The sequence below is a fragment of the Erinaceus europaeus genome, chromosome 1, assembly GCF_950295315.1.
Source record: "Erinaceus europaeus chromosome 1, mEriEur2.1, whole genome shotgun sequence".
NCBI classification, from domain to species: Eukaryota; Metazoa; Chordata; class Mammalia; order Eulipotyphla; family Erinaceidae; genus Erinaceus; species Erinaceus europaeus.
This window is the reverse complement of record NC_080162.1, coordinates 197194725-197266813: the sequence shown is the minus strand read 5'-3', so window position 1 is coordinate 197266813 and position 72089 is coordinate 197194725. Positions and strand designations below refer to the sequence as shown.

The window sequence follows — 72089 nt, the reverse complement described above, 5'->3', positions numbered from 1 at the left end:
CTGTCTTTCTCTCCCCCTCTCTGTCTTCCCCTTCTGTCTCCATTTCTCTCTGTCCTATCCAACAACAATGACATCAATAACAACTACAACAACAATAAAAAAACAAGGGTAACAAAAAGGAAAATAAATATTTTTTAAAAGAAGAAGTTACATGTTTTACCTATTCAGAAACACAACAGAGAGGGGCAGTGGTGGCACACCTGGTTGAGCGCACATTACAATGTGAAAGGACCTGGATTTAAGTCCCCGGAGCCCACCTGCAGGGAGAGAAAGCTTTGCAAGTGGTGAAACAGGGCTGTAGGTGTCTCTCTGCCTCTCTTTCCCTCTATCTCTCCCTTCCCTCTTGATTTCTGACTGTCTCTATCCAATAAATAAATAAAGATAATTAAAACTTAAATAAAGAAAACAGATAAATAAAGATATAACTACAATTTTATGGGAACATATTGAGTAATAATGAAGTTATTAAGTAGATATCCATAAACAGAGCAGTTACCCAACCTCTGGAGATAAAACAACCAATGCTCACATTCCCAAACAAACAACAGCAAAACAAAACAAAACAAACAAACAAAAACCAGTAAGGGGGCACCGGGTGGTGATGCACCTGATTGAACACACATGTTAAAATGCACATCAACCCAGGTTCAAACCCCTGGTCCCTATCTGCATGGTGAAAGCCTTGAGAGCAGTGAAACAGGGTTGCAGATATCTGTCTGTCTTTCTCCCTCACTGTTTCCCCCTTCTTATCAATTTCTGGCGGTGTCTATCCAATAAATAAATAAAGGTAATTAAAAAATAAAAGCTTTCAATAAAAACATTAAAAGACTTATAAGGATGGAGAATATGTCTAATTAGACATAGTACCTATTATCTTTCAATAATGTTTTATCAAGAAACTTAATTAAAATTTCTTCACTGAGATACTCAGAACTGTGTTTGACTCATTACCCTTTTACAATGTGTCTCAGAGAGACAGTTCTTTTGTCTTCTAATTACACCTGAGAATTTCTCTCAGATACCCAGGCTGAATGAGAATCCATTTACTTCATGCATTTATGGTACTGTGTCCTCTCTTTATATGTAACAACACTGAAACAAAATCATAGAGAGAATTCTAAGCTCTTAGGGAAAGGGTAAAGAATGGGAAATAATTAGTTTTCCTCGTGTTACTTTTTTTTCTTAGAAGTTCCTTTTACTTATTTTTAAAGGTTATCACCTGTTTCTCTCTGGCTAAAAATAAATAATGAAAAATATTGTCCAGAAGGCATATCTTTTAAACTGCTAAAAACCAAAGTCGATTATGCTTAGAACTTGGGGGTTTTAAAGCTGAATAACAGCCAGAGAATGTAAGCACAGAGCACAGAATGAAGAAGCAAAGGACATTGCTTCTATCTATCTTGGGAGAAAAGCCACATTCTTATCACAATTCTGACAGCTGTTCTGACTCCCACATATATGACAGTAAGTCATGACTAAACACATCGTTTTGTTGTATTTCCTTATCGGTTTTTATATGACATGATGTTTAGAGAGACAGCTCAATTTTGAATACATGCATGTAAGTGGGTACTTTTTCCTGAGTGGTCTCTATTTCTCTTGGTCTCATGAACATAGGATGTGTGGTGCAAGAATGGTGACATCACAGCAACTCCTAACATGATCCATTTTCATAGCTACTCTCAACATTTTCTATCCATTTCTCATTCTTTTTTATTTATTAAAAATCATTTTATTTGTTATAGTTTGTTATCAGATTATAAGATTACACCATACCCACTCCCAGTTCTGTTTCTCCATCCTTTCAACCACCCAGAGACAATGACCATGGTTGTTTTGTCTTCTCTCTCTCTCTCCCCCCTCCCCCTCTCTCTTTCTCTATTTTTCTGTCTCTCTCTCTCTCTCTCTCTCTCTCTCTTTTCTATCACTCTTATCATCAAAAGTTGTATTCCCATCCCCACCCCCATAAATAACCACTAAAGTTCTCCCACAGTCTTAAGATTTGGTTGATATTTTGTGTTTACATTTCTTTTTGTTTTAAATATATTTTATTTTTTAATATTTATTTATTTATTCCCTTTCATTGCCCTTATTATTTATTGTCATCATTGTTACTATTGCTATTGGGTAGGACAGAGAGAAATGGAGAGAGGAGAGAAAGACAGACACCTGCAGAGCTGCTTAACTACCTGTGAATTGACTCCCCTGAAGGTGGGGAGCCAGGGGGCTCAAAAACAGGATCCTCACGCTGGTCCTTGTGCTTTGCACCTTGGGAATTTAGCCCACTGCACTACCACCAGTCTCCCCTCAGTTTAATTATTATCTAACTTTGAATTCGTATCATTAGTGACATTTGTATATCCAGCACTAAATACCTCCATATAGAAAGCTACCTCTCTTATCCTTAATATGAACTAGATATTCCTTATATGGTCCACAGGAAAACATTTTTGTTCAAACTTCATTATCCCTTTGTGAAGGGAATGTTGATTTACAGAGTGGTTATTGTTATAAGAGCACATTTCCAAAAATTTCCAGATAATTGTCAGTCTATCTTACCCTCCACCAGACAATCATCATCTCAGTCAACTACAAGGCTTTAGATTCCCTATCCTCCTTTTAGTATTCTTCCCTCTCCCCTTCAATATTCTGGGATCTGCTGCTGTAATAGACTACAGTCCATTGAGGATAAACATATTCTTTGATACTGACAGGGTTTCAGTGCTCAGAACTGACATCTTCAAGGAAAGAGAGAAAGGGAGAGAGAGAAAGAGATGGAGAGAAAAAGAGAGAGATAGCAACACCAGAAGTTTCTCCAGTGTAAAAAAGAATCTGACTTAGGTATGGCATAACTCTTATGTATGACAAACCAAGCTCATCAAAGTGAGCTCTTTTGGGAAAACATTCTTATATAGCTATTGATATAATGTAGGTCATCTATTGAACACAGAAATTAGTGAGTTGTATTTTATTCCTGACACCTCTACTATATCTCAACACCCACTACTTAGATAATTCAATAAAAGGTATTATCAAAGAAATAAAAAGTTGTTAACTTACAACACAGTGCTTGATAACATAATTCCACAGTGCATTACTTCACAACAGAACATTCTTTCCTATTTTTTCCCTAATTTCATGAATTGGCTTTTTGACTGAAGCACATGTCCTCCTTGGGGGTAGTGTTTTCCTCTTTCTCTTAAATTATGAGTCTCCTGGAGTCCTTCACAGTACATTGAAAATGGTAGATGTGCAGTGAATGTATTATAAATGAATGGAAATATCTAAAGCCTTCCGGGTAAGGAAGTAGACTTATTTGCTTTCCAAAATGCAGAGTTAGCATCCCTGAGTGGCACTTAAGAGAAAGAGGACTTTAATGCTTTGAGAGATGAGCATAAAACAACAGAAATGGGACAAACATCTGATAGACTATTTGGTAGCAGTCAGGAGTGTCAGGGATCATGGCTATTTGAGAACTCTCTTCAAAGATAAAAAATATTTCTTTTGAGGTCATGCGGATTGACTTACAACTACAAGTGTCTGGCACTATATCAAGAAGAGATTTATTAAATTTAATAGACCAGAATATTATTACATAAAGAATACTGCCCCTTAGCTGCAATCAAATCACTCAGCCATCTGTTGGCTTCTCTTATTTCTTTGACATTTTATCTTTCCCCTCCATGTAGTTGATTAGAACAAGGCCTGAGTCTATTGCTGTGCTGGGAACAACATATTATAGCAGGGTTGTTGTCTCCTTAACATGGTGACTGTGGTGAACAAATCTACACGCTGATCTCAAGAGAGAGAGAGAGAATACTGATTTCTAATCTAGCCATGGAAGCCATGCAGTATTAATTTGAGTTTGTTCTAGTCACTGTATAATAGCCATTAAAATGCCCATATTCAAGAAAAAATATGATTTTTATAGGATGACTGTAAAAAAATGAAGGTAGGTTTTTAAGACAGTATGCCTTAATTAATCATCATTAATATTTTGTGATTAATATAACTTTTCTATATCATTCACTTGATTTTTTTCATGTGTTTAATTTTACATTCATTTTTATTAAAATGTATGTTCTATTTTTTATTTATAAAAAGGAACCACAGATAAAAACCATAGGATAAGAGGGGTACAACTCCACACAATTCCCACCACCAAAACTCTGTATCCCATCCCCTCCCCTGATAGCTTTCCTATTCTTTATCCCTCAGGGAGTATGGACCCAGGGTCATTATGGGATGCAGAAGGTGAATCCACTGCTCCTGTGACCATTTCTCTTTCTTTCTTTCTTTCTTTCTTTCTTTCTTTCTTTCTTTCTTTCTTTCTTTCTTTTTGGATAGGGAAGAGAGAAATTGAGAGGGGCTGGGAAGATTTGCAGAGAGACACCTGCAGTCCTGTTTCATCACTTGTGACGTGACCCCCCTGTTAAGGTGGAAAGCCAGGGGTTCAAGCCAGGATCCTTGAGCTTGGGTCCACCCAGCCCCTGATACACTGAATTCTTTTTGTTTTTGTTTTTTTTATTCCCTTTTGTTGTCCTTGTTTTCCTTGTTGTTTTATGCTGTGGTCGTTGTAGGATAGGACAGGCAGAGAGGGGAAGAGAAAGACACCTGCAGACCTGCTTCACCACCTGTAAAGCGACTCCCCTGCAGGTGGGGAGCCTGGTCTGGAAGCGGGATCCTTACTCTTGTCCTTGCACTTTGCGCCACTTGCGCTTAATCCGTTGTGCTACCACCCCAAATCTCCTGGAGGTGGGGGGAGTGAGACCAAACCAATGTGAAGCATACCAACAACCACCCAACACCCACACGTGAATTCTTAAACCTACATGTATTTAAATATATATTTAAAGGGGTAACAATTAAGTTGTAATTGGTTCGCTCACTGGTGTTCTAAAAGTGTGAACTTGGATCAACAATGGTAAAGAATGTTCCATCCTCTGAAGGGAGGATGGACAACATACTCTATGCTACACCTGAGGAAGATGGGTCAATATTGGGGCAGCCTGGAATATTCCTACTCATAAACACAGAATGTGAGCTCAGATCTACAAGGATGCAGAGGTCACATAGGCTCCTAAGCCGATTATGGGCCCCAGTTGACATCAAATCGATGGGTTTTATAGTCAACAATATTTATACCCCTTTCCATATTAGGGAGCTACTCTCTTCCCTCATCTGGATTTCTGGTCCTTTTTCCTGCCATGACATCATCTCCCCAGACAATAACATAGATCCACTAGCATATCAGATTTCAGGCTCAGGGGAAAAAAGTAAAAGGAAAAAAAAAAAAAAAGCCACAGGAACGATGACTTTGGAATATAACTAATATATGCCTACTAGTTATCTACAAAATGGAGGACCCCCAACACTTCATCTGCACTATTCCAGTCTTTAGGTCCATGACTGATCAATAATTTGGCTTTGTATGTTAACTCTCTTGTCAACCATAAGGTTCTAGATGCTAGCAGGATGTGACCATACTTCCCTGGACAGACAACCCCACAAATATGTCCTGGAGCTCTGCTTCCCCAGAGCCCTGCCCCATTAGGGAAAGAGAGAGACAGGCTGGGAGTATGGATTGACCTGTCAACACCCATGTTTAGCAGGGAAGCCATTACAGAAGCCAGACCTTCCACCTTCTGCATCCCACAATGACCTTGGGTCCATACTCCCAGAGGGTTAAAGAATAGGAAAGCTATCAGGGGAGGGGATGGGATACAGAAGTCTGGTCTTGGGAACTGTGTGAATTCGTATCCCTCTTATCCTATGGTTTAGTCAATGCTTCCTTTTGATAAATAAAAAATAAAAAATAAATTTAGTTTCCAAAAAATAATAAGCATGTTTACTAAAAATGTAAGTGCATAATACAAAATGAAATGAAGAGAAACACTTAGGACCTCAGTACTGCTAAGACCAGGACCCATCGTGGATGACTATTCCTGAAAAAGTGAGTAAATGTGTTGGGGATGTGGGGGTGTAAACTGCGGGTCTGTTGGCCTGGCATGCTTTATAGAAGTGAATGATTATGCTCCACACTGATTTGCTTCTGCACCTCAGCCATTGACCATGCTTTGGTTCTCCTCTAACACTGTGTTTAAACAACCTTTTTCCCCCCCCCTTTATTTCAAATGCATTCTTTTCTTTTGCTTTCTTTATATTTTATTTATTTATTGCCACCACTGTTATTGCTGTATTGCTGGAACTGGGTACAGGCATTACAAATTTACCACTATTAGCAGTCATTTTTTAATATTAATTTATTTAATTGTTTATTTATTTATTCCCCTTTTTTGCCCTTGTTGTTCTACTGCTGTAATAACCATTGATGTCATTGTTGTTGGATAAGACAGAGAGAAATGGAGAGAGGAGGGGGGAAACAGAGAGAGGGAGAGAAAAACAGAAACCTGCAGACCTGCTTCACTGCCTGTGAAGGGACTCTTATGCAGGTGGGGAGCCAGGGGCTCTAACAGGGATCCTTATGCAGGTCCTTGAGCTTTGCACACCATGTGTGCACTTAACCCACTGTGCTACTGCCCAACTCCCTTATTTACTTATTTGTACTTTATTTTGTAGAGCAGAGAGAAATCTACAGGGTTGGGGGAGATGAAGAGAGAGAAAGATAGATAGATAGATAGATAGATAGATAGATAGATAGATAGATAGATAGATAGGGAGAGCTGAAGAACTCTTGAAGAGCTGTTTCACCACTCTTGAAATGTCCCCTCCGCCCGCAGGTGGGGAGTGGGTGTCTCAAACCAGAGTCCTTGTACAAGGTAACCTGTACACTCTACTGGGTGTGCCACAGCCTGGCATATTTTCTTTGGTGTTAGATACCAGGGCATTTGGTGAAATACTTTCTTTTCTTACTTTCATCTTTTTATTTGATTTAATCATTGCCTGTTTGTATTAATTCTATTGATATTTATAACTTTACAAAGCTATTCTGATTCTGATTAATCATTAGGGATCCTTCCCTTTGGCAGGATGTAGATTCCTGTTTTAACTCCCATTATCATTCGTTAATTTGATAACTTTAATGGGATGGGAATGGAGTTTAACAATGGTTCCTGTGGCTACTGAGAGAAACACACATAAGGTAGGTAAACAGAAAAACAAAATTAATAGATACATTTGAAGTAAAGAAATGAAATAGGTTTTAAGATGATAGTCAAATTAGATACCTCTTGAAGACTGGATAGATAGGACATGCTTTCCTAAAGAATTTAGAGTTACACTGACACTTATAAATAAATAGGAGATTGCTGGGTGGTTCACTCAAGAATGGACTTTCAAGCACCTACACTGGGGAATCTTTATAAATGGCGAAACAGTGCTACACATGTAGCACTTTCTCTTTCCCTCAACATCTACTTCTTCCCTTTTAATGGCTGTCTAAGAAAGGAAGTCAGAAAGGAAGGAAGAAAGAGAGAAAGAAAGGCAGAGAGGAAGAAATGAAGAGAGAAAGAAAGAAAGAAGAGAAAAGAAAAGAAAGGGAAAGAAAAATGGCTATGAAGAGTAGTGAAATCATCCTGCAGCCACATTTCACTAAAGACAACTCTGGGAGGAATTAAAAAAAGAATGACTATGTCCTATGTGTGATAAATGGGGGAAAAAAGTGGCTGTCAGAAGCAGTGAAGTCATCCTGCAGACACATTCCATCAAAGATAACCATGACGAAAGATTTAAAAAAATGAGTGCTAAGTGTGATAAATGAATGAGTACATTTCTATTAATATTAAGAAATAAAAAAAAGAAGGATCAAGGACTTGGGTGTTAAACCAGAAACTGGTAAATACTGAGAGAAAAATATTGGTAGCAGTCTTTTCCATCTAATTTTTTTAGGAATCTTCAATGATGTAAATCTAATTGCAAGGCTGACTAAAATAAAAATAAACCAATGGGACTACATCAAGTTAAAAAGCTTATGCACAACAAAACCACTACCCAAACAAACAAACAAACAAACAAAAAAGACCCCTTACAGAATGGGAGAAGATATTTCCATACCAGACATCTGACAAAATCAGACAAGAGGCTAATAACAAAAATATATAAGGAGGTCACCAAGCTTAGGAAAAAAAAAAAAAAAGAAAGAAAGAAAATAACAAGACTCAATCCAAAAATAAGAGGATATAAACAGAACATTCACCAAAGAATATATGCAAAGGCTTACAGACATATTAAAAAATGTTCAAAATCATTGATTGTCAGAGAAATGCAAATAAAGTCAACAATGAGATGCCACTTTACCTCTGTGAGAATATCAGACATCAGAAACTGGCCACAACAAATGCTGGAGAAATTGTGGAGATAAAAGGATTCACTTCTGCACTGGTGGGAATTTAAATTGGTCCAACCACTGTGGAGTGCAATCGGGAGAACTCTCAGTGGCTAGAAATGGTACCTTATAGCCCTGTAATTCCTCTCCTGGGGGTATATCCTAAGGATATACACACCCATCCAAAAAGATTTGTCCTAACTATGCTCATAGCAGCACAATTTGTAATAGCGACAATCTGGAAGCTACCTAGATGTCCAACAACAAAAGAGTGCCTGAGGAAGTTGTGATATTTATACACAATGGAATACTAGTCAGCTATTAAAAAAACTGAATTTACCTTCTTCTCTTCAACTTGAACAGAGCTTGGAGGAATCCTGTTAATTAAGCCAGAAAGAGAAAGATGAATATGGGATTATCCTACTCATAGAGGCTGAAAAACAAGAATAGAACAGAAAAGGAAACATAAATCAGAGGTTGGACTGACTTCGGTGTATTCAAAGTATAGAACTCTGGTGGGGGTAAGGGGGCGGTGGGAGGGAGAGCTTTCAGCTCCACCATACGGGTTAGTGGTAGGGACAAAGAAGTATGGTGGTGGGAGTTGTGTGTAAATTAACTCCAATTATCTCAATATCTTATAATCCACTCTCAATCTAATATGGCAGGGGGGAAATAGATTGACTTCAAGTCCTTTAACTGCATAGATTTTTGTTCTAAGTATATATTCTTCTAGTCTATGCAGTCACTGCTTCAAAATTGTGAATTAATTGATCTCAGACACTGTGCTTAAATTATTAAAGCATTTTTTTTTAAATAACTTTTTTTATTTTTTTGCCTCCAGGATTATTGCTGGGGCTCAGTGACTGCACTATGAATCCACTGCTCCTGGAGAGTTATTTTTTCTCATTTTGTTGCCCCTGTTGTTGTCATTATTATTGTTGTAGCCACTGATGTTGTTGCTGGATAGGGCAGAGAGAGAAATTGAGAGAGGAGGGAAATCAGAGAGGGGGAGAGAAAGATAGACACAATGCAGGCAGGGAGCTGGGGGCTCAAACTGGGATCCTTATGCTGGTCCTTGAGCTTTGCACCAAAGACGCTTAACCCGCTGCACTACCACCTGGCTCCCCAAATAACTCTTTTTTAAGTACTAAGTCACCTATAACCTTACACCAAATATACTGGATCATTTTTCTCCCATTAATATCTAAAATATTGTTAGTGAACCTGATTTAGTGACACAAAGCATGGTGAAGTGAGTTTACAGTCAACAATATTTATACACCTTTCCCATATTTGGGAACTACTCTCTTCCCTGATCCAGCTTTCTGGTCCTTCTACCAGCCATGATATCATCTCCCTAGACAACAACTTGTGTCCACCTGCATAGCAGATGTCAGGCTCAGAGAAACAAAAAATAAACAAAAACTAGTATAGTCAGAGGCTCTTTGCAATATAAATGAAATAGGGCTACTAACTATCTACAAAATGGAACCCCTCCCAACTTCATTTGAAGTATTCCAGCCTTTAGGTTCATGATTAGTCAGCAATTTGTTTGGCTCTATATGTTTACTCTTTTTTCAGTCACCAGGTTCCAGATGCTACCATGATGCCAACCAGATTTCCCTGGGCAGATGACTCCACCAATGTCCTGGAGCCTTGCTTCCCCAGAGTTCCCAGCTCTCAGGTTGGGAGTATGGATAGACCTGTCAATGCCAATGTTCAGTGGGGAAGCAATTACAGAGGCCAGACCTTCCACCTTCTGCACCCTAAAATGTGACTTGGCCCATACTCCCAGAGGGATAAAGAATAGGAAAGATATCAGGGGTGGGGATGGGATACAGAGTTCTGGTGGTGGGAATTGTGTGAAGTTGTACCACCTCATCCTATGGTTTTTGTCAGTTTTTCCTTTTTATAAATAAAATTTAAAAAGAGTATTACACCAAAGTAAAAGACTCTGGGGTGGGTGGGTGGGGAGAATACAGGTCCATGAAAGATGATGAATGACATAGTGGGGGTTGTATTGTTAAATGGGAATCTGGGGAATGTTATGCATGTACAAACTATTGTATTTACTGTTGAATGTAAAACATTAATTCCCCAATAAAGAAATAAATTATTTAAAAAATAAAAATAAATAAAAAATAAATAAAAATAAAATTTAAAAAAATTAAAAAAAAGAATCTTCTGGGCTGGATGGTGGTGCACCCGGTTAAGCGCACATAGTACTAAGCACAAGAACCCGAACAAGGATCTGAGATCCAGCCCCCATCGGGGGTGGGGGGGACACTTTACAAATGGTGAAGCAGATCTGCAGGTGTCTTATCTTTCTCTCTCCCTTCCTATCTCCCCCTCCTCTCTTAATTTCTCTCTTTCCTCTCCAGTCAAGTGAAAAAATTGCCTCCAGGAACACTGAATTCACAGTGCAGGCACCAAGCCCCAGTGACAACCCTGGAGGCACAAAGAAAAAAGAAAAGCAAACAGAATCCTGCACTACTTGTTTTATTTGTGGTTAGCTGACATGTCCACCAGGTCCCATCCATGCTGTGGCCTCTGGTTGGATTACCTTCCTCTTTGAGGTTGCATAATAGTCCCCTGAAGGCAAAGACCCCGTTTTACTTCTCCCTCACCTCTTACTATTTAGGATGCCTTCAATCCTGGGCTAGTGGGTGACTAGCCCTTCTGTGAATATAGGAGTAAAATATATCTTTAGGATATAATTTTTGGGGGTATAGAAACCTGCCCCAGTAGTGAAAGTGCTGGATCAAGTGACCGTTAACATGTAGAAATGAATACACCTCGATCCCCCAGACCATATAAACAGGACAGCTGATCTTCACATCCTTCCAACACTTTATCACTGGGGGACAGGGGGGCTGTCAGAACATCTACGACTTCTGCCACCCCGCTCCCCAGAAATAAGTATACCACTTTGGGTGAAGGAGTAATAGTTATACTGCTGGTCCCTGTTCGGGCGCCAATATGCCAGGCTAACTTCGCGGGTGGGAGACAGATGACCAGGGACTCATGGCTGAGCTGGGAACGCAGTTCAATGTTTATTGATGAGGAATGCAGTGCAATCTATCTAATCTCTCTTCATTAGAAAATCCTGTCCTTTATATCTCCTGAGGCGGAAGTGTCAGGTTGAAAGAGGATGTACATAGGATAGGGGGTGGGGAGAAAAAAAAAGAAAAAAAAATTTTTTAAAAAAGCATGATGAAGTCAAGTATGGTAAGGTAAATCCTAACCATGGGATTTTCAAAGAAAAACAAGCTCTCAACTAACTTTCTTTTTTTTTTTTCTTTTCTGATTTTTTTTATTGGGGAATTAATATTTTACATTCAACCGTAAGTACAATAATTTGTACATGCATAACATTCCCCAGTTTCCCATATAACAATACAACCCCTACTAGGTCCTCTGAATCCTTCTTGGACCTGTATTCTCCCCACCCACCCCAGAGACTTTTACTTTGGTGCGATACACCAATTCCATTTCAGGTTCTATTGTGTTTTCTTTTCTGATCTTTTTTTTCAACTTCTGCCTGAGAGTGAGAGAATCCCATATTCATCCTTCTGTTTCTGACTTATTTCACTCAACATTATTTTTTCAAGGTCCATCCAAGATTGGCTGAAAATGGTGAAGTCACCATTTTTTACAGCTGAGTAGTATTCCATTGTGTATATATACTACAACTTGCTCAGCCACTCATCTGTTATTGGACACCTGAGTTGCTTCCTGGTTTTGGCTATTACAAATTGTTCTGCCAAGAACATATGTGTACACAGATATTTCTGGATGGATATGTTGGGTTCTATAGGATATATCCCCAGGAGAGGAATTGCAGGATCATAGGGTAGGTCCATTTCTAGCCTTCTGAGAGTTCTCCAGACTATTCTCCACAGAGGTTGGACCAATTTACATTCCCACCAGCAGTGTAGGAGGGTTCCTTTGACCCCACACCCTCTCCAGCATTTGCTGCTTATCTATTCCTCTTTTTAAAAAATCAGACCTCCCACCTTCTGTACCCCATAAAGGAATTTTGGTCCATTCTCCCAGAGGGAAAAAGAATAGGAAAGCTTCTAATTATGGGGATGTGACAGGGAACTCTAGTGGTGGGAACTACATGAAATTGTACCCCTGTAATCCTATAATCTGTTAATAATTATTAAATCACTAATAAAAAGAGATAGTACAGGATAAGGTGAAGATGCTTATGCTAAAAGATGATAGAGATGAATTTGGGTTTGTACAATAAGTGAAAGTTTGTAAGTTAAAAAAGGGAAAGCCTTTCTACTGCAGTGAATGATATATGGAAAGATAGGGACACTCAATTTGTTCGACATATCCTTAGAGTAATATGGGGACATCAGATTACACTTTCTGAATATAGAAATTTTGAAACAAATCGACATGAGTAGGTTCATTTCTCCACTTCTTATGCTGAAGTTTCTTCTTACATTTACTACCCAGAATGTAAATCCTCCCATGTTGGGATATTGTGCAGATGCAGTCACATCTGCCATGTTGTCCCCTCAGGCTACTGCTAGTTCCCGCAAGAGTTGGGACATTCTCGGAGTGCCTGTTTCACTATGTTGTGCCCTCAGGGCATTGTCTATTTCCCCGCGATATTTGGAGTGCTTTGGTCACTCCTCCCCCTTCCCATTCTCAGGAGAGTTATTATCCTATCCTGGAGTGCTATGGTTACTCCTCCCCCTTCCCATTAGCATGAAAGCTGCTCCTATAAAAGCCCTTCTTCTTCCGCACCTCGTTCTCTTGCCAGCGCTTCACTTAGGTGTTCAGACGCAGGAAAGGTTACTGCATGAGGCGGCCATTTTCGCTACCTCCACGTGGCCCAACCTGTTTCTCTAGCAACCAACTCTGAGGTGCCAGCTCAAATAAATAAATTTGTGTTCCCTCTTCGCTCTGGACCTCATCTTTCTCTTCTCCGTGGCCTGCACAACAACACTCCCAGGCAGACTGCTTTACAAATTATAATGCTTACTGGATGTTAAATGCTAATAATTTCATGCCATCTTTCCTTACACTCTGGAGCTCTAGCTGGGCCCAGAAGTCTTAAGTGTGAAGCTAAAATAGAGAAGCTGTGATGGGAGGTATTTCAAGAAAGCAGTACAAGCTCAAGGATAGAAAAAATCATCTGTGGAGATTACTGGTGCCTTGCTATTTCAGTTTGACTAAGCAACTGTGGGTAATTAGAAAAGATATTCTTTGTTAGTTTTTTATTTATCTATATTCACTAATGTCATTTGGTGGGAATAGAATTTAAACTTTCACACTTCATCTTTGTTAGGTTACTTATGTACTTTGTTTTGGAAGAAGTTATTAAAGAAGTGAAGAGAATATATGCTTTTGACAGTTTTATAGAGAGGGTGCAATTATATGTTTCATTGTTTCCAATATGGTGATATTTGTTGGTGTCCCCAGTTTCAAATATAATAAATGTACAGGGAGGTGAGGTGGTTGGTTAATATAACAGCTCAAGACACCTCCAAATAGCAGAATGTCTTCAAATAGTAAACGTTGTTGTAAAATGTCACTATGCTAAGGCTTCAACTAGATGATTAAATGTTAGCTACTGATTTCTAGCAGGTTCACTGTAACTTATACATGGACTAATGCATCAAATGTATCTACAGACAGTGAGCAGTGGCAACCCATTTACTGATTTTACTATTGTATATACCACCTTTGCACAGCAGCATCTGAGGGAGCATATATTTAAAATCACATGAAATTCTGAATACAAGTATTAAAAAAATAAATCAATTAGTAAAAAAAAATGCAGGCCATTCAAAACAACTGAGAAGCCTAACATTAATTTCATGGCACTCTGTACTTAAAGACAAGTCTGTAGGGAGTCAGTATCAAGTTCTTAGTGAAATAGTGTCTACTGAGACTTAGATACCCTCCTCATCTACTTCCTATTACAGTTCTCTCACTCATTCCAAAACTAATCTCATCAAAGCAAGGACTGCAAAAGGTGAATAAAGGCAAAAGACTGGCATACTTTAACAGTGTCTCTTTAGTCACTATCAGGCCACCCCATCAACTGGGGCCCTATTAGGGGAGTCCTGAGATTCCCAAACAGACATGATGGGCCTAGACCTCAAATAAATACCTCTCTCCATTGTTACTGGTGATTTATATCAGGAACAACAAAATATACCCCTTTATGTACCCCCATAGGACCTTGCCCTAAACTTGGATCAATAACCATAGACAATGTTCCATCCTCCGAAGGGAGAATCCTGATGTTGGTGCAGCTTGGAATGTTCCTACTCATAACCACAGAATTTGAGCTCAGATCTACAGGGACACAGAGGTCACATAGGCTCCTAAACTGAATATGGGCCCCAGTTGACATCAAATAGATGGAGTTTAAAGTCAACAATATTTATACACCTTTCCCATATTTGAGAGCTACTCTATTCCCTGATCCAGCTTTCTGGTCATTCTGCTAACCATGACATCACCACCTCAGACAATAATTAGGATCCACCTGCGTATCATATTTCAGGCTCAGGTAAAAAAAAAAAAAAAAAAACTAGTAGAACCACAGGCCCTTTGGAATATAACTAAAATATGCCTACTAGCTATGTACAAAATGGAGGTCCCCCAAACACTTCATCTGCACTATTCCAGCCTTTAGGTCCATGATTGGTCAACACTTGTTTGGCTTTATATGTTATTTTTTAAATTTTTTATTTATAAAAGGAAACACTGACAAAACCATAGGATAAGAGGGGTACAGTTTCACTCAGTTCCCACCACCAGACCTCTGTATACCATCCCCTTCACTGATAGCTTTCCTATTCTTTAACCCTCTGGGAATATGGATCCAAGACCATTGTGGGATGCAGAAGGTGGAAGGTCTGGCTTCTGTTACTGCTTCCCAGTTGAACATGGGCATTGACAAGTCGATCCATACTCCCAGCCTCTCTCTCTCTCTTTCCCTAGTGGGGAAGGGGTCTGGGGAAGCAGAGCTCCAAGGCACATTGGCGGGGTTGTTTGTCCAGGGAAGTCTGGTCGCATCCTGCTAGCATCTAGAATTTGGTGGCTGAAAACAGAGTTAACATACAAAACCAAGCAAATTGTTGACCAATCATGGACCTAAAGGCTAGAATAGTGCAGATGAAGAGTTGGGGGGTTCTCCATTTTGCAGATAGCTAGTAGGCATATTTTAGTTATATTTCAAAAGGCCTATAACTATACTAGTGCTTTTTTTTTTTTGCCTGAACCTGAAATCTGATATGCAGGTGGATTCTAATTATTGTCTGAGGAGATGATATCATGGCTGGAAAAAGGACCAGAAAGCTGGATCAGGGAAGAGAGTAGCTCCCCAATATGGGAAAGGGGTACAAATATCATTGACTATAAATCCTATCTATTTGATGTAATCTGGGCCTCATAATTAGCTTAGGAGCTGGTATGATTTCTGCATCCCTCTAGATCTGAGCTCACATTCTGTGGTCATGAGTAAGAACATTCCATGCTGCCCCAGTATTGGCACATCTTCCTCAGGTGTAGCATAGAGTATGTTGTCCATCCTCCCTTCAGAGGATGGAACATTCTCTACCATTGTTGATCCAGGGTGAGGGAAAGGTCCTATAGGGGCTCACAACGGGGTCTATGTTGTTGTTCCTAATAGAAACGACAGATAACAATGGAGAGAGGGATTTATTTGAGTTCTAGGCCCATCATGTCTGTTTGGGAATCTCAGAACTGCCCAATTAATGCCTCCACTAGTGGAATGGCCTGATAGTGATTAGAGTCATTGTTAAAGTATGCCAGTCTCTTGTCCTTATTGAGCTTTTGCAGTCCTTGCTATGATAAGCTTAGCTTTGGAGAGACTGAGAGAACTGTAATAGGAAGTAGGTGAGGAGGGTATCTAAGTCAAAGTGGACACTGTTTCAGTATGAACTTGATACTGTCTCACTACAGACTATTGTGTGTTTTTGCTTTCAGGTATATATTTTGGCCTAATTTATGGATACATGTGAACATATGATCTATCTTAAGGCACCTGGCCTATATCTAGGTTTTGGGAATTGTTAGGAAGTGAACCTCCTGGAATGGAAATAGAGAATACCATTAAAGGAAAGGTCTCACCCTAGTGATGAGGGTGAAGGGTTGGCAATCCATAACTGGCGTCTCTGTACACAGTTTCAGGTGAAGCATGCTGAGATGGTACTCGTTGCATTGATTAGGTTGGAATACACAGATGCAATATCATTTGGCCTGATTTGCGAGAAGGATGCAGGGAAGTGAGTCCCACCCCAGAGGTTCCAAGATTGAGAGAATCATAGGCTCTATAGAGGAAGTGGGAGATTCCTGTTGCCTTAGGTTTTAAGAAGACAATAGATAGTTATAGCAATAATCACTTTGTTTGGCAATCGGGTTAACATTGAAAAATCCCTGTGTTAGGATTTGCTGTATACACAGCATCACGATATTATGTCTATTTGACATTGTTTGCATATAGCTATGCCACCTGTTGCTTCTGTTATCCCTGGACTAAGCTTTTGAGAGAGTCGACATATCAAAGACTCAGCCTATGTATTAAAAAGACTCAGTCTGTTCTTTAAAAAGTTTGAGATATTCAATCTGTTTTCCCCTCTTATATTACTTAAATAGTGATTTATATGACTATAAATTAATAGGAGTACACATAAAGTCTTTTCCTAACACCAAAAGACTGTGCACCCACCCTCCCCTGGCCCCATGAAGCTGAACTTTTACCCTTACCCTCCACCCAGGGTTTTTACTTTGGTGCCCTACTAGAAATTTAGTCAAATCCTGCTTTGAGTATCACTTTCTCTTCTTCTTTCTCAAATTCTGTTTATGAGTGGGATCATCCCATACTCATCTTTATCTTTCTGACTTAGCTCACTTAACAGAATTCCTTCTAGCTCCATCCAAGATGAGTCAGAGAAGTTGAATTCATTGTTCTTAGTAGCTGTATAGTATTCCAATGTGTATATATACCACAGCTTTCTCAGCCACTCATCTGTTGTTGGGCACCTGGGTTGCTTCCAGGTTTTAGCTATTATGAATTGTGCTGCTATGCACATAGGTGTACACATATATTTTAGTTGGGTGTTATGGATTCCTTGGGGTATATCCTCAGGAGGGGAATTACTGGATCATATGGAATGTCCATGTCTAGCCTTCTGAGAGTTCTCCACACTGCTCTCCACAGAGGCTGGACCAATTTACATTCCCACCAGCAGTGTAGAAGGGTTCCTCTGTCACCACAACCTCTCCAGCATTTGTTGCTGCTGTCCTTTTTGATGTATGACATTCTCACAGGAGTGAGGTGGTATCTCAATGTTGTGTTAATTTGCATTTCTCTGACAATCAGCGACCTGGAGCAATTTTTCATGTGTTTGTTAGCCTTTTGGATCTCCTCTGTAGTGAATGTTTTATTCATAGCTTCTGCCCATTTTTGAATGTGGTCATTTGCTTTATTGTTACTAAATTGGCTGAGCTCTTTGTATATTTTGGCTATTAGGCATTTGTCTGATGTATGGCATGTGAAGATCTTCACCCATTCTGTGAGGGGTCTCTTTGTTTGTTTAATAGTTTCTTTGGCTGTGCAGAAGCTTTTCAATTTGATGTAGTCCCATTGGTTTGTTTCTGCTTTAGTCTTCCTTGCAATTGGGTTTGCTTCATCAAAGATGTCCTTGAGGTGTAGGTGGGAAAGTGTTCCACCAATGTTTTCCTCTAAGTTTTTGATAGTTTTAAGTCTAACATCCAGATCCTTGATCCATTTGGAGTTGATTTTTGTTTCTGGTGAGATAAAGTGGTTCAGTTTCATTCCTCTGCATGCTTCAACCCAGTTTTCCCAGCACCATTTATTGAAGAGAGCCTCCTTCTTCCATTTAATCCTTTGGGCCCCCTTATCAAAGATTAGATGTCCATAGGTGTGTGGGTTTATTTCTGGGATTTCAATTCTGTTCCACTGGTATGTGTGCCTATTTTTGTTCCAGTACCAGGCTGTTTTGATGATGATGGCCTTATAATATAGTTTCATATCTGGGAGTGTGCTGTCTCCATTTCTTTTTCTTTTTCCTCAAGATTTTTTTGTCAATTCTAGGTGTTTTCTGCTTCCAGATAAATGAATATAGTTTTTGTTCTATTCTCTTAAAGAAACTTGGTGGAACTTTGCTGGGCATTGCGTTAAATCTGTATATGGCTCTGTGGAGAATATTCATTTTGATGATATTTATTTGTCCAATCCAAAAGCATAGGTTGTCTTTCCATTTCTTGGTATCAGTTTCTATTTCCTTGAATAGTGACTCATAATTTTCATTATACAAGTTTTTTTTTACCTCTTTGTCAGCTTTATTCCTAGGTATTTTATTGATTTTGCTGCAACAGTTAATGGGAGTGATTTCTGGATGTCTTCTTCTTCAGATTTTCGTGCATTGATTTTGTACCCTGATACCTTTCTATATTGCCTAATAACTTCCAGTAGTTTTCTGCTGTATTCTTTAGGTTTTTCTATGTATACTATCATATCATCTGCAAATAGTGAGAGATTGACTTCTTCCCTTCCAATCTGTATTCCTTTGATTTCTTTCTCTTGTGTGATTGCTATGGCAAGAACTTCCAAAACTATGTTGAAGAGTAATGGTGATAGTGGACAGGCCTGTCTAGTCCCTGATCTGAGAGAGAATGCTTTCAGCTTCTGTCCATTGAGTATGATGTTGGCTGTAGGTTTGCTATATATGGACTCCACTATCTTGAAGAATTTCCCATCTATTATTCCCATTTTTTGTAGTGTTTTGAGCATAAATGGGTGTTGGATTTTGTCAAAGGCTTTCTATGCATGTATTGAGATAATCATGTGGTTCTTGGTTTTGCTTTTATTGATGTGGTAAATGACACAAGTGACTTACCTATGTTGAATCAGCCTCTCATTCCTGGGATAAATCCCACTTGGTCGTGATGAACAATCGTTCTGACATACTGCTGTATCAGGTTGGCCAAGATCTTGTTTAATATTTTGGCATGTATGTTCATCAGAGATATTGTTCTGTAGTTTTCCTTTTTTGTTGTGTCCCTATCTGCTTTTTGTATGAGGGAGATTTGGCTTCATAGAAGGTGGACGGGAGTGTCCCTATTTCTTCGAACTTCTGGAAAAGCTTTAGAAGTATGGGTATTAACTGTTTCCTGAAGGTTTTGTAGAATTCATTTGTGAAGCCATCTGGTCCAGGGTTTTTGCTATTGGGGAGATTCTTATAACTGTTTCAATTTCTTTTTCTGTGTTTGGTGCATTTAGGTTTTGTAGTTCTTCTTGATTCAGTTTTGGAAGGGCGTCTGTTTCTAGGAATTCTTCCATTTCTTCCAGATATTCTAGCTTGGTGGCATATAGTTCTTCACAGAAGTCTCCCATGATTTTCTAGATTCCTGTGGTGTCAGTTGTGATATTTCCTCAATAGTTTATGATTCCACTAATTTAAGTGTTCCTCTTTATTTATTTATTTATTTTAGTGAGCCTGGCTAGGGGTTTGTCAATCTTGTTTAAATCTTATTTAATTTTTCGAATAACCAACATTTGGCTTCATTGATCTTTTGTATGGTTCTCTTATTTTCTATTTTGTTTATTTCTGCTCTAATTTTAGTGATTTCTGTCCTTCTTATTGCTTTAGGGTTCCTTTGTTCCTCTTCCTCTAAGACCATAAGTTGTGCAGTAAGGTCGTTTATTTGAGCTTTTTCTTGTTGTTTAATATGTGATTGTATGGCTATGAGTTTCCTTCTCAATACTGCTTTAGCTGTGTGCCAAATATTTTGATAGCTTGTGTCTTCATTTTCATTTGTTTCCAGGAATGTTTGAATTTCTTGCTTGAATGTCTCTCTGACCCAGTGGTTCTTAAACAGTATGTTGTTGAGTTTCCAAATTCTGCATCTTTTAGGAATTTTCTGTTTGTTGTTACATGTTAGTTTTAATCTACTGTGGTCTGAGAAGATACTTGGAATGATGACAATGCTCTTGAATTTGTTGATGCTGTCTTTGTGGCCTAACATGTCATCTATTCTTGAGTATGTGTTGTGTGGATTTGAAAAGAATGTGTATTCAAGTTTCTTGGGGTGAAGAACTCTGAAAATGTCCAGGAGGTCTAGTCTGTCCATCCCTTCATTTAATTCTCTTGTTTCTTTGTTGATTCTCTACTCCTGTTGATCTGTCTTAGTGTGAGAGTGGGTTGTTAAAATATTCCACTATTATTCTATTACTGTTGATGTGTTTTTGTAGTTCTTTCAGTAGGGGTTTGATGTATTTAGATGGGCCTTCACTGGGTGCATAGATGTTAACAATTGTTAAATCTTCTTGGTTGATTCCTCCTCTAATCATTATGTAATGGTCTTGCCTAGCTTTTATTAGTTTATTTAATTTAAAATCTATTGTGTCAGAGATGAGAATGGCTGTTCTTGCCTTTTTTGTGGTCCATTAGCCTGTATGATAGTTTTCCATCCTTTCACTTTAAGTATTTGTTTATCTTGTTGGGTCAGATGGGATTCTTGCAAGCAGCATATGGTTGGGTTTTGTTTTCTGATCCATCCTCCCACTCTGTGCCTTTTAATGGGTGAGTTTAAGCCGTTGACATTTATTGATATTATGGATTTAATGTATCGTAGTGCCATCATTCAACATTTTTTTTGTTATGATAAATGGTAAGTATTATGGTGATGTTCTAGTTTATAAGAGGTCTTTTAGAACCTCTTTCAGGGAAGGTTTGGTGATGGTTTCCTCATTTAACTCTTGTTTGTTTGACATGGTTTTGATGCCTCCATCTTGTTTGAATGAAAGTCTAGCAGGATATATTATCCTTGGTTGAAACCCTTTTTCATTCAGGGCTCCATAGATATCTTACCATTCTTTTCTGGCTTTTAGAGTTTGAGTGCAGAAGTCTGCTGATAATCTTATTGGTTTTCCCCTGCATGTGGCTTTTTGTTTATCTCTTGAAGCCTTTAGAATCTTTTCTGTATACTTACTTCTTTTCATTGTAATTATGATGTGCCTTGGTGTCTTCAGGTCTGATTTGATTCTGTTTGGGACTCTCTGGGCCTCTTGAATCTTAATGTCCTTTCTGTTGTTTATTCTGGGAAGTTTGCATTTATTATTTCCTCTGGAATGTTTATTTCCCCTTCCTCTCTTCCTTCCTCTGGCAGGCCAATTATACTAATGTTACTTCTTTTGAGATCATCCCATATGTCTCTGTTGTTGTTTTCAGTGTCTCTTAATCTCTTTTTGAGCTGTTTTATCTCTTTCTTAGTTTTCTCTAGCTCATCCTCTGTCTTTATAATTGTGTTTTCTGCTTTTGTTAGTCTGTTTTCCCTTACCTCAGCTTCTTTCTTCAGTTCAGTTACAGTATTAGCTTTTTCTGTTAGTTGAACTTTTAGTTCAGCTATTTCAACTTTCATTTCTTTAATTATTTTGAGGTAGCTATATTTTCCTTGAGGGTCTCATTTGTTATTTCCCTAATTCTGATAGCCCTTTCCTCCATAATTCTCTTCATTTCTGTGATTATTAGGTTTACTATTGCTTGCATATTTTTCTTATCTATGGTTACTTCTGTCTGATTTGGAGTTTCCTATGGGATCTTGTCTTCATTCATTGTGGTTGCAGTTTTATTTGCTCTTGATTTAACCTTTTTTTTTTATTGATGTACTTCTTATTTTTCTCTTCTGCCATTCTTCAGCTGTTGTGTTTTGAGTACAAACCACACTATATTAAAAAACCTTTATTGACAACTGCTGTCACCAAACTCAGGAATTACAACAATATTAACTGAAGCAAGGATTGATGCAATTTAACCATTACCAACCAGCCAACAACACCTACAATCCAAGAAATAATAGCAACCAAGTCCAACAGAAAAAGAAAGCAAGAAAAAAATGGAAAGTAAGAATAGACGATTATGCAAATCTACTGTCCAATGTAAATTCTAGGGGTAGCAAGAAGAGAAAGGGAAGTAGAGAAGAGACACACACAGAGTCCACTCTGAGGCAGATTTCTTCCCCAAAATAATTCGCAAACAAGTATCAGTGAATTCAGAAAGCAGAAGGAGGAAAAGAAGACAGAAAAAGAAAAAAAAAAGTGAAAGGAAAGAGTTTTTTTTTTTAATTAGCTAGGAGGAGGGAAAAAGGGGAGAGTGGAAGGAAGAGGCAGAGTGAACAAGTTCCTCTCACAATGGACAGGATGCCGAGTCACCTAACAATGGAAAAAACAGTAACAGTTAATTTTTGTCAACCTGAAGAAGGAGCAAGGAAAAATGGAAAAGCGTATATATAATAGTAATAATAAAATAGAATAGTGTAAAAAACCCTTACCGTGATCAGGATTAGCTAGGCAGCCTGAGAAAAGAAAGAAAATTATAAAAATAAAAATTAAATAAATTTAAAAAATCTTAAGGTAGTCTTTCCCAGGCAGGGGTGAGGCTCTGATTGATCAGATATTTTGTCATTCAAATACATATTCAGCCACTTAGGGAGATGACGTGGGGGGGAAGAGAAAGAGAGAGAGAGAGAGAGAGAGAGAGAAGGAGGGAGAGAGAGAAGGAGAGAGAGAGAGAGAGAAGGAGGGAGAGAGAGAAGGAGAGAGAGAGAGAGAGAGAGAGAGAGAGAGAGAGAGAGAGAGAGAGAGGTCAAATAGGAAAAGGATTGGAATGACACCCCTGTTGAGCCAGGAATCTTAGTAAAGAAAAAAGTTCAGCAGGGAGCCTGCTAAGAGCAGCTTTCCAGCCCCTGGGGTCTGGTTATAGGGTGGGGGAGAGGGGCACTTCAGAAATAATCAGAAAATTTTCTTTCTTTTTCTTCTGTTTTCTAACTAAGATTAAGCCATAAGACCAATCCTTGGACCACATTTTGGACCCCTTATTCACTGTCTTACTGATGGCCCAGTATCCTACCCTATTTGGCCACTTTTGTTGGAACTCATGCCAGCAGATTGCTCCTAGTTACCATCTTGGCACTGCCCTTGGCTTTATATGTTAACTCTCTTTTCAGCCACCAGGTTCCAGATGCTAGTATGATGCCAACCAGACTTCCCTGGACAGACAACACCAACATTGTGTCCTGGAGCTCTGCTTCCCCAAAGCCCTTCCCCACTAGGGAAAGAGAGATAGAGGCTGGGAGTATGGATTGACCTGTCAAGCCCATGTTCAGCAGGGAAGCAATTACAGAAGCCAGACCTTTCACCCTTCTTCATCCCACAATGACCTTCAGTCCATACTTCCAGAGGGTTAAAGAATAGGAAAGCTATCAGGGGAGGGGATAGGATACAGAGTTATATTTGTGGGAATTGTGTGAAGTGTACCCCTCTTATCCTATGGTTTTGTCAATGTTTCCTTTTTATACATAAAAAATTAAATAAATAAAAAGAAAGACTGAAAGAGAAAGTAGCTAAATAGAGAGGTACAGTGTGAAAGACATAAGGGATAATCTGAAGAGATAGGGAAGAAAATACATAAGATATCCAGAGATGGAGCAATGTGTGACCCAGACAAGTAATCTGACACAGTATGTATTGACAAAATGATAAATAACATCAGAAAAAGAAAGAGTAATATCAAAAGTGTACTTCAAGTGAACACACATCAGGGGATAAATGTCAAGATACATGTTTCAGATTATGTATCAGATGGAAAAGTCAGGATACATTTCTCACAAGGAAAACATCAGAGTAAATGTGAGAGTGTTTGATACTTAACTATAAATGGCATTCTCTAAATCGCATGATATTGGGTATACTCCCTTAATGCCCTAAGACACCTGCAGGGGTGTCTCTTCACAGGCGGTGAAGCAGGTCTGCAAGTGTCTATCTCTCTCTCCCCATCTCTCTGTCTTCCCTTCCTCTCTCCATTTCTCTCTGTCCTATCTAACAATGATGACATCAATAACAAAAACTATAATAACTACAACAACAAGGGCAACAAAAAGGAAAATAAATATATATTTTAAACAATTTAAAAAGATTCATTGAGTTTATTCCCTTCACACTTGCACAACCCTCATACTTCATGAAGAATGCTGGTCATCAGAATTCATAGACAGAGGCACATGACTGTCTTCAGCTCTTGTGAACTGGTTATTCTTTAACTCATCACCCATCCATACCTCTGCTTCAGAGCCTGAGAATTTGTAATGGAGGATCAATAGTCTTAGGTCCTGCAGTAAGCAGGTCTCATGGTTTTAGACAAAGGAATGTGCCTGGCACCAAAGCAACAAGCAGACATGTTTTTAGAGCCTGGAAGCCTGAGTAAAAATCAAGACCATTTCTAATAGCAAATATCAGGTAGTTTAGGATTAGGAAACTCTTCAGCACCTTCTTTTAGCTACTTTCCCAGTTTCTCTTATGTCTTTCTTCAATCTGAATACCTACATGTATTATTTTTTCACACTGTGCCTCTCTGTAGCTCTATATTTAGTGACATTATCTTTTAGTCTTCCCGCTCAAGCACCCTGACTCGCTTATGTTCCTTCCATGAGGCCTGGTGTTCTGCTGTCTCAGGAACTCTGTTCTTGCTACTGGGAGTGCTCTGTAAACTCCCCTTCATAGTTTTTCGCTTTCATAATGGTCTGAAACTTCACTTCCTAGGAGGTGCTCGCCAGCTCAGCCATGACTTCCATTGTGATACTCCCCCCCAAAAAATTGATCACAGTTTAAATAAGTTTTACCATAATTTATAACCCTATATTATCTGGATAAGTGTTTCCTTACTGCTATCACTGTAAATTCTAAGCTTCAAAAAGCCGTGGTTTGTGTTGCTTTTTACACTCACTTCTATATCCATGGCATCTCATTTTTAAAAGGCATCCTTAAATTATTCTAGTTTCAGGGAGCAGAGAGATAACTCAGTGCCTAAGATGTGTATAATGATATACTCACAGTCCACATTTTTTAAATTTATTTATTTATTTATTTATTTATTTATTTATTTATTTATTATTGGATAGAGACAGAGAAATTGAGAGGAGTTGGGGGAGAGAGAGGAAGAGAGATGGAGAGACACCTGCAGCCCTGCTTCATCACTCCTGAAGATTTCCCCCTGTAGGTGGGGACCAGGAGCTTGAACCTGGGTCCCTGTGCTCTGTAATATGTGTGCTTAACCAGGTGAGCCACTACCTGGTTCCCCTCACAGTCCATATTTAAGCCTTTGCAACACTTGGGAGTGCCAAAGTATTCTGTGAATTTTAAATGTGCTCATTTCTGCTTCTTTCAATAACTCTCTCCCCATATGTTCCTCTATCCAAAAGAAAAATGCTGGCCTGAGGAAGTAAAATCAAACAGGCGCCAGGTGGTGGCACAACATGTTACCATGTGCACCCAGGGTTGAGTCCTCAGTCCCCACCAGCAGAGGGAAAGCTTTGTGAGTGGTGCAGCAAGGCTGCAGGTCTCTCCCTCTCTCTCTCTCTCTCTCCCCATATCCCCCTACCCTCTCAATTCCTGTCTCTCTCCATTCAATAAACAAACAAGGATGTTAATAAAGATCTTGGTCCATACTCCCAGAGGGATAAAGACTAGGGAACCTTCCAATGGAGGGGGTGGAATGTGGGACTCTGGTGGTGAGGATTATATGGAATTGTACTCCTCTTATCCCACCATCTTTTCAATTATTATTAAATAACTTGTAAATCAAAAAAAAGAAAGAAAGAAAAACTGTATCAGGACAGAGAGTAGTTCCTGAATATGAGGAAAGTATATAAGTAGCATCAACTGTAAACCCCATCAGTCTGATCTAGGCCCCATATATAGTCATATTTAGTACAGGAGCCTATGTTATCTCTGCATTGACAGGTGTCACTTTTTCTTTATTCTACAATATCCTCTTATCTATTCTGTTTCTATCATAAATAAGAGAGAGAATGATCAGCAAGAGTAGTGGAGTCACTATGCAGGTGTCAAGCCCACCAATGAGATTGGTCATGAAAAAGAGAGAGAAATATTCCAAAGGCAGTTACCAAATCCAAAATATATTTATAAAAATTCCCCAGTGTTGAAATGTTCCTAGAAAGTTCAAAAAGTAAATAAATATCCCCACCTACAGGGGAGTCACTTCACAGGCGGTGAAGCAGGTCTGCAGGTGTCTATCTTTCTCTCCCCCTCTCCATCTTCCCTCCTCTCTCCATTTCTCTCTGTCCTATCCAACAATGACTACAACAATAATAACTACAACAATAAAAAACAAGGGCAACAAAAGGGAATAAATATTATAAATAAATAAATAAGTAAATAAATAAACCAGACTTCTTCTTAGGTACTAGTGCATGACGGTGGAGGAGGACCTAGAATAGGGTTGAGAGCGTTTTACAGAAAACTGAGAAACTTTACACATGTACCAACAGCTGCATTTACTGTAAATAATTAATTCCCTGATAAAAATAAATAAACTCAAGCATAGTCAAGATGAGGGATCTGTATTATAAGCTTGATATACAATTACTATGACTTCAGATCTTGTTAGGAACTACCATTGAACCTAGCATCGTGTTCACTAGTGTAGTCACAGCCAGAAAGGCGACATGTGCACACAGGAAATATGATAGTTTGAGGCAATTTGGAGCCCATTTAGATAATGTTCCCTAGACTTCCACATGCATAACAGAGCTCATACAGAGAGCTGCATCCCAGGCTCAATTCTACACTTAATGCTTAGCATTGGGAAAATTGCACACCTTTTCAGATGCCATATTAATTAGACAGTAAATTAGATAGTGGCACTGAACCTTATCAGGCTTTATGCATTAACTAAATTCACCCACACAAGTGGTCCAGAACTGCATGCAGTTTTCCATAAGCATATAGTTGATGTTCTATGAATGACGACAAAGAGGCCAAGGTAAAATAAAAGAAAAGTGGAAGAGGTTCCCTTGGATATGTTTAGTGGAGCACTGTGCACCACTGGATATGATGGCTCCTGGGATTCAGGCTCAGACCTAGGGAGTCTGAGTTTCAGCTCTGAAGATCTGCTTTATAACCACTGGTTGTTATTTCTATTTTTGATTTATATATAAATATTGCACATAAAAGTATTTTTTCAGGAATTAAGTAATAATGAGGCTCTATTCTTCCGAGATCAGAGGAGTTCAGGGTGATATGGTCGTAGACACTGGCCTGCAAGGCTCTATTTTTAATGAGATGCTAAGGGGTAAATTTAACTGTATAATTCCTGTATATTCAACGTGCTCACTGGATGGATCACAGATGTCTATTAATTTCTCTTCTCTGAAGTAGAAGGTTTTGTTTAGCTCTGAAAATGGGAACAATTTTTTGACACCAACCTCTTGTTTAATAGTTTTGGAATAATCTATATTTCATTAAGATGATGACATATTATGCCCGGCTTCTCCCCTCCTGTGAACTAAGGCAGTGTGATTTAAGGCAGTTTAACACATGGATAGCATCTAATAAATTGGTCCTGATCGGCAGTGCTGCCTTCTATGCTCATCCTTCACTGTATAACGCCGGCCCTAACATATTTTAAAACACATCCAGAGATTTTTTTCTCCACAGAACCCTCCCCCTTCAAACCATTCCACTGAAGCAGCCAGTGCTTTTTTTTTTATAATCCACATAAAAACTTTTAGAGAAGTATAAGGCACCACAATCAATATTCATAGTGTGATTTATTGGAGGAGGAAATACACGCACTAAATCCTCCCTGTAAATCCACTGTGCAAAGCACTTAGTACAGCAATCCATCTCCTGGATATTTTAAACGGGGCATTAATAGCCTTGAAAGGTAGGATGACTGTGAATCACCTGACTATGATATAGGTAGAGACTTTATGAGCTCAAATGCTTCACCTTCTGGTCTGCTTGCTGCTCCTACTGCCCCGTGACCCTACTGCATTCATCTTAACTCAGCTGCTCTTTTTTTTTCTCCAAACGTTGGCCTATTGTATATGCCAGCCTGCTTATTATAAATTTAACAGTTTTCTTATTTTTTCTCCTTTTTTTTAATTGGATAAGATGGAGAGAAGCTGAGAAGGAAGGGGACCTAGAGAGATGGAGGCAGAGATAGACACACCTGCAGACTTGCTTCACCACTCATGAAGTGTCCTCCTTGCAGCTGAGAAGCAGGGACTAAAACCTGGGTCCTTGAACATGGAAATATGGGGGTTGACCAGATGTGCCACTACCAGGCCCCGAGGTTTTCTAGAGAATCAGGGAAATGAAGTCACAGAACTCAAGTTATGTTCCTTTCAGTTTTTTTTTTTTTTCACTTTTCCGTTTACAAGATGAACTTTTCTACACAGATTATTGTATGTTCTCCCAATGTCTATTACAAATCTGAATGACATGAGGCCAGGAGACTGCTGGGAGGATAAAACAGTCATCTTCCTTATGCGCAAGGGGCTAAGTTCAACTCCAGAACCACATGGTACCATATCAGGCATGGATGGATATCAGCGAGAGAACACCATGAGTGGCGGAGTGATGCTTTGGTCTCTCTTTATCAAACACAGAATAATAAGTGTCTTGGAGGAGGTGGTTGATTTTTATTAACTAAAACCTTATATTTATTCTAACTACAGCATCTATTAAATAAGTTAGAACAGGGCCAGTAGCTCACCTGGTTCAGCACACATGTTACAGTGCATGAGGACATGGGTTCAAGCCCCAGTCTGTGCCTGCAGAAGTGAAAGCTTCATGTGCTTTGAGAAATGATGACAGGTGTCTCTCTTTCTTCTTCCCTGTCTTTCCCTTTTCAATTTCTCTGTCCCTATCAAATAAATACATATTTTAAAAATTAATAATTCAGAATAATTGTGCTATTCTATCAGTTTTCTTTATGTTCAAGAGCAAAGTCCCTCTATTTTTTTAAACCACCCAATAACTGTTATGTCCTGGAAAGTGATGCAAAAGTGAGAATGGGGTAATCCTTGCATAAGCTGGCTAAGGGAAAGAGTCCGGGCTCACTTAACAGTGGTCTTTGTGATCACTATCAGGCCACCCTATCACCCACTGTGGGGGATAGAGGAGAATCCTAGACAAGGAATCCTTGGATTCCCCCATAGATAATATGGGCCTAGATCTCCGATAGATCAGTCTTTCTACCACTACTGGTCATACCCATTGGAATATCATTACAATCCCCTTTGTAGGTTTCTTGAGAATTGTACCCTCACTATGAAAAAGCAAGGATAGAGACTGCCCTACTCTCCCATGGGAGGCTGGGCTATCTTACTTTGCCTTGTAGTGGCCAGAAAGGCCATTGTTAAGTGAGCCAGTCTCTTACTACTTTCTTAGCTTTTGTCGTTCCTTTTTTAAATTAAATTTTTATTTACTTATTTACTTGATAAATACAGAGGGGGGTTCCCAGAAGACGGCGGACTGAGAAGCTGCTAGTGGCTTGACCTCTGATCAAATCTTTTGGAAACAGTATGATTTTCTGCCTTTAGTAGGCCAGTCAATAAGGGATCCTAGCGGTAACACCAAGGAGGTGACTATAACTTAATTTGGGTTAAGAATTAGAGTAGGGGGAGTCGGGCTGTAGCGCAGCGGGTTAAGCACAGGTGGCGCAAAGCACAAGGACTGGCATAAGGATCACGGTTCCCGGTTCGAACCCCGGCTCCCCACCTGCAGGGGAGTCGCTTCACAGGCGGTGAAGCAGGTCTGCAGGTGTCTGTCTTTCTCTCCCCCTCTCTGTCTTCCCCTCCTCTCTCCGTTTCTCTCTGTCCTATCCAAAAAAAAAAAAAAAAAGAATTAGAGTAGGGAAAAAAGGGGGGGGGGAAAGGGGGAAAAATTTTTTTTTCTTCCTTTTAATTTTCAAGCATACCTCCTTCCCGCCCCCCCCCCCCCCATAACCAGTCCTTTTCTTTACCAAATTCCTGTCCCACCAGGGAGTATCATTAATTCTAAGTCTATACCCTTCTGAAACCTCTGGCCTTTTTTCTTTCTAAGTAGCCAACCCCACCCACCTCACCCCGCATAGCTAATTAAATAATTAAAAATAAATACATTAAAAAAAAACGGGAGTCAGGCTGTAGCACAGCGGGTTAAGCGCAGGTAGCGCAAAGCACAAGGACTGGCATAAGGATCAGGGTTCGAACCCCGGCTCCCCACCTGCAGGGGAGTCGCTTCACAAGCGGTGAAGAAGGTCTGCAGGTGTCTATCTTTCTCTCCTACTCTCTGTCTTCCCCTCCTCTCTCCATTTCTCTCTGTCCTATCCAACAACAACAACAACAATAATAACTACAACAATAAAACAACAAGGGCAACAAAAAGTGAATTAATAAAATAAATATTAAAAAAAACCCTTTCCTTTCACTGCCCTTTTATGACTGTTCTTTTTCTTATCTTTTTCTTTTTTTCTCTCTCTCTTTCTTTTTTTCTTTTTCTCATTCTTGTCATCCCTTCTTCCTTAATCCTACAGCTTCCAAAGTCACAGCCCCCAGCCCCCACACCAACAAACAGTGTGCTTTTTTGAATTCACTGATACACATTTGGGAATTTCCTTTCACTGCTCTTTAATTACAGCTCTTTTTCTTATCTTTTCCCTTTTCTCTCTCTTGTCTCTCTCTCTCTCTTTTTTTAATCTTATCATACACTTCTTCCTTCTTCTTTGCCTTTCTGAATTTCTGAATTATTTTGGGGAAGAAATCTGACTCAGACTGGACTCTCTATGTGTGTATCTCTGCTCTAATTCCCTTTCCCCTCTTGTTACCGCTAGAATATACAGTGGATAGTAGATTTGCATAACTGTCTATTCTTGCTATCCCTTCTTTCTTTTCTCTTTCTTCACTGGGATTTGGTTACTAGTTTTTCACGGACTGGAAAAATTGTTTGGCTAACTGGTAACGATTAAACTGCTTCAATACTTGCTTCAGTTGCTACTGTAATAGCTGAGGTTGGTGAGTGCAATTGTCATAAAAGTATTTAGTACAGTGTTACTTGTACTCAAGACACAACAACTGAGGAACAACAGAGCATAAAAAAAAAGAAACACATAAATCAAAAAAATGGGTAGATCAAAAACAAATAAAACTGCTACTCCAATGAATGAAGACAAGAGCCCAGAAGAAACTACAAATCAGCCAGAAGTAACCATAGATAAGAAAAGTATGCAAGCAATAATAAACTTATTAATCACAGAATTGATAAATACAGAGAGAAATTGAGAGGGAAGGGGGAGATAGAGAGGGACAGATACCTGCAGTCTTGCTTCACCACTTGTGAAGCTTTCCCCCTTCAGATGCGGACTAGGAGTTTGAACCTGGATCCTTGTGCATTGTAATGTTATATATATTCACTTGAGATTAAAAAAAAGTTATTGTTGGGGCAGGCAGTGATCCACCTGATTGAACACACATATTACTTGCCTAAGCAATTTATACATGAAAGAATTAGAAATCAGGCTATAAATTCTGAATCATAAAAAATACAGTCAATGAATTCACATTATCATATGTGTTATAAGTCAGTTATAATTATTTTTTAATATTTTCTTTTTTTAGTATATTTACTTATTTTCCCTTTTGTTGCCCTTGTTTTTATTGTCACTGTTGTTATTGATGTTGTTGTTGGATAGGACAGAGAGAAATGGAGAGAGGAGGGGAAGACAGAGATGAGGAGAGAAAGTTAGACACCTGCAGACCTGCTTCACCACCTGTGAAGCAACTGCCCTGCAGGTGGGGAGCCGGGGGCTCGAACTGGGATCCTTACACTGGTCCTTGCACTTTGTGCCATGTGTGCTTAACCACTGCACTACCACCTTATTCCACAGTTATAATTTTTAAAAGATGATCTTGGAGTAGTTTTATTTTTAGTTCATTGTAATTATTTTTAATTTGTGCATTATGGAGTTAATTTTGGTAACTTCTAGTACAATGTCTAAAACTACTATATCCTCTTACAGAAGTGCTTCCTACAAACCAAGGAAATATTTCAGGGTATATGATAAGAGTTAACCTGCAGAGACTGGTTTCAAAGTTTCTGACCTTGCTTCCTACACATAAATCTATTTCATACCAGCTTTATGATTTAGGATTAATTGTCACAAAATCCAAGTCTTCTAGGACTTTAAAAGAACTTTTGAAAAGCATTATTTTAATCACTTCTTTTCTCAGATTAATATCATCAGGCTCTTCAACTTTTCTTCTCTGAGATAGTTTCCCAAACCCTCCACTCTATTAACCTTTCTCAGCCTGTAATCTAGCCTGTCAGTATCATACTATAAATGGAAATTTCTTAATAATTAGCTGGCACAATTTGTGTGTTGGGCAGCAGGGATTAGCAGCTTCCAGTGATTAAATATCACCTACATTACTTATTCCCCAGTCCTCTTTTCAGCAGCTTTTCCACAAATAAGTTCACTGGAGATATACTTTTAAGCATTCTAACAAAATTCACATCTACACAGGAGACTTTAGCATTATTCTTGAACTGATAATACTGTTTGCAAATGAACACTTTATTCATGTTAATCAGAGTAAACTCAGGAAAGGAACAATTAAAATTATAAGGAGGAAAAAATGGATTGTACTGGAGATGAACATGCTACCTGGAATAAGTCAAGAATGAAGGACTACTACCAGATGTTTTAAATCATGTGTGAAATATAGATAAGGACTAAAACTGACTTGTAAGTAGTATAGGAGTAACCAAAATGATTCTCAGAGACTTTGAAAATGATGTTCATTATCAGAGAAGATGGGTTGGTGCTTAAGGGAGTTGGTGAGGGGTTCCTTTGGTGGAATTACACAACACTTTGTGGTGCATATGGTGAGCATAGCTACACATATGTATCTGGAGCTGTGAGACTATACTCCTGGAATCTCATATTATAAACCAATGCAAATCAATTAAAAAAATAAAATAAAATAAAAACAACTACCTAGAGGTGAAGTATTAGGAAACTTCCAGATTTTAGCCACTGGATATGCTTATATGTGTTTATAATATGTTTGTGATGCATTTGTAAGTAGGCCTTAATACAGGACAGAAAGACTGAAAATATAATAAAAGATTAAGAATGTGTAGAAAGTTAAGAGATAGTGCAGGCAGGCCTTCATTGGGTGAGAACTGATAACAAGTAGAGATGGTTAAGGTCAGACTGAACTTTCACTGAGAAGGCACCTTCTGTAACCCTGGCTAAATTCTGCCCTCCTAAAAGGTACTCCCCAAACTCCCACCCCAGTGGTGCATCTTATGCTGAAGCTAAACTTTCCCAGACACAGCTCTGCAGGAAAGATAACAGTAACTAAGGCAACCAGACCTTGAGCAATGGGTCCAAGTCCCACTCCTAAACCTTAAAGCCTCTGCTTCTGTAGTGACACTTTTTGCTCTCAAGCCTGCACCCCTTATATAAGCTTGTACAGTCCCTTTGTACGAGGCCAGAGCTGCCAGAAAGATCTGAGCTCTGGGCCTATGCATAAATAAAAGGCTCCTTTCTTCCTCCACCCACCTCTACTTCAGTCATCTTGATAATTATTAGAGTTCCTTAACAGAAACATGTAATTCAGTCCATGTTTGACATATATAAACACCTGGATTACATCACTATGCACACACATAATGAACTAGAAATAACATATACATACAATTCAACTCCTAAATTTTGAGAAGATAAAGAAAAGAAAATTATAAATAAGTTAGATTTGTGATTTTGTATATTAATCCAAAGCTTTGTTTTCTAGTGGTTTTTATTCTCTCAGACTTGATATTTAAATGTCACTTATTGTCAACTTAGTACTTTTCTTTCCAGCCTCAAAATTTCCTTTAGTATTGATTGCAAATGAGATCTGATGCAACAAAAAATAAGACATTTTATTGTAAATTATCTTCTCTGGAAGGGAACACTGCATCATTTTTTTGCCTACTTTCCTTTCTAGACACACACTGCCATTCGGTATATTTTAAATATATTTACCTCTACTTTTTCTCACAGTTTATGAATAAAATGTGGAGTGTACCTTCCTTTAAAAAGCATGGAGATAGCATGATGCTTATACAAAAAGACTTACAAAGCCAAAGCTCCAAAGTCTTGGATTTAATCCTTCACACCACTGTAAGCCAGAACTGAGCAGTGCTAAGACAAAATTAATTAGTTAATTAATTAAAACAAGTATCCCTATTGATCTAGTCAGTCACTTTAGTTTGTTTCTAGTTGATTTTATTTCTTTTTTTTAAGATTTTATTTATTTATGAGAAAGATAGGAAGAGAGAGAAAGAACCAGACATCACCCTGGCACATGTGCTGCTGGGGATCAAACTCAGGACCTCACGCTTGAGAGTCCAGTGCTTTACCATTGTGCCACCTCCTGAACCACAATCGAGTTGATTTTCTGTCTGCCTTCAGCATTTTCTTAAAAATACAATTCAAGAGGCTGGCTTGTGGAGTATCTGTTTGAGGGCACATGCTACAATGATCAAGGACCCGGGTTCAAGGCCCCAGTTCCAACCTGCAAAAAGAAAGCTTTGCTTGTGGTGAAGCAGTGCTGCAGGTATCTTTCTGTCTCTCTCCCTTTTAACTAGCCCCTTCTCCCTCAATTTCTGGCTAGGTCTCTATCCAATAAATAAATACATAAATATAATTTTTAAAAATAAATACTATCCAGTTGTTTGCTACATGGTTCCCCTGTAAACACTTTCTTGTGGGGAAAGGACTTTTATCTACTGAACAGAATCCCCAGTGACAGAAGTTTAATTCAATAGATGTAGAATGCTTTGGTTATTGATAACTTTTCTTTTAGTAGTTTGAATAAATCACACAGTTGTCTTCTGGTCTTTATGTGGGGTATTATCAACATTTTTTTCTACCATAGCATCACTCAGCTCTGGCTTATAGTGGCTCAGGTGATTGAACCTGGGACTTTGGAGCCTCAGGCAGGACAGTCTCTTTGTTTAACCATTATTATATCTATGCTTACCCAGTTATGAAGGTTTCTGAGAATTTTTCATCAAGAGTATGTGTATTCAATAACGTCATAATAGTGGGCTTTATTTATCATTGCCTTCAGTTTATCCTTAGAATTTGTTGACATTTCTGTAAAACAAAAGTAATTCATCCAACAATTTAACCTTGATTTATTCAAATATTCTGCTTTTCCTCTCCCACTTACCCCAGGTGCTAGTGTAATACCTAGTGATTATATGCCAGTGTTTATGGGAGTAAAGATAATCATCTTGTGCTTCCGTGGATTCTTCAGAGGCTAAGAAAATAATTCTGATAATCAAGAGGAATAAGAAAAGAAAAAGTAAGGAGAAATTAAATAATGACATGTGTGCCTCCCACATGGTGGGTTTTGGAAAAAACCTCAAAAGAGGAAATCTATGATTCAAGTCACTCTGGTAGCCATTTTTAAATAAACTTAAATCCAGTAAACTAGGAACAAGAGAGTGCAGGGCATTTAAAAATGTAGGCTGGCTGCTGAAATAACTGTGTGTGCTGCTTTGCCATGTGTGATCCAGGTTTGAGTCCCATCCCAATACTTTGGAGGAAGCTCTGGTTCTCTCTCTCTCTCTCTCTCTCTCTCTCTCTCTCTCTCTCTCTCTCTTCTTCCTTTTTTATCTCTGTATCTTTTAAAAATGTAAGCACAGTAAACAGAGGATAAAGTGGAGAAACTAGGATCTCCTAGAAATTGAGGGAAACACCCTTATAGGAGAAAGTTACAATATCTTTCTCAAAATAAATAACAAATAAGAAATCTTTTCACAAAATATCTTTCACACACACAAAAAAAATAAGTTCTACACAGAGTTTTAGATTCTTTCCCATGAGTCAAACATTTCAAAGACCTATTTGCTATGATAGATACATATGCCTATACAACATATGGGATAGTGTAACACAGGTCTAATAATTTCTATTTCTTTTTCTTAATTTTAAAATTACTATTGCTCAAAATGGATAATCTTCATCCACCAATGTCATTAAACACGTATGTCATCTGTTCTTCTCATATTGGCTGTTTAGTATCTCTGTTAAAATATTTATATCAGCAGCTTTGCGCAGTGGCAGTATCGTAGCCAATGAGGTTTATCCGAGGTGCGATTATTGCTAGTTGAAAACTTTTCCCAATACCCCGCCGTGATAACTTGAAATACAGTTGTCATTGGCAATTTTTGACAGTCTTTATGAAGACTGAATGACACACACACAAAAAAAATATTTATATCAGCTATTCCTTTTTAGCTCTGAAATCTGGTTGGTTGATGGATTTATACTTGTGATTCAACTCTATTACTTCTCTGTTCCCAGTGGCAAGTTTTTGTTGTTGTTGTTGTTTGGTTTTTGTTTTCCTTGATTTTTGATAGACACAGAAAGAAGAGAGAGAGAGAGAGAGATACCTGGAACACTGCCCCACTACTCAGGAAGCTTCCTCTGCATGTAGGGAATGGGAATTTGATCCACCTCTCTTCCTTGGTACTGTGTGTGCTATGTGGGCCACCACTGAGCCCCAACTCTAGAATATTTACTTGACTTCTTAATAATTTTCTTCCTTATTAATCTTCTCTAATGGATGTGGTATATTGTTGCATTATTACGAATAACTCCACAGACAAGTTTCCTATCTTTTGAACATACATAAGATCGTTGCTGTCGGGCTGCGCCGCAGAGAAGAGAAAGAAGATCCGGAGCGAAGAGAGAATACAAATCTTTATTTGCGCTGGCACCTCAGAGTTGGGTGAGAGAGAAACAGGTTGGGCCATGTGGAGGTAGCAAAAATGGCCGCCTCACACAATAACCTTTCCTGCGTCTAAACACCGAAGTGAAGAGCTGGCAAGAGAATGAGGTGTGGAAGAAGAAGGGCTTTTATGGGAGTAGCTCTCAGGAGAATGGGAAGGGGAAGGAGTAACCACAGCACTCCAGGGTAGGATAATAACTCTCTTGAGAATGGGAAGGGGGAGGAGCAACCAGAGCACTGCAACCATTGTGGGGGGCAGGGGGGGATAGACAATGCCCTGAGGGCACAACATGGCGGAACAGGTGCTCTGAGAATGTCCCAACTTTCAAGGGAACTAGCAATAGCCTGAAGGGACAACATGGCAGATGTGACTGCATCTGCACAATTTCCCAGCACGTTGCTTTGAATTACTCACATAGAAATTTTACATCTGCATAATTCAGTTATAGATTCTACCAATTTACTTTTTTTCCTGAGTGGGAATAAACTTCCTTGTTCATTTGAAGTTCTTTTGGTTCAAAATTTATTGCTGACTCTAGCAGTAAAATTAATTTTTCTTCCCAGTATTTGTTACTACTATAATTTACCCTCATAGCTGCTTTTGTAATGACATTTTCTGAATTAATTCAGTCATTCCCTATGTTAGTTCTGCATGGTTATTGATCATGAAGTTTCATTAAGTTATCAGTGATTGATCAGAATGAGTTTCTTTAATGATTGAACAACCAATGTTCTAGTCATTTCAACATTCACTTGACAGTTGATACCTCTAGCTTACTGCAGTGGCTTTCACACTGAAGAGAACAAACTGGCATCCTCTCAGGTCTTTCCTGAGTGTGTATGGAGTATTCTTGAGTGCTGGAATATAGTGAAATATTTCAAAATCCTTAGAAACGCATTATTAATCTTCAAGATTCTGGCAAATATTTTTAATATAGTTTTTAAAGATTTTATTTATGTATTAGAAAGATAAGAGAAGAGAGAGAAAGAACCAGACATCACTCTGGTACATGTGCTGCTGGGGGTTGAACTCAGGACCTCATGCTTGAGAGTCTGATGCTTTATCCACCGCACCACTTCCCAGGCCACTTTTAAAAATATTTTATTTATTTATTTATTATTGTATAGAGACAGAGAGAAATTGATAGGGGAGGGAGAGATAGAAAGGGAGAGAGACAGAGGGACACCTGCAGGCCTGCTTCACCACTTGTGAAGCTTCCCCCCTGCAGATCGGCACCAGGGGCTTGAACCCAGAACCTTGTGCACTGTAATGTGAGCACTTAACCAGGTGGTCCCCACCATGCCCCCTGGAAAATCTTTTGTATAGTTATCCTTCCCATCAGAGATTGCCATCTAGGATAATAGCCTGTAAATATTTTTACAAATGCCTTCTCCTGATATCCCCGAATTCTATAACTGGGATAGTTTCAAATAAATCAAAATAATGGAAATCCATTTCAATCAGTGGAGCAGGGAATCGCCAAACAATTCAGAACAGAACATTATACGTATAAAAGAGTGTGTAGACTACTAATTTTACAATTACTGAAACTATGCCCTCAAAAGGACGGGATTTCAACTGGTGGGAAAAGATGGCCAGGAAGGAAACTCATCTCCAGACCCCTTTCCTTGATAAAAAAGGGAAAGCTATGGCCCTACAGCAGGAATTTGCATGAATAGGGCAATGCAGGTCATAGTTTTGTTTGTTCGCATTTCAAGGAGTTTGGCTAGGATCTTTCGAGGCAAATAAAATCATTTAATTAGCGAGACCTATGTGTGATGTAATTTTATATAGTCATTTATGTATAGTCATCTTAAAATCAATTAAAAATTATAGACATGTAGATGTGTGATATTTAATGTATGCATATAATAGTCATCTAGTTATTCCCCTTATATAATATGTCAATAATAAAATTGATGATAAGAGATCATGCATTCCCAACCCATTACCTCATAAAATACACACAGCATTTTACTTGTATGGTGTACCAAATGAAAGGTTTCAAATAAAACAGAACATTCAAATTCTATTTAAATCAACGGGTCCCTTATATAAGTACCAGCGAAGTACAATTACACTTATGGGGTTGGAGAGCTTCGAGTTACTACAATGCATAGCTTTAGTCAAGGTTTTGTTTTGATTTGATTTTACTTATTATTTCCTGCTAATTTGCTCTCTTATGATGGCTTGTATAGAAGAAAGGTAACACTCCCTCTAGAGAGGACAAGTTATTCCACTTTGTCATGATGAACTGGAGCTAAGTAAAGGATATTCCTTGAAAATTGTGTAATTGGTGAGTCTTTAGAATTTTTTAGATGGGCAACACACACACACACACACACACACACACACACACACACACACTGCTTTGAATTCAGTTTGCTCACTATGAAGTAAAGATTATCAGAAACAATACCTTTTGCATTAATAACCAGTATACACCATGTTCAAATTTCCCTGTGCTTATGATATCTGTCTTCTATGAACTCTTGCAGAATACCATTAGCTGTGGGTTTCTTTTCCCCCTTCCTTTTCCAGGTTGTTGACAGACTGCAGACTTGTGATATGTGTCTGTAATACTCTCACCCCACCCCCACCCAGAAAGTCTTTTCCCACCACTGTGCACCAGAAACCCAAAGCTTTAACATATCACTTTAGACTTCTGGTATGTCTATTACTTGCTTCATTTTTGAAGAGCTTGACTATTTTGAGTAAGCCTGATAGATATTTTATATGATATATTTCCGCTGAGATATGTTAGTTATATTTCATGACAATATTACAGCTATACTTTTGAGAGGGAGGAAAACATACAGGTTAAGTGTCATTCTCATCACATCATTTCAAGAGTACATACACTGTAAATCATTTTTCCATTCTTGATGTTAACCATAATTACCTAGCTGAGGTAATACTTTTCTGATGTCTGCAGTTACTCTTTTTTTTCCCCCCTTTCATTTGTCTTATATAGGACACAGAGAAATTGAAAAGGGAGGGGAAGATACAGGGGCTGCAGGGGCTTTAACCCAGGTCCCTGTGTGCGGAAACCTTTGTTTAACCAGGTATACCACTACCAGCCCACTATACTACATACTGCACAGCATTTTTGTTCATTGTTAGTGTTATATGTTGTACATATAGCAATCACTAGTTCATTTTCTTTCTTTTCATTTGCAGGTAACCAAGGTCTGAGTCCATCCCCTCCCTCTCCCTCTCCCATTATAGTTCTCCCACAGTCTTAAGTAAGGATTGACTTTTTTTTCTTTTGTTCCAAAAATTATGCCCAAACACAAAGCTTAAACCGAAATTATGGTGAAAAGAGGAGTTTTATTATACTAGTCAGCAGGAGAAACAAATCTCTTCACAAAGTTTCTCTGCGGTGAACAAAGGAACTGCACAAGTTTAAATAGCATTTTTCAACATGGTTACATCATGGTTACATTTTCATTTCAACGGAGCAGGACAAGATTAAAGAACTTTCACAGGGATGTGTTCAAAATCAATGTGTTGTTTAGATACAAAGCAACAAGGCAAAAGAGGAGCATAGAACTTATCTTGGGCTGGAACTGCCCCTTGTCCTGGTGCTGGTCCTCTTAATAGCTCTCATCTCAAAGGAAGCCCCGTGATGCTGTTCTGCTCAGGAAGTGGGGGTGGGGCAGCAGCAATTGACCCATTTGTCATCAGACAACAGGGAAATATAATGCAGGTTATATTAAGTAATATACATCCATATCACTTTTACATTGGTGGGTCCAATTCTTTATCATATGAATAAAAACACTCTGTAGCTGTTCTTTAATTCCTTACTTGATTTACTAAGAGTAATCTTCTCCAATTCCATCCCCTTCATCCAAAGAGAACAATATCATCTCATTTTATTGCTGAATAATAATATTCCACTGAGTATATATGCCCCGTGATTTTATTATCCAGTCATTTGTTGAAGGGCATTTTGCTTGCTCCCAAATGTCGGCTATTCTTAATGATGCTATCTTTGAAGTCACTCTTTATTCTTCCCTCCTGTGCTCTTTGGAAAGAAGTTATTGTATATGGTGGTCAGGGAGATGGCACAGTGGATAAAGCATTGGACTTTCAAGTGTGAGGCCCTGAGTTCAATCCCCAGCAGCAGATGTGAGAGTGATGTCTGGTTCTTTCTCTCTCTTTCTTCTTATCTTCTTCATGACTAAATAAACAAACAAACAAATAATCTTAAAAATGAAAGAAGTTATTGTGTATGATCCATACTTAGAGTGATTCATAAGTGTAAGGGTACACTTACTAAATACCTGGCTAAATTTTGGGTTGTTTACATATCTATTTACCTCTTCTCTACCATTGATTCATATATTAATTTATTCTCTCCCATTAACTTATATATTCAGCCACTTATTTATATCATCATGGACACCTGGATATGTATATCATATTTTAGGGGATAACCTAATGTTACTTTATGTTTCTACATACATTTTGTTCAAATTATATTTATTAAAATTTCTATATGTCACTTTGACATAAACCCATCCTTTTGTGAGAGATGGTTAGGTCTTAATTCAAAAGGACATGAAGAGAACAACTGTTTAGTACAGAAATTCTTCTTATAAATTGTTATCTATGACCACCATTGGCCAGTAGTTTTGTATTCATTGGGTCAGCTCCTTGCAGGGCTTGCTAATCCTCCAGCAGAGACCCTCAGACTCTCTTCCTCCTCTCCTTATGTAGGCAACAGGGGAGATTGTGAGCTCTGCAGACAAGCCCAGGGGTGGAGGACACAGTTCTATGTCAGGTATAAAAGATGGGAGAAGGCTGAGGGGGACGCTGCTGCCTGATGGCCATTGTTGACAGCACATCCTTTTGCAAAAGAATAAATGCCTTGCTTCAACTCCTTACTTTTTTGCCTTGACAAATAATTTTAATTGGATATCATTTACAACATTTTTAAATAATTTATTTATTATTCTTTATCAGAGTACTCTCCACTGCAATTTTGTGTATATTTTCCCAAATTCACTAATAACAGACCGTTATCTAAAAGAATTTGGGGAACTTTTAATAAAGAATTATATTCGATACCCTGACCTGATCAGTAGTTATACACTGCTCTCCAGGTTGTATACCCTAAACTCTCTTAACCAATAGAAACACAATAAATGCCAGTATATTAACCATGAATATATATATATATATTTATATATACATCCTCTGTATAAATCTACATCAAACCAAACACAGCTGAAGCATCGTTTGTTTATGAGGTTATTTCATAAATCTATAATAATGTTAAAATCTTTTGCATGCCATTCTGAAGTCCCCAAATTTTGCATAAATGATTTTTCAATTTGCATACATTGATTTTTACTATTTGTGCTTCATAGTTACAAGGGTTTTAAGAATAGTATCACATTACAGTATCATATATCATGATTTTGCTCTTTTTTTTTATTTAAGAAAGGATAAATTAACAAATCCACTATTCCAAGCTTTGGGTCCATGATTGTTCAACAATTTGTTTGGCTTTGTATGTTAACTCTCTTTTCAGACACCAGGTTTCAGATGCCATCAGGATGCCGGCCTGGCTTCCCTGGACTGAAGACCCCACCAATGTGTCCTGGAGCTCCGCTTCCCCAGAGACCCACCCTACTAGGGAAAGAGAGAGGCAGACTGGGAGTATGGACCGACCTGTCAACACCCATATTCAGCGGGGAAGCAATTACAGAAGCCAGACCTTCCACCTTCTGCAACCCACAAGGACTCTGGGTCCATGCTCCCAGAGGGATAGAGAACGGGAAAACTATCAGGGGAGGGGGTGGGATATGGAGATTGGGTGGTGGGAATTGTGTGGAGTTGTACCCTTCCTACCCTATGGTTTTGTTAATTTATCCTTTCTTAAATAACAAAAAAAAAAAGAGAGAGCAAAATTATTTGCTCCTTAAAAAGCTCCCAGTGTTCTACTTATGCTACTCTCTCCATAAACACTTGGTAAATACTGATTTTTATATTTTACAAAATTTTAAACAAATAGATATACTAATTTTTTTCAGATTGAGCTCTTCAAGTAATGCATATACTTAAAGTATTTTTTCATGTCTTGTTATCTCACTGCTCTTTTTTTTTTCTTGCCTCCAAGTTTAGTGCTGGGGCTCAGTGCCTGTATTACAAATCTAATGCTCCTGGAGGCCATTTTTCCATTTTGTTGTCCTTTTTATTTATTTATTTTTTGCCTTTGTTGTTGTTATTGTTGCCACTGCTGTTGTTGAATAGGAAAAAGAGAAATTGAGAGAGGAGGAGAACACAAAGACACCTACAGACCTGCTTTGCCACTCATGAAGTGACCCACCTGCAGGTGGGGAGCTGGGGGCTAGAACCAGGATCCTTAAGCTGGTCCTTGTGCTTAGTGCCACGTGTACTTAATTCACTGCATTACCATCCTCCCCCTCTCATTCATTCCTCTTTATGTGTGAGAAGTAATCCATTGTGTATACAGATGTATTCCACTGAAAGCGATTTTAGTAACTTCCTCTTTGGGGAAATCAAGAAAAAAAATGTTATTACAATCAGAGATTTATGTGAATGGCTTCTTAAATACATAAATAAATTCCTAGCATTACAACAGCGAATCTCATAGTTAACTGTGCTTAGCTTATAAGAAACTGCCAGACTGTTTTCCAAATTGACAATAAATGTACTTCTCAGTAAATTATATTTTCCCGTCATATTTCAGTTTTCAGTGGATTCTTTCTTCTTTTAAACAATAGTTTATTTATTGCATAGAGACTGAGAGAAACCAAAATATAGAGGAAGGTATAGAGACACCTACAGCACTGCTTCACCACTCCTAAATCCTTCCCACTGCAGGTGAGGAGCAGGGGCTTGAACCCAAGGTCTTGTGAATTGTAGAGTGTGTGCTCAACTGGCAGCACCACTGCCTCGCCCCTCTTCAGATGAAATCAAAGATGGGGCTGGGTGGGGGCGCACCTGGTTGAGTGCACATGTTATAATGCACAAGGTCACTGGTTTGAGCCCCCAGTCCCCACTTGTCTTGGGAAAGCTTTACAAGTGATAAAGTAGGGTACAGGTGTCTCTCCATTTCTCCTCCTCTCTATCTCCCTCTTTCCTTTCAATCTTTGACTGTTTCTATCCAATAAATAGATAAATGTTTAAAACAAAAAGAGTAGAAAGGGGAAACACTAAGTAGGACTCAGACTTGGTTTGGTGCATTACACCAGAATAAAGAACCGGGGAAGGGGGGGGTGGCTTTCAGGTCCTGATGCAGAATGGTGTTGGAGGACCTAGGCTGGGGCTGAGAACGTTTTGCTGAAAACTGAAATTTTCCACATATACCAGGAACTGTATTTATGGTAAACCATTAATCTTCCCAAAAAAATAATAAAATAATAAAGAGCTGAAGAGAAATAAAAATAATGATAATCCTGGTGGCAATAAAATATAAATAAGTAAAATTACCCAGTTTTAATCCTTCTCCCTCCATTCAACATCACTATCAACAGATCCAACTCAATTCTCTGGAGCTTGAGTCAGTTTCATCATCAACTTTTGTGGAAACCACTAATTACGTTAGATTTTTATTGCTTTGTATTGTCCAATACTTGTATTTTTCAGATACCAAGATAAAGACATATTTGAGTCAGGTGTTTTAGTAATATTACTACCTTCACTCATGTTTTATTATAACATTAATGGGAAAAAAAAGAAATTTTTCCTATGTTGGTCCTTCACTCAATGTTAAAATAATATCCTTCAAATATCTATTTTCATTAGACTTCATTTTGTTTAATTTGAAATTTCTACAAAAGTAGCATGGATGTTAAATGAAGACTCTGATTAAAAAATAATCATAATAATTCATGAAATGTATGTGAAATAAATAATGCATCATGTCAGCACTGAGCAGGACACGTGTCCATAAGTACAGGGGAAAAATGTGTGTGTGTGTATATATATATATATATATATATATATATATATACATATATATATATATATATATATATATATATATATATATTTCCAAAACCTATCTGTGGAGTCATAATAAAGATTATTTAAATTAACATGAATCAAGTTACACAACAGAACTAGAATATAGTATACATAATAACTCCTGTTTATATGCATTATGGAAAATCATTTACAAATTATTAGGTGCTGGAATTAAATTACTATTTCCTATATGAACAATGCATTTTTTACAGTATTTTATACTGCAAGAAGTAATGAACCAAGGATTATACACATAAATAATCTCTGCTGAGGGTTCTCCTGGCATGTTTTCTCTTTCTCCCTTTCTTTCCTTCTTTCTTTCCTTCTTTCTCTCCTTTCTTTCTGCCTCTCCTTCCTTCCTTCCTTTCCTTCCTTCCTTCCTTCCTTCCTTCCTTCCTTCCTTCCTTCCTTTTTATCCCTACAGAGAACAAAGAACTAGGTGGCGTATAAGTGAGAGGCAGACGGAGAAAAAAGACGCCACCATTATTCCATGATTCTTGACACGTTTCTACTACCTTTCCATCTTGCCCCAATATAGGGCCTGTGCTCAAATCTAGAGTCTCAAACACAGGTGAGCTAGCTCCCAGGCCCTTAAAAAAATCTAAAATTTTGAGTGGAATACTTTATTTTAGTAAGATATTTTTGTTACTACATTCTAAATTCAAATAATTCATGTGTAATTTTGGAAAAGACACTATTCGAAAGACTTGCTTCTTTATGTTGTGTCAACTGAAAAATAATCATCACTGCCATAATGAGAAAAGGTGAAAAGAGGACTTTATTTTTCAGAGTCAAGATGAAGGCTTGCCTGGAGAAGCAGAATGACAGAATGATCACTCTTGTGCTTGCTCCCCACCCCTACTAAGCTCCCTTTCAATTTATAGCCCATTGTGACAGGCAAGCACTGCTTACTACAATAGAAAAAAGAAAAAGAAAAAAAGAAACACACACACACAAATGTGACAAAGTATTTGTTTTAGAAGTTACTATATGGTAATCTTCTAAGGGTTGGGGGTGGAGAGGGAGATTTCCTATGCAAGCATATACAGGAAAATATATTACTTACATAAAGGGAATGTTTTGTTGTTTTGTATAAGAAGTACAGACTAGATAATACGATTTTATTTTAGATGATGTTTTTACATGTAGACTTGAGTTGAGTTTCCTCTTAGTAGCAGAACAACATGAAGTGCTTGGAATTACAGTAGGCAAAGAAAACAAGTGTTACTTTACTAAAAAAAGAAAGAAAAAGTATCTTTTGTCTTCATTATGGCTGGCTTAAACCTTCTGCAGACTCTACAGTGTACAAAGGGTTTTTTTTTTTTTCTTTCCCCCACGTTTGCTTATAAGAAACAATGTATTTAACAATGCATGACTAAAAATGTGTAACTAGTTATCTATAGTCATGATTTTAAAAAACAAGGGAAAGGGTAAGGTTATATTACATGGTCTTTAAAAAGTAGAGTGACCTGAAATTGATAAACAAGGTTAAGTAAACGATAGTGGTTCTCAGCACACTGTTCACAGGAACTATTTAGCAAGAAACTGTTACAATGTTGAAATTGAATTTTTACAGAGAGGTCAGAGATAGTAAATTTTTACCTCCCACTAAATTTCTGCTTCTCTTGATCCTTGAGAACAATGATAAGAGGTGAGATCTGTTACAAAAATCTAGGAAGAAATGTATGAGACAGCCATTATTATCCCTGAGGCCAGATGACCTCATGGTGGCAAGTACCATTCCTGTGTGTTACAAATGTTAACTCCTAGTTTTCCAGCCCTTCCTTCTACCTGTATAAGGAGCTTTTGAAGGAAATTAAAGGAATGGAAAGAGGTTAGAAAAAGGGAATTATGCCTCTACAGTTGTAATTAAGTAATTTGCTTGCCAGAGTACTGCTCAGCTCTGGCTTATGATGGTGCTGAGGAACTACCCTGGAAACTTTGGTGCCTGAGGTATGGAAGACTGATTGCATAATCATTAGACCATTAAGTTCTTCAGCCACTCCAATCCCCAGCTCTTAATATATATATATATATATTCTCTTGCTGCAAAAGTGGTGTGATAGTGTTTAGGTTTCTTAGGAACCAAATAATGAATCTCTGTTCAGCATTAGTTTTAGAAATTATAGGGGTGGGAGGCACAGCATAATGATTATAAAAAAGACCTCAAGGCCGAGTCTCCAAAGTCCCAGGTTCAATTCCATGCATCACTATACACCAGAGCTGAGTTCTCTGCTATATTTCTCTCTTGCCTCTAAATAAAACGAATAAAATATTTTTTAAAAATCTGGTATTAGAATGAAATTATTTACTTTATTTACGCTTTTATATTTGGTTTTGTTTCCTCTTTGTCTTTCAGTTTGTGCGTAAGCATGCACACACAAACACACATACTATATTGCAGAAAAATATTTTTAAACAAAAACAAAAAGCATGTGATTTTTCATTCAAAAACACAAGCCCCCCGAGCATACTATTCTACATGAATTAAGTTTGTATATTTATCCATATGTTTATAAACAAGATTTTTTTTTCATTATGGTGTTTCTTATTTTTACCTGTCCTTATTTGATAATTATTCTTGGACATATATAGGAACTAGATATCATATTTTTCATGTTTTTTATAAAATGTCTTCAAGATAATGTATCATGATGTAGAGGAGAAAAAAAAACTATCTCCCAAAATATGTCTTTAACAAAAGATTAATTTCAAAGGAGAGAGTCCTCTAAAAGAATCAAGAATAATTTTGAGGAAAAAGACTATCTTCCTTGAAAAAAGAGTGCTTTTATTTATTTTTTGTAATATTCTCAACTAGCTAAATGTTTCTCATTCCCAAAGTCCTGTGTGTTAGAGAAGCTTAAGACCATATGTTTAGAGCCAGTGAAACAGCTCTGATGGGTAGTGCAATGTTTTGCTTTGTTCTTCACTTAGGTGGTGGCAAGTCCCCTTCAGTGTTGTGGTAGCTCTCACTTGTTCTTGCTACCTCTGTCTCTATCTAAAGCAAGCAAATAAACAAATAACTTCACATTTTGGTACTTGGAGTTTATGTGTCTTTCCCATATGGATAGGGGTATTAATAAATTTCCCTTTACAGTTTCTCTCAGAATTTTTCCCATGGGGGACAGATAGTGGCTCACCTCGTTGAGTGCACATGCTGATACGTGCAAAGACCAGGTCTGAGCCCACCATTCCCACTGCAAGGGGGAAATCTTTGTAAGTGGTGAAGCAGTGCTGCAAGTGTCTCTCTTGTCTTTCTCCTTCTCTCCCTCTCTGTACCCACTCTATTTCTGGCTTCATCTAAACAGTAAATAAAGATAATTAAAAAAAACTTCCCATGTGCTTGATTTGTCCAGTCTCTGAAACATATAGAATGGTACAGATGATACCTCGGCACTTCACATAATACTATGATTTTGAATTATTTACTGTTTGCTATCTGTATGTAATGGTGTGACAAGTGTTATGTGGTAGAACATGCCACATCTAAATATGCCACTTTTACATTATGTTGAGAAAAGGACACCTGAAAAGCATTAAGATGCAAGAATACCATTTACTATTATTATTATTACTATTATTATTATTATTTATTGCCATCAGGATAAGTACTGGGGTTCATTGTTGGCAGTATGAATCCACAGCTCATAGTAGCCATTTTTGCTTACTTATTTTTTCTTTCTATTTTATTTGACAGGACAGAAAAATTGGGAGGGATGGGGGAAAGAGAGAGAGAGAGAGACCTGCAGAACTGCTTTACTGCAAGTGAAGCAACCCCTTGCAGGCAGGGAGCCAGGGCTTGAGACTAGGTCCTTGTGTATGATAACGTGCGTTCAATCAGGTGTATCAGTGCTTGGCTTCAAGAAGTCCATTCTAATCTCTCATGTTCTTCCTAAACTCAGAAGATAAAAATGCACATATAAATGTCATGTTCCTGACAGGAAAAGGAAAGTAACTGTCTCAGCATCAGGGATGAGAAACTGAAGCTGAAAGAATGACAAGCATAACAACCTTGTTCAGATAAGTCCTACCTGCCCTTAGACTCCATCATTTATTTGCTTTAGCATAATTTATTCCCCATGTTCACCCTAGTGTAATAGTCTCTAGGCTTCACTATTGCATCTTGGGAAAAAGTATTGGTATTTTTTTTTCCCTTATGAGAGCCCCTGCTTCATGTAGAATCTATGTGGATGTGTATGATTTGTTCCTGTTCATTTACCTTGTATCACTTTAATTCTCAGACTTGGTCTGAAAACCCTTCAGGAGAGGAAATGTTTTCCTATCAGTAAAGTACTTTAATAGAAATCACCATTCCGGGAGTTGGGTGGTAGTGCAGCGGGTTAAGTGCACATGGTGCAAAGCGCAAGAAATCACCATTCCATGCCTATTACTCCATAGTTTAAGAAAGAAACAAAGCTCAAATATGTGACTACTTCTATGATTTCCTTTTTAATGTATTGTATATATTTATCACAACGTATTACAATGTTCCCTTTAACTATTGTCTAATCCTTGAGGAAAGCATCAGTACTAAGTATTAAGAAAAACATATTTACATCTAAATGTTTTTGTCTTTCTTTTCCCACCAATTACATTGTACTCTCACAATGTTAAATGTGAACTTTGCGTAAAATAAAAAGAAAATTGGTAAGCAATTTTCTGGGGCCAGACTGTGGCTCATTTTATTAAACACACATGTTACTATGTGCAAGGACCAGAGTTCAAGCCCCGGATCCCCACCTGCAGAGGGAAAGCTTCACAAGTTGGTAGAGCAGGGCTGCAGGTGTCTCTCTGTCTCTCTCCCTCTCTAGTTCCCTCTCCCCCTCTCAATTTATCTCTATCAAATAAATAAGTAAAATGTTAACAAAAAATAAAAATAATAAATAAGCAACCTGCTTCCAAGAGGGTTCAGCCTTGATTGTGTGTGTGTGTGTGTGTGTGTGTGTGTATGTGTGTGTGTAGGGGCAGGGTGGAGTCCACATGATTATTTAAAAAAAAATATATATATATATATATATATATATATATATATATATATATATATATTTCTTATTTAAAGTTTTCTTACCAAGCATTATTTTACCAGCAAAAGTCCATTTATTAGTTTTTCTGGGATCATTTATTCTTTCATGTGTTCAGCACATTTATTTGACATTTCATTACACTCATTAATAGCACATCACATTTTTAACCTAATTACTTTTAGATTGTGAAATGAGCATTACTGTAATTTTAGTTTTTTTTGATAAATCATAAATTATGAGTATCTCTCCATATATCCTGATTCACTCTAATTCTATTGGGTAGAAGTCATTTTGTCTGTGTTTACTGATTTATGTTATGTATCTGTATGGCATAATTTAACTTGTCTGAGTCATAATAATAAGTGATTTTTATTTAATTTAAATATTTTAAAGAAACCTAAATTACAAACCTTGTAATATATAAGCAAAAAAAAAAAAAGGTAGTTACTATGAAGTAAGAAGCCCACAAGTTGGTCAAGGGTATGGTGAGCAGATGTATATCATGTAGAGATAAGAAACTGTACATTTGTGGCAATGGTCTTGTAAATCAACCTACTGTCAACAATACAATCTAAAGATGAACATATGAAGTACCACCAAACAAGATAATTATGGTGGCATTTAAGACTAAATTAGTGTAGTATTAATATTTATCTTCTTATAATCATCTCAAAATTAATAAGAGTTTAAGGATATTAGTTGCATTATGCTATAATAAAAATAGATGTCAATAGCTTAGAACTATTAACTTATAGAGCTAAGATTATAGAAGAAAAGTAATTAGATTAGAATGTCTAATCACCAAAAAGATATTCATTAGCTAGTATTCTGATGGGTGAAAAAAGCATTAGGAATAGACATAAAAGTGAATATATATATGTATATATTTATGTATTACAAATTTATTTTTCTTAATTATCTAAGAGTAAATACTTTGGTGTTTAAGATAATTATTAAAATTCATTAATATTAATAATATTTTATTAAATTGTTAATAATAAAAATTACAGAGCAGCATGTAAATTTCAGGCTATGTTTTAGTCTTTAGTTTTGAAAGTAATTCTCAAATATATGATAGTCTTCATCCAGTAATTATATTATAATGAATTGAGTTGATTTGGAATGCATGGTCCATGATCAACAGTGATACAAATTTGCTTTCTTCCTCTCCACAGAAAGAACACTATATTTGAAGTCACATAGCTAATTGCTGGCTAATGAGTAATGTATTCTGAGTAGGGCAATTAACATTGCATCATATTAAATAATTTAAATCCAGAAAACTAGAATTTTCATTATAATTTTGATATACTTGTGAGCTCATTTGTTCAGTCACTGGGTCACTTCAATTAAGTTCAGCACAGAAATAATAGCACAAGAACTGTTGGGCATTTGCTATGTGAAAAATGCTTCTAAGGGTTGAGATTAGAGTAGGGTATTCAAACCATTACCTTGCAGATAAACATTTTGAACAAATGCATAGTGGACATTAGTGTAAAAATGTCTATACTTCACAGCCCCCACATAAAACTACTTCTTAAGACGGGCCAGGTGATGACACACACAGTGAAGTGAACACATTACCATGTCCAAGTACCCAAGTTTGAGACAGCAGTCCCCACCTGCTCAGGAAGCTTCAAGAGTGGTGAAACAATGCTACAGGTGTCTCTCCTCACTGTAGTGATTTCCATCTCTGTCTTTCACCTTCTACAAAAGAAAAAGAGAGGAAAAATGGACATCAGAAGTATTGGACATATCAGATCTATTATGAGTCTGTTGTATGATGTGGATATGTGAGTTTGTGTCAAGTAAGCATATGAATTAATATGTACTCATGCCTCATTTTTCTTTTCCCCATTTTTTAATCTTATTTTTTTTTACCATATAGGCTCAGCAAAAGTGCAGTAATTAAAAGCATAGCATTTGAGATTAAGCTCTACAAAGATTAATTCTGGCACAGGTGTCATGGCTTGGGGAAATAAAAATGCATTCATTTGAGAAACTTGATTGACAAAACAGTAATAGGAGTACTAAAAATAAAAATGTAAAAATAAAAAAAAGCGGGTCTGGCAAACTGTGTGCTTAAGCTTTCTTTGCAATTTCACTACCCTGACTTCATATATCCAAATGTCTCGCTCTATTATTAAAGCTGCACCTCTTAGTGCAGTGAGTTGGCTGAACGTTCAGATGCATGAGGTAAACTTAACTTGGGCTGGATGTACAGAAACTGAGGAGACATTAATAATTTCATTAAAAAACAAAGTAACCTCTATCTAGTAAAATATATCCTTGTTTTGAAACCTAACCTACCTTCTATCAAGGTTTTCACAGTCAAATGTCTCTCTGAAGGTGCATTGCTTTCCTGACTCTCACAGCCCAAGAAATAACTCTATGAATGTATACACCATAAAAGAGAAGCCTCAGTTAAAGTACAAGAAACTCAAGACAAAACATGTTACCAAGGACATTTTTATTGAAGTAATCCAGCAAATACTTACTTTCTTAATATGGACTACATGTGGGTGATATTTCATGAGAATACAACTCAAGTCAGTCTTAGTCCTCAGAGATTAGATGTGTCAAATGAAGAATTTATAAAAAAAAAAAACTATTTGGCTATGTCATACTAATATGAAGCTAGAGATCAGGGCTTTGATATTCATGTTTGTACATGAAATCTGTTTGAAAACATGTGTAATATATATAGCATAAGTTGTGGGGAGTTGGGGGAAGAAAAGGTAGCTGAATGTTGCATTACTCCAAGCTACTGTTTCTCATTTTCTTCAAGAATAAAAGTTGTCCACCTTAAAAAATAGTTTACAGCTGCTGACATAGTATGGGCATTAAAGTTTAATACACTGTAATAAAGTAGAAGTAGTTATCATTATGATTATCAGATGAAGATTGCCAAAGCTTACCAATAGATTTAAATTTCTATAAGCTTAAATGAGACCCATAAGAACATACTAAATCACTACATCTGGAAATTACAGTCAAGTTTTTCAAATATTGAGTCATTTTCTTGTCCAATCAAATCTAAGATATATCTTAAATTTAGCAGCTCAACCATTTATTATCTTGTTTGATAATGATTGCTATCAATCATTATCAAACAAGAACCATTCTAAACTCTTTCTCTCACTTCCTATCTAGTCCTGCTCATGCTCAGTCCCCAACAAATAAACTATTAAATTCAGTTTATTTAAAATCTTACGACAAACTATAATTTCATTTCTCAAACTTTGATTCTCCTTGAGAAATTCTTTATTCCCACAGGCATTTGGTTTGGTCAGAGACTTTCTTTATTCAGGGATGTATGAAAAGCTACGAAATATGCAGTGTGTGTGTGTGTGTGTGTGTGTGTGTGTGTGTGTGTGTGTGTGTGTGTGTGTGTGTGTGTGTACTTGGGGTAGCGTGGTAGTGCACCTGGTTGAACACACATGTTATAATGCACAAAGACCTGGGTTTGAGACCCCAGTCCCCACCTGCAGGGGAAAAGCTTTGCAAATGGTGAAGCAGGGCTGCTGGTGTCTCTCTCTCTCTCTCTCTCTCTATCTATCTATCTATCTATCTATCTATATATATCACCGCCTTCCCTCTCAATTTCTGGCTGTTTCTGTCAAATAAATAAACACTTTATATGTCACCAAATGCTTGGTGTTTTTCTTTTTCTTTAATTTCTGATACAATGATGAATGTACCAAGTATGGGTATTCCTTCAGTTCCTACTTAAAGATGAGAAGACACATGAATCAATTCCCCAGTAACTTAGAAACCTCAACTAGCTTTGAAACACAGGGATTTGAGTTATGTGTTACCAAAATAAAACCTAACAGAACTGATGCATTCTAATATTTCTTGTAATTAGCACCTCTATTCTCACCTTTGCAGTCCTAACCTGGTCTCTTTACCGTTTCTTTGCATCTTAGAGAATTGTCATAACTACTTATTTTTCTACCTCTATTTCAAAAGTGAAGTCTCATTACTGGAATTTATATGCTGTTTTCCAATCATCATTATACTAAAATCCAGCTCTTTAGCATTCATAGGAAGCAACTTTTTAAGTTCCTATACAGTTATTTTACCAGCCTGGCCAGTAAATGTGTTGTTATGGTTTGGTTTTGATCCTACAACATAACCATGCTGAAGAGTATAAATTAATGCAAAGGCAGACTGTCATATGTCATTCTTTTATTTGAAACTTAATATAGTAAATTAAAAAAATAGCTTCAACCCCATAGCGAATATCTATTCCTTAAGCATTTTCTCAATTTAACATATCTCTCAAGAATCAATGTGTCTGTTTTTCCTAAGCAATGTTTTATGTGCTCTTCTCTGCTGCAGTAGGACTTAGTGCAATACATGTTGTAATGAGTCTCATACTGCCTAGTGCGTGTCTGCATTTTCTTTCTTCTCTAAATGATGAAAAATTTGGAATGTGAGTGCTTTACTGACAAAAAAAAAAAGAATAGTGTTTGGAAAATAATGCATACTTAATGAGCATTTGGCAAAGTGAATTTTTAGATTCAGAATATTAAATTAGGTTATAAATACACAAGAATTATATTCACAAATAATTGAACTACGAGATCTATTATTTTGAGTTTTACAACCAAATATGTGTATATCTAACAAAATTGATATTTTTCTATGTGACATTAATATCTGACACTTAGAAGGGATATCAATAAATGTTTGGCAAAGGAATGAGTAAATGAATTGCATAATGAAACTAACTGAATTTATGGTTTGAATTTGCATAAATGGTCTATGTTCCTCATGAACAGACATTATGTAACTCCTTTGTACCATAACTGAAAACTGGGAGATTTTTGTTTACTTGTCTTTTCCTGACTTTCTTTCTTTCTCTCCTTCTCTCTTTCTCTCCTTCTCTCTCTCTCTTTCTTTCTTTCTTTCTTTCTTTCTTCTTTGCTTCCAGGGTTATTGTTGGGTCTTGGTACTTGCACTACAAATCCACTGCCCCTAGATGCCTTACTTTTTTTTTCCATTTTACTGGATAGAACAGAGAAAAATAAAGAGAGAGGAGGGGGAGATAGAGAGGGAGAGAGATATATAGACACTTGCAGACCTGCTTCACTGCTTTTGAAGCAACTCCCATGTAGGTGCGGGGTTGGGGCTCAAACCAGGATCCTTGATCAATCCTTGCTCTTTGTACAAAGTGCACTTAACCTTGTGTGTTACCACCCATCCCTGTGTGTCCTTATTTCCAGAGGTATAGACCACATTTGGCTCTTCAGAAAGTATCTGAGTGGTCCGGGAGGTGGCACAGTGGATAAAGCACTGGACTCTCAAGCATGAGGTCCTGAGTTCAATCCCCGGCAGCACGTATGCCAGAGTGATGCCTTATTCTTTCTCTCTCTTCTCCTATCTTTCTCATTAATAAATAAATAAAAATCTTTTTTAAAAAAGAAAGTATCTGACATATTGACTAATTTTAATAAAAATCAATACCCCAGTATTAATAATTTTACTAATGCAATTGTACTAAAAAACAGGGGAAGTGATCATGAATTTAAGAGACTATCATCTAAATGTTTACAGGACGGACTCTAGAACTGTGAAATACTACGTCACTAGTCACATGTGTCTTTTATATCTGAATTCATTAAAATTAAAAAGAATTTAAAGTCCAGAGCTTTGTTGAATGTCATTTACTAGCAAATTGGATAGCAAACATATAACATATTTACATCATCACATAAAGTTGTATTGGAGGCAATATTATAAAGATCTATGGGCTCCTGATGACACACAGCATGTCTCTGTGATGAGGCCTCACCATACTGAGCTCGATACCTCAAACACTCAGCTTCCTTTTGGCATAAGACCTTCTCCCGTTGAAGACAATTTTGAAGATGTCCTCCTCACTTTACCACTTTCCCTACCTACATCCTTAATACACACACACACACACACACACACACACACACACACACACACACACAACCTTTTTTCATCAATCTGTCCTCTCTGATTTCAAACATTTATCCTGTCTTCCTATCATCACTTCACATCAGTATGATTACATTGTGAGATATCATTATGATAATGATTTTTCCACATTTTAAACATTCTTTTCTAAATTTTAATATCTTTTAAATTTTTTTTGTCTATTTTGGATAGAGACAGAAAGAAATTGAGAGATGTGAGAGAGAAGGGGAGACACTTGTAGCTCTGCTTCACTGCTCATGAAGCCTCCCCACTACAGGTGGGAACTGGGGGTTTGAACCCAGTTCTTTTCTCATGGTAATGTGTGTACTCAATTAGGTGTGCCACCACCTGGCCCTGTAATGACTCTTCCAATCGATGAAAAACTTCACACGTCAAAGAGTATATTTCTTCTCATTCAGCATTTTCTTTGAATATGTGACATTAATACCCAATGTAGAAGATAGCGATTGGTCATTCAAATGAATTAATGAGTGAATCAATTTACTGAGAGAAGGAGAGCCTACATCTTGCTTCTGGCAGGGCTCAGGAAGAAAAGGATGAAAGTCTAACAAGTCTTGCTCAGAGCTTATCAAGACAGGCATAATCTTTGTTACAAAAGTCAACAAATTCATTTTATACAAGTATTAAAATCTGTTTAAATGGAAAAAGCAACTTGATCTATTGAATGAAGAAAACATTAGGGTTTCTCCTCCAAAAGGGATGTATTCCTCCAATAATCATGATTTAGAACAACTTAGAAATACAGAAGAAATGTTTTCATTATAAACAAACCAAAAGCAGAGACAGCCTTCTGTTGAAAGTGCTCTGCTCTGGAAAATTGTTATTTACTTGTTCTTTGCTATAACCTTTGAACTGCTATTAATGAACGAATACTGCTTTTTAATTTTGTGTGCCACTCTGTGAATATAAATAAATTCCACATGGGATCACCATGGCATTGCGGGCACACTAGTGCCATGCTTCTTCTCCCTCCCTCTTGTCTCTTATTGCCCTGCCCCTCTCTACCTTAAATAAAAATAAATACCTGAAATGGTCAGGGGCCAATATGGTAGTTCATCTTAAGAGTTTGTCTGCTTTGCTTTTCCAGACACACAACTAAAGTTTGAGCACCCAGTCTGCATGGTTATAGTACACCATTGGGGATTCCTTGGTCTGTGTTGTGTATTTTATTTCTATCTCTCTTTGTCTGAAAATTTTGTTTGGAGTGATACGTTCCCTGTGATGAGGGGGGAGAGGGAGAGGGGGAGGGAGAGGGAGAGAAAGAGAAAGCGAGAGAGAGAGAAAGAGAAAGAGAAAGAGAAAGAGAAAGGAAATAACGGAAGAAATGAAGGAAGAAAAGGAAAGGAAAATTGTGGAGGCGCAGTAAAATTGAGCCTGAAACTGAACCACTATATTTCACCAAACACAAAAGTAAATTCCAAGTGCATCAGGAACTTGGATGTTAGACCAGAAACTATTAAAGAACTTAAAGGAAAGTATTGGCAGAAGTCTTTTCCATCTAAATTTTAAAGACACCTTCAATGAAATGAATCTTATTACAAAGTAAAAAATAAACAAAGCTTCTACACAGCAAAAGAAACACCACCCAAAGAGACCTCCCACAGAATGGCAGATCTTCACATGCCAGACATCAGACAAGAGGCTAATAACAAAAATATATAAAGAGCTCACCAAACTGAGCAACAAGAAATTAAAAAAAGACCCTATCCAAAGATGGGAAGAGGACATGAATAGAATATTCTCCATAGAAGAGATCCAAAAGGCCAAAAACCATGAAAAAAGAAATTCTCCAAGTCATTGATTGTCAGAAAAATGCAAATAAAGACAACGAGACACCACTTTGCTCCTGTGAGAATGAATGTCATACACCAGAAAAGATAAGATCAACAAATGCTGGTGAGGTTGTGGGAACAAAGGAACCTTCCTGCACTTATGCTGGAAAATTGAAATTGGTCCAAACTCTGTGGAGAGCAGTCTGGAAAACTCTCAGAAGGCTAGAAGTGCACTTACCTATGACCCTGAAATTCCCCTCCTTGGGATATATCCTAAGGAACCAGACATACCCATCCAAGAAGATTTGTGTATATCTATGTTCATATCAGCACAATTGATAATAGCCAAAACCTGGAAGTAAACCATGTGTCCAACAACAGATGAGTAACTGAGTAAGTTGTGATATATATATATATATATATATATATATATATATATATATGCACAACAGAATACTACTCAGATATTAAAAGTGGTGAATTCACCTTCTTCACCCTACCTTGGTGGAATCTTGTTAAGTGACATAAGTCAGAAACAAAAAGGTGAATATGGGATGATCTCTTTCAGAGGAGGACCTAGTAGGGGTTGTACTGTTACGTTGATATGTACAAACTATTGTATTTTACTGTACAAACTATTGTATTTTACTGTTGACTGTAAAACATTAATCACCCATTAAAGACATTAAATAGCAGGGGCTGTACGGTAGTGCGGTGGGTTAAGTGCACAAGGCGCAAAGCACAAGGACTGGCTTAAGTATCCGGGTCGACCCTTCAGCTCCCCACATGCAGGGGGTCGCTTCACAAGCGGTGAGAAAGATCTGCTGGTGTCTTTCTCTCCCCCTCTCTGTCTTCCCCTCCTTTCTTGATTTCTCTCTATCCTATCCAGCAATGATAAGTAACAAGGGCAACTAAAGGGGGGAAAATAGCCTCCAGGAGCAGTGGATTCAATTCGCAGTGCATGCACTGAGCCAGTGACAACTCTGGAGGCCAAAAAAAAAAAAAAAAAAAAAAGAATTAAATAAAAAAGAGAAGGTAGTATGGAAAGAAGAGAAGGAAGGTAGGAAGGGAAGGAAGGAAGCAAAGAAGAAAGGAAGGAATGGAAAGAAAGAAAGAAAGAAAGAAAGAAAGAAAGAAAGAAAGAAAGAAATAAAGATAATGAAGGTATGAAGGAAGGAGAGGAAGGGAAGAGAAGGAGAAGGAAAGGAAGAGAAAGGGGAGGGGAGGGGAAGGGAGGGGAGGGGAGGGGAGGGGAGGGGAGGGGAGGGGAGGGGAGGGGAGGGGAGGGGAGGGGAGGGGAGGGGAGGGGAGGGGAGGGAAGGGAAGGGAAGGGAAGTTGCTGAGGAGCAGTGAATTTAAGTATGTATAAGACTTGTGTTACAACCAACTGATTAATAAAATGAAAGAACTATTAGAGCATCGCTCAGGCATTTTCAATAATATGGACTGAACTATGGATCTCACACATGTAAGTACACAGTTTAGCTTCTGAGCCACCTCCTTGAGTCAAGGGGCATAGTCTTTTGAACTCCCAATTTTTCATCCTCCTGTACTATAAATGTTTAGGAGAAAGCCGCCACTGTAGTGGATTGGTAGCGTCCCCTTCCCTTCAAAAATTTCCTAACTCAGAATGCATTTTACAAACTGCATTTTTATATTTCTAGGAAAATATTCAGTAATACTTACAACATATTTTATGAACTCCCAGGTTTCTGCTGGCAGTTTCCCTAAAATCTGGAACAAAAATTTCTGTGAAGAATCTTGAAATGGTGGTTATAACATTTAAATATCTATGGGAACAACCATTCATTTGGGGGAAATAATGGTCTAAATGCAGGAGACAAAGCAACAACATTTAATAATCAAGCCTGTTCAGCTAGAGCCTTGCCATCAGTCTCACTAGGATTTTAGAAAAGAACATGCAGAATTTCTAGTTGGACTTCTAAGATCACATAGTGGTGACTGAATATGATGAAAACATTCGACATACCTCCACAGAATTCCTGGAGATGTTACTTTATTTTCATAGGTCAGAAAAAAAAAAGGGGAAAAAACCTCTTTAGAACATTTATTCAATTAAATGGACAGATAATACTTGGCTGTAGCATCATATATCATAATTTCAATCTTTTCTAAATTTGATACATTCTATTGTAATTTATTCTTAAGATAAAATCAAAGGCAGACACTTCCTTTTTTAAAAAAAATTATCTTTACTTATTGGATAGGGAGATAGCCAGAGACCAACAGAGTGGGGGAGACAGAAAGGGAGAGAGACAGAGAGGCACCTGCAGACCTGCTTCACCACTCGCAAAGCCTCCCACCGGCAGGTGGGGACCAGGGGCTTGAGCCTGGGTCCTTATGCACTGTAATGTGTGCTCAACCAGGTGCACCACCACCTAAGACACTAAGTTAGGGTTTTCTTTTTTTTTTTTCTTTTTTATTTATTTGTATTTATTTTTTTAATTTTTTATTTAAGAAAGGATTAATTAACAAAACCATAGGGTAGGAGGGGTACAACTCCACACAATTCCCACCGCCCAATCTCCATATCCCACCCCCTTCCCCGATAGCTTTCCCATTCTCTATCCCTCTGGGAGCATGGACCCAGGGTCATTGAGGGTTGCAGAAGGTAGAAGGTCTGGCTTCTGTAATTGCTTCCTCGCTGAACATGGGCGTTGACTGGTCGGTCCATACTCCCAGTCTGCCTCTCTCTTTCCCTAGTAGGATGGGTCTCTGGGGAAGCTGAGCTCCAGGACACATTGGTGGTGTCTTCAATCCAGGGAAGTCTGGCCGGCATCCTGATGACACCTGGAACCTGGTGACTGAAAAGAGAGTTAACATACAAAGCCAAACAAATTGTTGTGCAATCATGGACCCAAAGCTTGGAAAAGTGGAGAGGTAGTATTAGGGAGGTACTCACTGCAAACTCTAGTATACTTCTGCTTTCTTACTTTGGTGCCATACTCCAAACTCAGTCAATTTCTGCTTTGCATTTCTACTTCTTTTTTTTTTTTTTACATGCATAACATTCCCCAGATTCCCATTTAACAATACAACCCCCACTATTTCATTCATCATTTTTCATGGACCTGTATTCTCCCCACCCACCCACCCACCCCAGAGTCTTTTGCTTTGGTGTAATACTCCAATTCCATTTCAGGTTCGACTTGTGTTTTTTTTTTTTTTTCTAATCTTGTTTTTCAACTTCGGCCTGAGAGTGAGATCATCCCATATTCATCCTTCTGTTTCTGACTTATTTCACTCAACATGATTTTTTCAAGGTCCATCCAAGATCGGCTGAAAACGGTGAAGTCACCATTTTTTTACAGCTGAGTAGTATTCCATTGTGTATATATACCACAACTTGGTCAGCCACTCATCTGTTGTTGGACACCTGGGTTGCTTCCAGGTTTTGGCTATTACAAATTGTGCTGCCAAGAACATATGTGTACACAGATCTTTTTGGATGGATGTGTTGGGTTCCTTAGGATATATCCCCAGGAGGGGAATTGCAGGGTCATAAGGTAGGTCCATTTCTAGCCTTCTGAGAGTTCTCCAGACTGTTCTCCACAGAGGTTGGACCAATTGACATTCCCACCAGCAGTGCAGGAAGGTTCCTTTGACCCCACATCCTCTCCAGCATTTGCTGCTGTTACCTTTTCTGATGTATGACATTCTCACAGGAGTGAAGTGATATCTCATTGTTGTCTTGATTTGCATTTCTCTGACAATCAGAGACTTGGAGCATCTAATCTTTGACAAAGGGGCCCAGACTATTACATGGGGAAAGCAGAGTCTCTTCAACAAATGGTGTTGGAAACAATGGGTTGAAACATGCAGAAGAATGAAGCTGAATCACTGTATTTCACCAAATACAAAAGTAAATTCCAAGTGGATCAAGGACTTGGATGTTAGACCAGAAACTATCAGATACTTAGAGGAAAATATTGGAAGAACTTTTTTCCGCATAAATTTTAAAGACATTTTCAATTAAACGAATCCAATTACAAGGAAGACTAAGGCAAGTATAAACCTATGGGACTACATCAAATTAAAAAGCTTCTTCACAGCAAAAGAAACCACTACCCAAATCAAGAGACCCCTCACAGAATGGGAGAAGATCTTTACATGCCATACATCAGATAAGAGTTTAATAACCAACATATATAAGGAGCTTACCAGACTCAACAACAAGACAACAAATAACCCCATCCAAAAATGGGGGGAGGAATTGGACAGAATATTCACCACAGAAGAGATCCAAAAGGCCGAGAAACACATGAAAAAATGCTCCAAGTTAGGGTTTTCTAAAGCAATTTCTTTTCTTTTCTTTTCTTTTTTTTTTTTAAGAAAGGAGACATTAACAAAACCATAGAATAAAAGGGGTACAGTTCCACAATTTCCATAACCCAATCTCCATATCCCATCCCCTCCCCTGATAGCTTTCCCATTCTCTATCTCTCTGGGAGTATGGATCCAGGCTCGTTGTGGGTTGCAGAAGGTGGAAGGTCTGGCTTCTGTAATTGCTTCCCTGCTGAACATGGGCGTTGACTGGTAGATCCATACCCCCAGTCTGCCTCTCTCTTTCCCTATTGGGGCAGGGCTCTGGGGAAGCTGAGCTCCAGGACACATTGATAGGGTCCTCTGTCCTGGGAAGTCTGGTCAGCATCTTGCTGGCATCTGGAACCTGGTGGCTGAAAAGAGAGTTAACATACAAAGCCAAACAAATTGTTGAACAATCATGGACCTAAAGACTAAAGATAGTGCAGATAAAGTGTTGGGGGGTATTCCCTGCATGCTCTTGTGTACTTTTGCTTTCAGGTATATATTTTTCCCTAGTTTATGGACACGTGTGAACATATGCTCTATCTCAGGGGACCTGGACTATATCTAGGTTTGGGGACTTTATTGGGGAGTGGACCACCTGGAATGGAATTAGAGAATCCTATGAAAGGAAAGGTCTCACCCGAGCAATGAAGCTGAAGGGTTGTCATTTCACACCTGAAGTCTCTGGACACAGTCTGAAGTGAAGCATGTCGTGGTGGCACTCGTTGCATAATTAATATTAGAGGGGGAAAATGATCATATGTCTAGAACTTCTTAAAACTCAGACTGAGTCTTTTTAATACATAGGCTGAGTCTTTGATATGTGGACTCTCTCAAAAGCCTAGACCAGGGAGAACAGAAGCAACCAGTAGCACAGCTATATACAAGATGCTGGGTATTATACCCCAAACCCTATCAAAGGGACTTTCCAAAGTTAACCCAATTACCAAATAATGTGATGATAACAATAACTATCCATTGTCTTCTTGAACCCTAAGACAACAGGAACCTCACATCTCCACTATAGAGCCTATATTTCCCCCAGTCCTGGAACCTTAGGGTAGGGCCCACTTTCCTACATGCTGCTCTCCATTCTAAAGCAATTTCTAGGACAATTTCAATTTGGGAGAGCAGCAACAATCTACAGTAATCATGACCAAATCTTGTTCTGTGGAACACAGTGAAACCAGCCTAAAAGAGAGCTGGGCATAGACTAACAGTGCACATCTGAGGTAGTTTTCTTTAAAAAAATCAAGAATGTCAGTTTTGCCTCCATTTTTTTTTTGTTACACACTTGACAATTACTATTCTGAGAAGAGGATTTTGAATGTATATAGTGAATATTGTCTCTCCCTGAGTGACTGGCATTTGAAATCTGCTGCTTAAGTTTCTGTGTGGAGAACAGGCAGCATTTGGCATTTCCTGTGAATATCTTTGCCCTGTTAAAAAAAAAGCCTTTGATCATCTTTATGAAGAATTTCCAGTCTTAAAAAAGGAATAGCCCTTGAACAAAAGATTTCTGTCCTTGTGGGAGGAGTGTAGCTTTTTCTTTATCACAGACATAACTACTAGCGAGCATATGTAATAATCGCAATGAGCAGGACCCATTCTCTCTACATGCAAACTCCCCAATCAGCCAGATCTTGTCATCTGCACTCTGAGTTACCATTGTTGACCTGTAAAACATAAAAAGTGGCTACTGAGATAGCCTGCCTAGGAAGTTGCCTGTTTTGCCAAGTACACAACCCAGGAGCCTGCTCCCTGCTGCATCAGGATAAGCACTGGTGTTATTATGTCTTGCCATCTCATTACTTCTGTCTCTGTCCCTCTCTTTGTATCTGGAATAAAAGTGTCTCTCACACAATAAAGACCTACCATCAATGGCAAATGGATGAGATGATGGGGCCCAATTGTTTCAGTTATGGAATTCAGCATTACAATTCTTCCACAGACATTTTTGTCTCCTAATTTTTTAAATAAAGATGCTTTTTAAAATATGTATTTATTTATTTAATAGAAACAGGGAGAAATAGATTGTGATAGGGAAGATAGCAAGGGAGAGAGAGAGAGACTGGGGAGAGGGAGAAGGAAAGAGAGAGACCTGCAGCACTGCTTCACCGCTTACAAAGCTATGACCCTGCAAGTGGGAAGCGGGGACTCAAACCCAGGCCCTTGCACATAGTTATACATGTGCTCACCACCTGGCCCCCTTATCTTCTACTTTCAATAACATTCTGAAGGTTACATCAAGGACAACTACATGCTCAAAGGCATTGTGGATTTACATGTCATGTTTCAGCAAATCAGACAAGGTGATTTAAAGCGTCAGGTGAGCTGTTAAAACTAGGAGGTGGAGATGGTGTTGGCTCTCAGTGCAGATGCATAATGGTAGAAATGCACCTACATTGGGGTCAAAGTATTTTGCAGAATATCTATCACAGAAACATGAGAACATTTACCCATGTGTCAATAACTGTACTGTAAACCATTAAGTCCCTAATAAAATGGTAAAATAATAATAATAATAAATAATAATAATAATAACTAGAGCACTTCTACTGCATAGGAGTTGGGAACTCCATCAGTGCAAGGGTTATCAGACAGTATTTGGGCTACAGTTGACTTTCCAAATACAATTCCAATTCCTTTGGCATTTTTCTATGCTAGATAAAATTTATCTAAATTACACAGTAAAGAATTGTGGTGACCGACAAGTCTAAAATCTGAAACATCTGTTTAGCAGATTAGAGATTCATGGAAGAGCTGTCCATAGCCCACAAGGCATCACACTCAGTTTCTATGTTTCAATCATGAGGGGGAATTCCAGAATACATTTACTTTTGAAAATCTAGGTGTTTTTTGTTTCCTTGTTTGTTTGTTTCCTCTTAAGGCTTCCAGTTGGTTAGATAATGTCTACCCACATTATCAAGGTTAGTCTGCTTTACTCACAATCTACTCGTTGAAGTACTAGTGACATCTAAATAAATGCTAAAACATGCAAATTTAATAACATCTAGAATGGAGATCTAACAATTTTGACTTTAAAGATAAAGAAATGGGGCCAGAAGACAAGGGGTTGATATAGTCACCAGAAACTAAAGACAAGAAAGTTCATCTCTGTCTCTTGCCACCTTCCCCACACACACTTTCCTCCAGAAAGGAGCATAGACTGCAGACAATGAGCCAAAGCCTATTTCAGATTCCTGACTTACAGAACTGTGAGATAAAGAACTTGCATTGCTTTAACTAACCAACTGTCAGGACCAACTGTTTCATCAATAGGAAACACCACCACCATCACCCTGTATTGATGCATGTTTTATATAAAAGGAAAATTAAAGCCCACAAGACTAGTATTCCTTTATAGGTGAAGTATTTGGACATATACTATATATTATTTCATTGTCACCTACTTTAAGATGAGTCTTCACAGCTGGGGTATTCATTTTACCAGAGAACTTTCATGTTCAAGACAGAGTAACACTTTATTTAGATTATTCAGTGTCATTGCTATTGGAGAGGAACATGAGACAATTTACACCGCTACACGTGAGCTCTTTCAACTATACAAATAAAAAAATGTTTTATTTATTGTTAATTATTATTGATATCTATATCTATATATTAAATTAGAGCAAAGTTTTTCTTTTTTTAAGTATTTATTTATTCCCTTTTGTTGTCCTTGTTTTATTGTTGTAGTTATTATGGTTGTTGGATAGGACAGAGAGAAATGGAGAGAGGAGGGGGAAGACAGAGAGGGGGAGGGAAAGACAGACACCTGCAGACCTGCTTCACCGCTTGTGAAGGTAGGGAGCTGGGGGCTCGAACCAGGATCCTTACTCTGGTCCTTGCCCTGTGTGCCACGTGCGCTTAACCCGCTGCACTGCCGCCTGACTCCTTAGAGCAAGGTTTTTCAACAAAGACTATCGTGTGTGAGGAAAAATTGACTTATTTTCTTCCTTTCTCTTCACCAAAGTACAACTCAGTGTGGGTGGGAACTAGAATTATCTAATGCAAAGCCCACGTGTTAATGTTGCTATCATCCTCTGCCTGAAGAAAGGTGATGTCAAAAGACCCGTGTGTGCTGAGAACTTACACAGAGAGTCTCTGGATACCCCGTGGCTCCTGTAGTATCAGCGGCAGAGAGCTACTTCCCTCCATTTTCAAAAGGTCATAATCATGGCTGATGCCTTGAAGTGGGTAAGAGAACTGAAACATGAAAATTACGAGAAAACATGAGTCTCCGCTGTGATAGACTAGCATCCTGTTTATGTCTTCACCTTCTGACTCAGGCAGGCAGAGACGCATTCCCTCCCGCCCCAATCAAGCAAATGGCAGAGCCATGTGATTCTACTTCAGAGTCCACTTAACTTAATTGAACGGAATGTGATGTCTGCAAAGCACAGGTGGCGATTATGAAGATGTCGTGCAGCTTATTATCTGATTTGCCATGGCAGTCGCTAAATGAGTCTCTTGCAGAGCATATTTTAATAGCTTGAGCCTGGGGAGAAGCACCCAGGCTAAGATAGGGGGCCAGGGGCTTTCATTTTACTAAAGTGGGCTGCAATGAGCTGGACATTTTAAATGAACCATCCCATGTACTACACCAGCAATCCAGGGTAAGAGAAGCATTATACTGAAGAGAGAGAGAGAGAAAGAGAACTGAAATTCTGAGAAACTGTGTGCATCTCTGCATGTCACCCAGCAAAGGCTCTGAGTCTTTGAGTTCCCAGCACTGCTCTCATTCCTACAGCAAATCACCTGTTTGAGCAAAGGCCTGGGAACAGTAAAAGGTAAGGACTTGTCCCTGACATGTAGATCATTAAGAAGAGGAACTCCACAATGAGGACACGCATCAACATGCTCAAGGGCTGGGTTTGAGTCCCCACTCACCACCTGCAAGCAGGACTCTTGATGAGCTATGAAATAGGTCTGCAGGTGTCTTTCTTCCTCTCTAGTTCTGTTTCACCTTTCAATTTATCTCTGTCCTTTCATATGAGAAAGAAATAAAGAAAGAAAGGAAGGAAGGAAGGAAGGAAGGAAGGAAGGAAGGAAGAAAGAAAGAAAGAAAGAAAGAAAGAGAGAATAAAAGGGGGAAAAGGCCACTGGGAATGGTGGATTTATAGTGATAACCTTGATAGAAATTCAAGAAAATGGATAAAGAAAAAGAGTAAGTCCCACCAATATTCATTTTTAAATTTTTATTTATAAAATGGAAATATTGCTAAGTCTATAGGATAAGAGGGGGTACAATTCTACACAATTCCTATCTCCAGAACACTGTATTCACTCCCTTATCTTGATAGCTTTCCTATGATACCCAGGATCATTGTGGGATGCAGAAGGTGGAAGGTCTGGCTTCTGTAATTGCTTTCCCGCTGAACATGGATGTTGTCAGGTCGATCCACATTCCCAGCCTGTCTCTCTTTTTCCCTAGTGAGGCAAGTACCTGGGGAGGTGGGGTTCTAGGAAACATGTTGGGGGTCCTCTGCCCAGGGAAGTCAGGCTGGCATCATGGTAGCATCTGGAACCTGGTGGCTGAAAAAGAGTTAAGATATAAAGCAGAACAAATTGTTGATTAATCATTGATCTAAAGGCAAGAATATTGCAGATGAAGATTTGGGGTCTCCATTTTGGAAAAAGCTAGTAGGTCTATTTTAAGTATATTCCAAAGGGCCCATGACTTTACTAGTTTTTTTGCCTGAGTCTGACAGCTAATATGCAAGTGGATCCAGGTTATTGCCTTGGGAGATGGTGTCATAGTTGGAAAAAAAAAAAAGGACTGTAAAGCTAGATCAGGGAAGAGAGTAGCTCCCAAATATGAGGAAAATATATAAATATTGTTAACTGTAAACCCCACCTGTTTGATCTGGGGCCCATATTCAGCACAGGAGCCTGTATAACCTCTGCATCCCTGTAGGTCTGAGCTCGCACTCTGTGGTCATGGTTAGGAACATTCCAGGCTGCACTCATTTCAGGACCCATCTTCCTCAGTTGATAGGTAGAGTATGTTGTCTAACCCCCCTTCAGAGAATGAATCATTCCCAATTCTTATTTCAGCAGCTTTCTATATGTACAATACCAGAAAGGAATGAGTAAGAGCCCTAGTCCTAACCTTACAAGCTGTGGAAACTCTAGCATATAACTTATCCTTCTCAAGTCTATGTTAGTATCTCTCTGATGGAAATATTGATATTTCCTTCCATATAAAATAGTGTTTAGAAGTTAACAAGATAGGGAATTGGGCGGTAGCTCAGCAGGTTAAGTGCAGGCCATGCAAAGCGCAAGGACCATTGCAAGGATTACAGTTTGAGCCCCTGGCTTCCCACCTGCAGGGGGTTCGCTTCACAGGTGGTGAAGCAGGTCTGCAGGTGTTTATCTTTCTCTTACCCTCTCTGTCTTCCCCTCCTCTCTCCATTTCTCTCTGTCCAATCCGACAACAACATCAATAACTACAACAATAAAACAACAAGGGCAACAAAAGGGAATAAATAAATATAAACAAATAAAAAAGTTAACAAGATAATGCATAAAATGTTTAGCAGAATATGGACCACACAGTCCATACTCCAATACTGTTAACAGAGTTAAACCCCAGCAACACATGTACCAGAGTGATGTCTGGTTCTTTCTCTCTTTCTCATGAATACATCAATATTAAAAAAAAAAAGAATGAAAATCCAGCATTATATTTAGAAAGGTCTAGGTTATTTTCTTTTTCTTAATGAAGTGGGTCTGGAATCTCTAAATTTTTAAATCCTTAAGGACTAAAATTAGATTAGTGAGCTGCATCTCAAATCTTTACCAGAATGAGTTTCAAAGATTCTGTGAGAATGTGGGATGATTAGACATGGTATTATATCAATAATTTTCTTTAGAATTCTTCAACAGAGTATGATACTGTGTTTATGATGGTTTAAGCTATCACTTGTTGGAAAAAGAAAGATCTTCATAGTCTGGAAGGTGGTGCAGTGGATAAAGCATTGAATTCTCAAGCATGAGGTCCCCAGTTCAATCCCTGGCAGCACATGTACCAGAGTGATGTCTGGTTCTTTCGCACTCCCTGCCTATCTTTCTTATTAATAAATAAATAAAATGTAAAAAAAAAAAAGGATTTCTTTGTAAAAAAAAAAAGATCTTACACATGGGGATTTCAGTTGCAGTTGTCAAAACACTAAGTAGAACTTGTTTTTTTGTTGTGTTGTACAAATTATAAAAAACAAGGGGGGTCTTGGGGATGATTTAGGTCCTTCTGGCAGGGAAAGACCTAGGCTAGAAGTGAGAATGTTTTGTAGATAATTGAGAAATTTTACACACGTATCAACCAACTACTTACTGTAAAATATTAATTCCAATAAAATAACATCCAAAATTATTTTTGTGTCATATGAATATTTATCACTCTATGTTGACTTTATCAGGTAGAGAGATAGAGACAGAATAGATAGATAGGTAGGCAGACAAACAGACAGATAAATAGGGATATCACAGCACCAGAAATCCCTCCACTGTAGATGGGGCCAGGCTCAAACCTGGGTCATATTAATGGCAGACTACAAGTTATCCCAGGTGAGTTGTACCTGGCCCCCATTTCTCAACTGCTTCAGTCATGAAAATCTTTTTGCATAACCATTATTCTATCTTCCCAGCCTGTGAAATGTGTTTATTTTCAAGTTAACAGGAATCTAACTGGATTGGATTTACTTGATATTAATGTTCTCTGTGAAAATTTTATGTTCAAATTCTGATGCATGATGGGAGAGGAGGGCCTAGGCTGGGGGTGAGAGTATTTTTCAGGAAACTGAGAAATTGCACACATGTATCAACCGTTGTACTTCCTGTAAACCATTGATTTCTCCAATAAAAACTATGTCTCAATGTCTTGCTGTATTCTTTGTGGTAGTCAATACATAAATGAAAGACGTCTAATTATTTTTTTGAATTTTTATTATACTTATTTATTTATTCCCTTTGTTGCCCTTGTTTTATTGTTGTCATCATTGTTGGATAGGACAGAAAGAAATGGAGAGAGGAGGGGAAGACAGAAAGGGGGAGAGAAAGATAGACACCTGCACACTGCTTATGAAGCGACTCCCCTGCTGGTGGGGAGCCAGGGGCTTGGACTGTGATCCTTAAGTGGGTCCTTGCATTTTGCACCACCTGTGCTTAACCCACTGTGCTACCACCTGACTCCCTAGCCATCTAATTATTAACATTGTAACTTGACAATACTCATTGTCTACTGAGTGGGAAATGCTTGTGTCTTGATTTTTACCATTCATCTCTTTAATTTAATCTCATTTCTATCCAGATTTTGATTGAATGATCTATGTCGGAGTAGCACACACATTGATGCTCAAAATCAACATATGGAAATGAGGTAGCCGAGGACTGTGTGGGCAAGGGTGGTTTTAACTCATGACTTTTCCTTGTGAAAAGGGAAGAGACTGTGCCTACTAATTGGGTATGTGGAAACCAGTTCTTCTTGGTCTGCATAATCACAAGATTCGAGTATTTGAATAAACAACTTTCATTTCCCAGATGGTGTGAGTCTGGCAGGTGATGAATACCAGGGTGTTTAGCTAGGTAGAAAATGGGCTTTTTCTTCTGATAGAGTCAATCTCATTATTTTTCTACTATATTTTCTCTTCCATTCAAGAAGATTCATATGCCCCTTTACCCTTAATCTTTGAGAAATTCATTTTCTTGACATTATGTCTGGTATTGAGATGCCCAGGAATACCAAATGCTGAGCTATGAGACATGAGACTCAATGTCATTTTTTCCTGCTCAGCTACATTGCTACTCCTTCATGATAGGTGCGGTTTTAGAACTGAAATAACACTGTGAATCAAGAGAAGTGCATTGTAGAGAGTCACCCTTTCTTGCCATTTATTGCCTACAAATAAAAGTATTATTTGACAAAATTTATGCTTAAATTATATTTTACTCCTCACTTGCAGGGGAGTCGCTTCACAGGCAGTGAAGCAGGTCTGCAGGTGTCTATCTTTCTCCCCCCCCCCCCGTCTTCCCCTCCTCTCTCCATTTCTCTCTGTCCTATCCAACAACGATGACAACAATAAAACAACACAGGCAACAAAAGGGAATAAATAAATAAATATTTAAAAATATATATTTTACAAGGTATCTTGTCAAAGTTTGTCTTAGTTCATGACTTGGCCAAACACTGTGGCAATCTTTGTCAATATAGTTATCTCATTAAAATTGTTTTAGCTTGACTAGAAAGATGGTTCAGTTTGGATAACTTGTGGTCTTGCCATGAAGATGACGCAGGTTTGAGCCTAACCCCAGTCATACTAGAGGTATTCCTGGTGCTGTGAAGCACCTCTCTCTCCCTCTCCCTCTTTCTCCCTCTCCCTCTCCCACTCCCTCTCCCTCTCCCTCTCTTTCTCTCTCTCTATCTCTCTCTCCTTAATAAAATCAACACAGAGTTATGAATATTCATGTGATACAAAATAACATTTGGAATATTATCTTTATTGGAATTAATGTTTTACCATAAATACAGTTTGTTGATATGTGTGTGAAATTTCTCAGTTATCTGCACAACACTCTCACTCCCAGTCTAGGTCTTCCCCTATCATCATACAGCAGAATCTAACCCCACACACACACACACCCTCAAGCTCAAGTTTTTCTTTTCAAATCTGTACAATACACCAAACCCAGTCCAAGTTCTACTTTGTGTTTGCTTTTTCTGTTCTTAATTCTCAATTTCTGTCCATTAATGAAATTATTGCATATTCACATTTCTCTTTCTGGTTTATCTCACTTAGCATGATTACTCTGAGCTCCATCCAAGATGAAGTGAAGAAGATGAATTCATCATTCTTAATAGTTGAGTAGTATTTCATTATGTGTATGCACCACAATTTTCTCAGCCACTCATCTGTGATACCTAGATACCTAGGTTGTTTCTAGGTTTTGGCTGTGTGCTGCTATGAACATAGACAAATTTGAAAAGATTTTTAATAGCATTTGGACACTCAAGTGTAAGTCTTTGATCTACTAGACTGGTATTCCTTACA

General features: G+C 38.1%; 1 non-coding gene across 1 annotated transcript; it reads left to right on the top strand.

Moving 5' to 3' along the window:
• Positions 1-36252: 36252 nt before the first annotated feature.
• Positions 36253-36393, top strand: LOC132542639 (U4 spliceosomal RNA). Its single transcript, XR_009553605.1, has one exon. It is a non-coding gene; the product is annotated as a U4 spliceosomal RNA (small nuclear RNA).
• The last annotated feature ends 35696 nt before the right edge of the window (positions 36394-72089 follow it).